General features: G+C 41.4%; 2 protein-coding genes across 3 annotated transcripts in view; both read right to left on the reverse strand.

The window, feature by feature from the left end:
• Window positions 1–14,071: 14,071 nt before the first annotated feature.
• On the reverse strand, window positions 14,072–48,425 carry LOC142741813 (protein argonaute-3-like). Its single transcript, XM_075851141.1, has 6 exons — window positions 47,332–48,425; window positions 17,972–18,143; window positions 16,043–16,163; window positions 15,042–15,250; window positions 14,238–14,374; window positions 14,072–14,100 (listed from the first exon to the last, which is right to left on the reverse strand). Exons 1-6 carry the CDS (start codon window positions 47,348–47,350, stop codon window positions 14,072–14,074), a joined length of 687 nt encoding a protein of 228 aa, XP_075707256.1. The 5' UTR covers window positions 47,351–48,425.
• A 9,107-nt stretch (window positions 48,426–57,532) lies between these two features.
• Window positions 57,533–72,089, reverse strand: part of LOC142742992 (protein argonaute-1) — a 103,161-nt gene continuing 88,604 nt past the window's right edge. For both annotated transcript variants that reach the window (XM_075853299.1, XM_075853298.1), the window contains exon 19: window positions 57,533–71,967. In XM_075853299.1, the coding sequence (XP_075709414.1) occupies window positions 71,859–71,967 (109 nt within the window). In that variant the 3' untranslated portion in view covers window positions 57,533–71,858. The remainder of the gene's footprint in view (window positions 71,968–72,089) is intronic.

Below are 72,089 nucleotides of genomic sequence, written 5' to 3' on the forward strand. Positions count from 1 at the left end.
GGAACCTACTTAAAAGAGGTCGCCATGGCAGGTGGGCTCACACAATTTGATCAAAATGTGCGCTAAGAACCTCACTTTTGTAAGTAAACGTAGCAGTAATGCCAATTTATTTATATATAGTATATTAGGTAGTCTTAGAATTCGCAGAGTTCTGTTGCAATATTTTTTTCTTTACATGTATTGTTTGCAGTCACAGCGTAATTGCACCTGCACATTTTTCATTTTGTTAGGACAAAAAGAAGATGAGGCAGCACTACCAAATATTTGGATAGAGATCCTTTTATTCCACGTGTGTGCAACGTTTCAGCTCGGTGTGAGCCTTTCTCAATGCTTGAGAAAGGCTCACACCAAGCTGAAACGTTGCACACACGTGGAATAAAAGGATCTCGATCTAAATATTTGGTAGTGCTGCCTCATCTTCTTTTTGTCCTGATTGAGGGGTCACTCTTGGACTGTGACCTAGGAGGCGTGCACCAGCTTTAGAAAAATTATCCTGTGCTGCTGATTTGCATCCATTTTCATTTTGTTAGGATGATGATCAACGGTTTTCTCTATATTTCTTGTATGGGCCATTCATATATTTATATAAGTTAATCCTGTCCCCCCTTAGTCGTCTCTTTTCAAGGCTAAATAGGTTTAATTCTTTTAATCTTTCCTCATAACTTAGATTCTCCATGCCCCTTATTAGCTTCGTTGCCCTTCTTTGTATTTTTTCCAACTCCAGGGCATCCTTTCTATGAACTGGAGCCCAGAACTGAACTGCATATTCTAGATGAGGCCTCACTAATGCTTTGTAAAGTGGTAATATTACATCCCTGTCCTGCGAGTCCATGCCTCTTTTAATACACGACAATATTTTGCTGGCCTTTGAAGCAGCTGATTGACATTACATGCTGTTATTTAGTTTATGATTTACAAGTACCCCCAGATCCTTCTCAACAAGTGACTCCCCCAGTGTAGCTCCCCCTAGGACATATGATGCATGCAGGTTGTTCGTACCGAGGTGCATAACTTTACATTTATCTACATTAAACCTCACTAGTCAAGTGGACGCCCAAACACTCAGTTTGTTTAAATCCGCTTGCAATTCACGAACATCTTCCATAGTCTGAACTATATTACATAGCTTAGTGTCATCTGCAAAAATAGAAATAGTGCTATTAATCCCATCCTCTATATCATTAATAAATAAGTTGAATAATAGTGGTCCCAGCACTGAACCCTGGGGTACACCACTTATAACCAGGGACCATTCAGAGTAGGAATCATTGACCACAACTCTCTGGATACGGTCCTTGAGCCAATTCTCAATCCAATTACAAACGATACTTTCTAAACCTATAGTCCTTAATTTACCCATTAGATGTCTATGGGGGACAGTGTCAAATGCCTTTGCAAAGTCCAAAAACACTAAATCCACAGCGGCCCCTCTGTCTAGGCTTCTGCTTACCTCGTCATAAAAACAAATCAGGTTGGTTTGACAACTGGCTGTCACATGTAATAATACTATTTGTCACATACTCCCGTATATAGTCTCTAAACTAAAATCTAACAATAATAACATATCTGTTTCATAATATTACATAAAGTCTATTTTATTCAGAATACTCCCCAGTTCCCTGCACTACTGGCTGAGTGCTATGTAAACAGATTCTCCACCCACATCTACTTCCAAATGTTTGGCTGATCAGCTCTGCAAGCACACGCTCCCACAGCTGGCAAACTTCACTACCTCGTATCTTCCGCTTCACATAGTTGTCAAATTGCCCACATTTTCAAATCATTTCCAGTGATATTTGCTTCTAACTGGGACATCAAGGCACTTTATTCATTACACTGTCTTTATGAATACTCTGCAGCACTGTATTCCCCAGATTGAATCTATTATTGTAACTAGCAATATGAAGGTTTCTTAAAAGAATATCCAAAATATAGAAGGCTCAGAATATGGTATAAAATCTTAAAGGGGAGGGTGGAGACAGCCTGGAAGCAACAGAAATATAGAGAGATGAAGAAAACGCAATGTGTGTGACAAAAAATTGTAGCAGGTCAGAGGAGAAAAAAAAGAGTGAAAAGAGACTCCTATCGATTGCCTCCACAGTATGGGGATATACACCCGAGCTGCCCAGTTTTTGTTTTTTTCAGCCGTTTGACACATTATTTTTTTATTAACCAAATGCAAAAAAGAAAGGCGCTTTTTAGTCAAAAAATGCTTCAAATGAACGGAGCAGTTTAGAGGCGGAAAACGCTCCAAGATGACACTTTTTTTTTCGTGATCGGTCAAAAAATACCCGGGAGAAACAAATGCCTCTACCTCCCATTGAAATCAATGGAAGGAGATTTGGGGAATTTTTGGTGCGGATTCCAATGTGGTTTCCACGTCAAAATCAGCGCCAAAAAACTATGTGTGAACTAGGTCTTAGAGTTATTACCAATTCAGACATATATGGCATATCAATGGGATATGCCACAAATGTTTGTTTAAAGTGGGTCCCGCACCTATAGGGGGTCCACTGGTGGAGAGTGAACGGACAGGTGGCCATGACAGTTCTCTCCGTTTACTTCTATAGGAGTTATGGAAACAGCCAAGCATCAAAGTATCTAAAACAAAAAATCTCAGCAACCTATCAAATAGTCTTGAATAAAAATATCCTACTGTGTACAGAGCTCTTATGTAAATCCTGAAATTATGTGCTACTTCTTTTCATCTGTCCACTCTCCTATAGTTAGGGTGCGCTCACACGCGGTGTACTTGCATTGTATTTCCACAGCGTAAAAATACACTGCTGAAAATGGCAATTTATGCCTAAAAGAAAAATATTCTGCAACGCAAGAGCTAGAAAAATCTATTACAGGTTATGAGTACTAGATCCAGGAGATAGGACGTTAATACAGGTTTTTTTTTTCGGATTTCCATATTTGGAGCCGGGGAGGAATTTTTCCTCTAATGATGCAATTGGCATCAACCCCGTGGGGGGTTTTGTTCCTCTGGATTAACATGGTAGGATTATAGGTTATTGGTGTGTGTGTGTGTGCGTGCGCGCGCGTGCGTGCGTGCGTGCATGCGTGCGTCTTTTATCCAAGTGCAGGGTTCCTTTTTTGGAGGTATGACTGGTCTGGAGTAAAGAAAGATGGCTGTATTGTTATGGAAACCTGGTGCAAAACAAAAGTGACTAGGTTGCTATGGGAACCTGTCTAAAACCGTGTGTATGTCAGTGAGGCTAAGAATGAAGAACCTACACTTTTCTATTGGCTAATATGGGTCATCTGATGTGATATGGAGGAGGACCCTTAATGTAGAAGCCAGTGGTGCCAGTGATATAGAGGAGGACCCTTGAAGTGGAAGCCAGTGGTGCCATATTTGCTTTTGTATTGCAATTTTTGTGAATATGTCGAGAACGGTAGGCCCTACAGAGCTGAAACCTGGTCTAAAACCTTTGAAAGTGCCGGATTTACATATGTGCCAAATTTGGTGCAGATTGGTGCAGTCGTTTGGCCACGCATAAACAGACAACGGAAATTCATTCATATATATATATATATATATATATATATATATATATATATATATATACCAGCACAGTTACCTGGCCTATATATAAAGATGTAACTATGTGTAAAAAATAACCGTTCCCATGAATTTACTATTGCTAATCAAAGAAAGGATTTTACAAGTGAGTGAAACAATGGAAATTATAATCTAATATCAAGCGTATCTAACTCTTCAGGGGACTTTTCGGAATAAACAGTCATATGTGTGTACGAGAGGAATAACACTATTTCTGGTCATAATGTGACTTGTATTCTGCATCTTTTAGCAGTTTTTCCTTCTGCAGGGTAGATCTCTAATCTCAGTTGTCTCTGAGTTAGTGGGTGGAGCCTAACTGCTATCATGTCTGCCAAACAAAGCACACATAGAAGAGGAGAATCCTGCTCTCCTATCCATCAAACATATGTAGAAGCTGCAGCAGCAAGGAGGAGATTATTGAGCTGTGTAGATGTGCATCCAGCACTGGGGTGAGATATATCACTTACCAGGAAGCTGCTGCAGTGTGTCTGTGTCTCTCTGCCTCTCTTTCATTGTATTAATCTTGTAATAATCTTAGCAATACCCCTCTAATGCACATTATAAAATGGTGGGACATAATCTAGTGAGGGAGCAAACTTGTTATCAATAAAGTAGATACACAAATGATGCCTGGGATATTGGCGGGAAAAAAAAAACAGTCTGTACCATCTCTAAAGAAACTTTTTTAGAACGTTTGTGGGGATGTATTTGTCAGCATTGGTAAGTTAATTCTGGTTGGCAAATTAGGTCTGGAACCTAAAGAACATATCTGGCCTCATATAACAACAGAGAGCAGCAGCACTCACTAATTATAGATGTTTAGGTGCCAAGGAAGTAGTCCCGATCCAAGGACAGAGCAATATACAAAAGCGACGTTTCTGTGCAACGACGTTTAACATGCTTGATAAAGATTCCTATTGTTGGACAGAAACGTCGCTGTTTGTTGGCTGAATAAAACCACAATTTTTTCACATTTGGAGTGCTGCAAGATGTCTACTTTTGTATGTGTATAAATATTTATATATATATATATATATATATATATATATATATATGAGAGAGAGAGAGAGACACACACACACCCACATTTAGTCATTGCTTCTTCCTCTTTCTTATTATAGTAAATATAAAACATTAGGCTATGTTCACAGTTTTTTGACGCGGAAACCGCGACGCAAAGCTCGTCAAAAACGGCCCGAAAATGCCTCCCATTGATTTCAATGGGAGGCGGAGGCATCTTTTTCCCGCGAGCGGTAAAACCGTCTCGCGGGAGAAAAAAGGGACATACCCTAACTTCGGGCGTTTACGCCTTTGACCTCCCATTGACATCAATGGGAGGCAGAGAAAGCGTATTTCGCTGCGTTTTATGCCCACGGCGCTCAATGGCATGGGCAAAAAACGCTGCGAAAATCGGCATACAGGGAGAGGAAAATCTACCTCAAACTTCCAAATGGAATTTTGAGGCAGAAATTCCGCCTGCAAAAAACTCTGTGTGAACAATAGCCTAAGCGGTTTTGCTTCTATGTAAAAGAAAATAAATAAACCGGATTCCTTCCCAATAGTATATCAACTGCAAGGCGATGCACCCTCCATATTAGAAACACCCACACAAGCAGATTACTGAATAAATAACCTCACCAGAAAAAAGGACTTGTGTGTCTCTACTTAAACCAAATGACGGGGCAGATAGAACTGCCTTATGAGATTAATCGTCTACAACATTCTGTCCTTTGCTATGGGTGTAATAGGTATTACAAAATACAAGTATTGTCAATAACCAGAAACAAAAGGCTAAAGCAAATGGTCTACTGAACTGCAGAAGGTCATTATGATCTGAGACAAAATTAAAAACCTGAAGATAACTAGGTGCACCTTGGTTACACACCCCAGGTTTAGCCTTGGCCATATTTTTTCACTATATAATTCTTTCGAATTTGTTGCCTATATGAATAATTGTACATTCTGACACGGCTATGTATGGTATTTATTTATCGACAAAAAGACAAAACGAGATTTTCACATTATTTGACATGTAATGCACTACCCACTGGCCAAGTCTTCAAGTCTAAATTGGAAGCAATGATGGATTTGTCATGTTCTACGTGGCGGTCCAAGCTTCTGTTACATTCTAGTGGACTCTAGAATCACAGATGAAAATATCTAGGCTGGTCGAACCAGAAAGGTGGCATTTATTGTTCTCTGATTTTGTTAACCGGTTGCATGGCAGGAATAGGTTTCAAAGGGTGTGTTATTCCTTAATAAAGTATTAGGCTGTGTTGACACGTGATTGTCAATTTGTATTTTTTGGCCGTGATTTTTGCATATTTGAGTGTATTTGCTGCAACTCCGAAAACCTGAAACACAGCCTTAGGGCGGATTTACACGAACGTGTAATACGTCCGTGTAACGCGCGTGATTTTCACGCGCGTCGCACGGACCTATGTTAGTCTATGGGGCAGTGCAGACAGTCTGTGATTTTCACGCAGCGTGAGTCCTCTGCGTGAAACGCACGACATGTCCTATATTTCTGTGTTGTTCGCGCATCACGCACCTATTGAAGTCAATGGGTGCGTGAAAATCACGCGCACCACACGGAAGCTCTTCCGTGGTACTCGCGTGATTCGCGCAACACCAGTAAAAATTATGAATGAAAACAGAAAAGCACCACGTGCTTTTCTGTTTACAAACATACAAACAGAGTGTCATAATGATGGCGGCTGCGCGAAAATCACGCATCATACGCAGCTGACACACTAAGTGCCTTTTGCGCGCGCAAAACGCACACACTCGTGTAAATCCGGCCTTAGACAGGCCAAGGGAATCAATTAATGTGATACAGGTGTTAAAGTGATCGTGCTTAAAAGGGGTTTCCGAGCTTATAAAATACAGAAAAATACCTTATGTGTCACCAGATGTTGTCACCATTGCACAGAGAACGCCATTAAAAATGTATAAAAAAAAAGTTTGAGAATTTCTGTTTTTTGGTTTCCTCACCCCCCAAAAAATATTGAATAAAAACTGATAAAAAAAAATACAAAAATTGCATGTACCCCAAAATGATACTAATAAAAACTACAGCTGTTCCCATGAAAATCAAGCACTCACACAGCTCGTCAACGGAAAAATAAAAAGTTATGACTCTTGGAACGCTATAATGCAAAACGACGGCCCAGACCAATTTATATGTGCAGCAGTTCTTCACCTAAAACCCCACGTCATCATTTGCTAGCCCCCACAGGTAAATCAGCGGAAACTGACATTTTGGGGTCTGTGCTACATATGGGGCTAGTGAAGAAGTCAAAGATTAGACAATGCTGGAGTGCAGATATTTTGTACAATACCACGGACACCCTTTAGAAGTGCGACTCCTGCACCCAAAAATCTGGCCTGTGCATAAAGGATTGGTTCAAAGCGTACGTTACTATCCATGGATAATTCATTTTATCATTCATTTACCCCATTATTACATCATTCTATTATAACCTGATCCAATCGGCCCAGCTTACATATACCCTGATGTACTCCTCATAGCTTACATATACCCTGATGTACTCCTCACATATTACATATACCCTGATGTACTCCGCACAGCTTACATGTACCCTGATGTACTCCGCACAGCTTACATATACCCTGATGTACTCCTCATAGCTTACATATACCCTGATGTACTCCTCACATATTACATATGCCCTGATGTACTCCGCACAGCTTACATGTACCCTGATGTACTCCGCACAGATTACATATACCCTGATGTACTCCTCACATATTACATATACCCTGATGTACTCCGCACAGCTTACATGTACCCTGATGTTCTCCGCACAGCTTACATATACCCTGATGTACACCTCACAGCTTACATATACCCTGATGTACTCCTCACATATTACATATACCCTGATGTACTCCGCACAGCTTACATGTACCCTGATGTACTCCGCACAGCTTACATATACCCTGATGTACTCCGCACAGCTTACATATACCCTGATGTACTCCGCACAGCTTACATATACCCTGATGTACTCCTCATAGCTTACATATACCCTGATGTACTCCTCACATATTACATATACCCTGATGTACTCCTCACATATTACATATACCCTGATGTACTCCTCACATATTACATATACCCTGATGTACTCCTCACAGTTTACATATACCCTGATGTACTCCTCATAGCTTACATATACCCTGATGTACTCCGCACAGTTTACATATACCCTGATGTACTCCGCCCAGCTGATATATACCTTGATGTACTCCGCACAGCTTACATATACCCTGATGTACTCCTCACATATTACATATACCCTGATGTACTCCACATAGCTTACATATACCCTAATGTACTCCCCACAGCTTACATATACCCTGATGTACTCCACCCAGCTGATATATACCTTGATGTACTCCGCACAGCTTACATATACCCTGATGTACTCCTCACATATTACATATACCCTGATGTACTCCTCACAGTTTACATATACCCTGATGTACTCCTCATAGCTTACATATACCCTGATGTACTCCTCACATATTACATATACCCTGATGTACTCCACACAGCTTACATATACCCTGATGTACTCCACACAGTTTACATATACCCTGATGTACTCCGCCCAGCTGATATATACCTTGATGTACTCCGCACAGCTTACATATACCCTGATGTACTCCTCACATATTACATATACCCTGATGTACTCCACATAGCTTACATATACCCTAATGTACTCCCCACAGCTTACATATACCCTGATGTACTCCACCCAGCTGATATATACCTTGATGTACTCCGCACAGCTTACATATACCCTGATGTACTCCTCACATATTACATATACCCTGATGTACTCCACATAGCTTACATATACCCTGATGTACTCCCCACAGCTTACATATACCCTGATGTACTCCGCCCAGCTGATATATACCTTGATGTACTCCGCACAGCTTACATATACCCTGATGTACTCCCCACAGCTTACATATACCCTGATGTACTCCACCCAGCTGATATATACCTTGATGTACTCCGCACAGCTTACATATACCCTGATGTACTCCTCACATATTACATATACCCTGATGTACTCCACATAGCTTACATATACCCTGATGTACTCCCCACAGCTTACATATACCCTGATGTACTCCACCCAGCTGATATATACCTTGATGTACTCCGCACAGCTTACATATGCCCTGATGTACTCCGCACAGCTTACATATACCCTGATGTACTCCGCACAGTTTACATATACCCTGATGTACTCCTTACAGCTTACATATACACTGATGTACTCCGCACAGCTTACATATACCCTGATGTACTCCGCCCAGCTTACATATGCCCTGATGTACTCCGCACAGCTTACATATGCCCTGATGTACTCCGCACAGCTTACATATGCCCTGATGTACTCCGCACAGCTTACATGTACCCTGATGTACTCCGCACAGCTTACATATACCCTGATGTACTCCGTCCAGCTTATATACCCTGATGTACTCCGCACAGCTTACACGTACCCTGATGTACTCCGCCCAGCTTACACGTACCCTGATGTACTCCACCCAGCTGATATATACCTTGATGTACTCCGCACAGCTTACATATACCCTGATGTACTCCGCACAGCTTACATATACCCTGATGTACTCCGCACAGCTTACATATACCCTGATGTACTCCTTACAGCTTACATATACCCTGATGTACTCCGCACAGCTTACATGTACCCTGATGTACTCCGCACAGCTTACATGTACCCTGATGTACTCCGCACAGCTTACATATACCCTGATGTACTCCGTCCAGCTTATATACCCTGATGTACTCCGCACAGCTTACACGTACCCTGATGTACTCCACCCAGCTTACATATACCCTGATGTACTCCGCACAGCTTACATATACCCTGATGTACTCCGCACAGCTTACATATACCCTGATGTACTCCGCACAGCTTACATATACCCTGATGTACTCCGCACAGCTTACATATACCCTGATGTACTCCGCACAGCTTACATATACCCTGATGTACTCCGCACAGCTTACATATACCCTGATGTACTCCGCACAGCTTACATATACCCTGATGTACTCCGCACAGCTTACATATACCCTGATGTACTCCGCACAGCTTACATATACCCTGATGTACTCCGCACAGCTTACATATACCCTGATGTACTCCGCACAGCTTACATATACCCTGATGTACTCCGCACAGCTTACATGTACCCTGATGTACTCCGCACAGCTTACATGTACCCTGATATACTCCGCGCAGCTTACATGTACCCTGATGTACTCCGCACTGCTAACACGTACCCTGCTGTACTCCGCCCAGTTTACATATACCCTGCTGTACGCCGCCCAGCTTACATATACCCTGATGCACTCAGCCCAGCTTACATATACGCGGATATACTCCTCACAGCTTACATATACCCTGATGTACTCTGCTCAGCTAACATATACCCTGATGTACTCCGCCCAGCTTACATGTACCCTCACATTATAAGCTGAAATACGAGTAAAAGCCCAAACAAAACTACTACCAAGCAAAATCTGCGCTCCAAAAGCCAAATGACGGTCCTTCTGTGCCTGACAGTGTTCCCAAACAGAAGTTTATGACCACATATGGGGTATTACCGTACTCTGGAGAACCCGCTTAATAATTTATGGTGTGTTTGTCTAAAGTGGCACAATCTGAGCACAACACATTGGGCACTGAATTAGCATCTCTGTGGATCATAGCAATTTTCAATCTACAACATCTACTGTGTACTAATTTCTGCAAAACCTTTGGGGTCAAAATGCTCACTACACTTCTAGATTAATTCCTGGAGGGGTGTAGTTTCCTAAATGGGGTCACTTCTCTGGAGTTTTCACTGTACTGGTACCTCAGCGCAATGCAACATTGCGCCAAAAAACTGTTTTGTAAAATCTCCACTCCAAAAACTATTGCGCTTTTTCCCTTTAGACCCTTGCCGTGTGTCCAAATAGCAGTTTACAACCACATATGGGGTATTTCCCTACTCAGGAGAACTTGTGTAAACAATGTTGGGGTGTCTTTTCTCCTGTATTCCTTGTGGAAATGAAAAATTATTGGCTAAATTTACATGTCATTGAAAAAAATATATTTTTCCATTTTCACGGCCCAATTCTAATAAAATTTATAAAACACCTGAGGGATCAAAATGCTCACTTAATTATTTGAGGGGTATAGTCTCCAAAATGGGATCACACCTGGGGAATTTCTACTGTACTGGTACTTCAGGGTCTCTGCAAATGTGTCATGGCCCCCAGAAACCAATTCAGCAAAATCTGAGGTACAAAATCCAAATGGCGCTCCTTCCATTCGGACCACTGCCGTGGGGCCAAACAGCAGTTTATTACCACATATGAGGTATTTCCGTAATCGGGAGAAATTGCTTTACAAATGTTGATTTGCTTTTTCTCCTTTACTCCTTGCAAAAATGTGAAAATTCTAAGTCAGTGAGAATGGAAATCTCCTTTTCTTTTTTGGGAAAAACGAATTCAAATAAATTTAACAAAAAACCTGTGGGGTCAAAATGCTAACTATGCCCTTAGATAAATTGCCTGAGAGGTGTAGTTTCAAAAATGGGGTCACTTTTGGGGAGTTTCCACTGTTTTGGCACCTGACATGAAGCCTAAAATATATTCTAATAAAAAGAAGGCCACAAAATCCACTAGGTGCTCCTTTGTTTCTGAGGCCGATGTTTCAGTCCATTACCACACTAGGGCCACATGTGGGGTATTTCTAAAAACTGAAGAATATTGGAAATAAATATTGAGATGCATTTCTCGGGTAAAACCTTCTGTGTAACAGGAAAATATGTATCAAAAATGAATTTTGGCAAAAAAAATAATGAAATTTGCAAATTTCACTTTTACTTTGTTTCAATTCCTGTGAAACGCCTAAAGGGTTAAAACACTTTCTGAATGCGGTTTTGAATACTTTGAGGGGTGCAGTTTTCAAAATGGGGTGTTTTATGGGGGTTCCTAATATATGGGCCCCTCAAAGCCACTTCAGAACTGAGCTAGTCCCTGAAAATATAGCCTTTTGAAATTTTCTTAAAAAAGTGAGAAATTGCAGCTAAAGTTCTAAGCCTTGTAACATCCTAGAAAAATAAAAGGCCGTTCAAAAAACAATGCAAAGACAAAGTAGACATATGGGTGATGTTAATTAGTAACTATTTTGTGTGTTATTACTATCTGTTTTCCAAGCAGATACATGTAAAATGAGAAAAATCATAATTTCTTCAAATTGACTCTAAATTTTGGTGTTTTTCACAAATAAGCAATAAATTTATCGACCAAATTTTTCCACTAACATAAAGTACAATATGTCACGAGAAAACAATCTCCGAATTGCTTGGATAGGTAAAAGCATTCCAAAGTTATTACCAGATAAACGGACGTCAGATTTGAAAAAATGGGGCTGGTCATGAAGGCCAAAATGAGCTTGGTCCTGAAGGGGTTAAACGCCACTTTCTAATTTATTTATAAATAGAATGTTTGTACAAAGTTTTGTAAATGCATTGGAAAACTTATCTTGTACTGATCCTGAGTTATAGTCTATTACATTCCAGATCTACATTCATATTTCTGCTAGTTGTTTTTGGAAACAGTCAGATACACCGCTAACAGCTTCTGAGCTTCTACAAGGCAGTGGGAGAGTTAGCTTTTCTTTCACCAGATTACTGAAGAGTGCCTGGTGAAAAGACTGTACTTCCCAGTATGCCAATCACAATAGAAAGCCATGTACAGACACTTAACAAGCAGGGAATGGTGGCAGATTTATACTGTGAAGCTAATTTTGTGCCTCTGCCACTGCCCAACTCCATGTAGTTACAATTTACAGACGTCTTCTGCCTCCTGGCCGGCGCCGCTCCTACCCTCGGGTTTCTGCTTCTGACAGCCTCCTACACTCATCTCCTGCCTTGTGCACTGCTGCAATATTCCACCCAGCTTTCCCAGGCTATAAAGGGGTTCCGCCCACTCTGCTCCATTGGCTGGGCAATTAGTTTCATCGTAGGTGATCTAGTGATTCCTTGCGTTATACTTTGTTTGGATTTCCTCTGATTGACCTCTGCCTGTACCTTTGGCTATCCTTGCTGCCTGCCCACTTGCTTGTGAGCCGTGACGATCCTCTGCCACCTGCCCTGACATTTGGCTCAACCAAACGTGAGTGCCCATCTGCCGCCTGCCCCGACTTATGCTATACCTGACCTGGAATTCTGTCTGCTGATTTTGTACCATGACTGTTAACGTCGCCCATTGCGAAGTGCAGATCCCTGTATATGGGGCTAAAGGGTGAATACCTGGAATCGCCTTAGGCTCCACTCCCCAGTTTAGCCCCACGTCAAATCCCTTGGTTACACAGTGGGTTCACGCCATCCTCTGCAATCTCATTATCCACGGGCCGTGTGATATTGTCACTGCAGCACTGGAATACTATACAAGCTATTACTCAAGATCAGAATAAGACCAGTAATAAATTATATTTACAAAGTTTCTCAACTTTTTATATATAATAATCCTTTAAGTTCACTGGAAATGGTGTTCAAAGGTAAACATGTGCTTTAAGGTGTCCCCACCCTTTCATATAAACTGTAGAATCAGGAAAATATGCCTAATACTTGTGTTCCATGACACGGTGTAGATCTTCATACATGGTCCTTTCTTTATCCTTGCGCTTTGACAGCTCAGCGATTTACTGAACCTGTTGACTCCAGGCAATAGGGCAGCTCACGAATAAAGAAAACTAAATCGGCATAATAGGAGCTTTGCGTGGATTAACACACTGCCACACGTGGACTAGGACAAATAGCTGCAATAACTTAACAAGGGGGCAAAAAAGAATAAGAATTACCTCTGTAAAAAGGATCTACCTGCTTATAAATTATTTCGGAGGTGGAAAATAAAATATACACTGTCAACTTTGCTCTCAGGGACTGGTGGCTGAGTGCGGAGGCAGAGAAACGCACGTAACACACATAGAAGTAGAGTCTGCATATAGTCTCTGTAAAAACTGCTAAAGTGACCCATTCCTTCCTCCCCCCCCCCCCCCCCTCAGCAGCACACATTTTACTTCCTTACAATTACTATTCTCAGAAAGTCTTTTATGGCCCGTTTGTCATTTATGAAAAATATTGCAAAGATAAACTGTAGTGTTAGTCATCTCAAGACATATTTCATTTCTTTTCTAAAGCTGTGCCAGTAAAATGACATTTGGAACAGAACTGCCACGTGCGTAAAACACATAATGGAACATTTCCAGAGCTAAACTTTAAATTAATCTACAGTCCTGTGATTATGGCCAGGAATACTTGGATGTTATAGAGCGGTGATGTATTACAGAGGGCTACCTGTGTGATTTCCTAGGGCAAAGGGATACAGAAGTCATATTTATGCCTGATGCTCCCTAAAGATGCCCACATCTAGGCTCAGGCAAAATCTTGATATTTTCGAGATCCTACCAAAAGTACAATAGAATAAATGCACCCTTAAAAATATTTTGCTTGTGTACTAACCGTACTCAAAACTTATTGATGTCTAATAAAAGCTACCACATAACTAAGTGGCAAGGTACATGATGTCACTGTTTCTTACCATCTATATTAAGCATCATTTTCCACATGGCTGGTCTGACAGATTGATGAAATCCAAACCAGACTTCTCTTCCTCCTCCCAGAGGGTGGTCATAGCCTTCTGGAGCAGAGAAGAAGGAACGTCCTACAGGGGTGTACCTAAAATAAAAAATAGTAATTAGTAACAAAAACAAGATATGCTACCTATACAAAAGCAAAAACAATAATCTTTTATGGTAAAACCTTAAGGCAGCTTTGAGTAGCTAACATGAAGGTGTTAATTTTCTATCAGGACAACCCCTGTATATGCCCTAGTATGTTATATAGACATCCCAGAGTGGGGTCTACTTCTCTGGACCCCACTCTATTAGACAGGGCGGAGAGTGACTACAAAGTTAGCAGCTCTGTAGAATGGGATAATAAATATATTCAGCACTGTGTGAGGGTTATTTTTTCTGCATATAACATACTGTGATCCACCAGAATCTCATCTAGAGGATAGCTGCTCATGAGAGGTTCTATGCGGCCCTTTTACAAATCATACTTTAGCCGCATGCTCTACATGTTGACAGCTGACTGGCCTGTTATGTGACATATTCACTGCTAAGCAACAGTGAATGTAATTGGTCGAACACCACAGACTCATTCCTGGATGGACACACCCCTTAGACTCATTTGACTCAACACAGAAAATAGCTCAATGGTAACTAAAAAAATAAGAGGTAATATTAACTGAATACTGCCATTAAAAATAATATTATAATATAACACTAATTGTAACAAAAAAAATGGTGTAGGCGCTCTTTCTGGTCAATCCTCCACCTACTTCATGGATGGCAGATGCCGTAAGACTACATCAACAGCATGGACAGGGTTGGTGCTTATTGGCTTGTCCAGTTCCAATGGCTCTGGAAGGGACCTCCCAGTAAGTACTTCATGCAGCAAGTGCCAGCTTATCCTAGAGACAAATTTTATGGAGACCTTGAAGGGACGATCTTTCCCTCCTTCCCCTGGTAATGTTACATCCAAGTCCACCTAAAAATAAATAAAAGATTTGAGAATCAAAAGTTACATGAAATGACCGAAAAAGACAAATTACCTACTTGAGGTCTATTCTTTTTACACACTAAATAGACCCAAACCCTTTCATTTTTAAAGCCCAAAAATGGCACACAGACCATAAGTAAATTTAGTGCCCTTTAAAAACCTTTCTACAATGTAGAACTGTCTGTCCGGATGTAACCTGGCCATTAATCAATTTTTATTTTATTTTTTTTACACTGGAAATTAGACCAGATCCCAATGTGTGTTGTAAATGTGTTGGAAGAGTTAATTTCTGCAAGAAGATGTAAACCAGATTTGAAAAAATATCAATATACAAGACCGAATTAGCTGTGACATCCAGTGAAACAGCCAGACGATGTCGTCAATATGGGTCAACAAAACTTATTGGAGGGGATTTATAAACAAAAGTGGGTGGGGCTTATTGAGAGGAGTTGGGTTACCGCGGCCCAATAAATTGACTATAATTTATGCCAGAAAACTGGCGTAAATTATAGTGCAAATCGACACCAGCTGACAGCTAATGCATGACGTATCATTAAAATAATGAGTCAATAGGTGTTCAGACTGGTCTGACTTGTATATCCCGTGTTACATAGACGGCAATAGTGCAGTAACAACCTCTTCATACAACGAGTAATCCAATTCATGTGGATTTTGTGAATATCCAATGTGATGATGACTTGTTAGTGAACATAGAACACTGGCCAACTACTTGTATGACAAAAGTAGAATACCCCAGGTCAATGACAGAACAGGACTTACCCCAGTAGATGCTACAGGCAGTGGATTGGCGGTGTACAGGCTTCTTTTGCCATCGTACACTGGTCGACGGTCACCAAATATGGTGACTTTGAAATGCTGGACCATGGAATCAACAACCTCCCTAGTGAAAAAGTAGAGTCAAAATAATGTAGTGGAAAATGAAATCAAATTCTTAATTAACAGACAAAGAAAATGAGTGCAATGAAATGGAATATGAATTTATTTTAAAATCAAAACAATCTCCGGTGCAGCCGATGCCGCCGATGCAGCTTGTATCTCCGTCACTGGGGAGCTCATGCCTGCTTAATGCTCTCTACAATGCCCTGCGTTGTAATCGATGGTACCGACCAACTAAATCTACTGCTGATCCTGAAAGTACACGAGACATAAAGATGGCCAACACAAGTGGAGTAGGAAAGGTACCTTTGCAATAGTGACATTATTTATATGCACTGCAGTATAATGTCTACAGCTGTGTGTTCTTAAAGGGAACCTGTCAGCAGGTTTTACCATTATAATCTGTTCCCACCACGCTGTAGCACATTAAACCTCTTTCTAAACCCATGACTATGTGTCCACAGTAGTGCCGCATACCCTAGTTATAAAAACTCCTGTGCTGTATGCTAATTAGGGCTGAAGAGTCCATTGGGCGTATCCACAGCTCCCAAGTGTCCAGCCCATGTTTGCTTGATGACGCCTTCTACATCATCCGCAGGCCTCCTCAAATCTAGTTAGATGAGGACCTGCCGACAGGTTCCAGAGTCACAGAGACACAAGCTGTATGAATACATCAGCTTATATGTCTGTAACGTACGCTATAAATGATCAAAAACATTTTAAAACATCCAGGTAAGAGGGAGATTTTCAATACAAAAGAAAGAGATTTGTCAAAACTAGTGCAAAGAAAAGTGGATTGTAGCCCATAGCAAACAATCAGGTCATTGCTTCATTTCCCAAAGGGCCTTTGAAAAAATGAGAGGTGGAATCTGATTGGTTGCCATGGGTAACTACTCCACTTTTCCTTTGCACCAGTTTTGATAAATCTCCCCCAAAACGTATTTAAAAGATGCCTACCAGAAGACAAATACAAAAGACCCCGTTTGTATAAAAAGGTTTGTTAGTATCAACACTGAGATATAATTGTCCAAAGCATCAAGAGATTCTAATGACAACATTTCCTGTTTCACGCTGTCACGTGGAGTGTTGTCATGGGGACGTTATGTTGATCTAAATAACCAAATAAAATAATGTCTTTTCATCTTCTACTACTATTAATGTCAATTAGAATGTCGATTTTGGTGTATTTGGTTAATTGTATCCACACAAGCACCCCATAACAACACTTCACATGGCAGGTATCACAACAATAAGTGTCATCATCAGAATGTCTTAACATCAAAAAAAAGAATTCATATTTTACCACAGAAGCATGGGTGTTTTCATTTTCTCAAGTCTAAGGCCCTGTTCACACAGAGTTTTTTTTACACGTTTTTTGATGCGGAAACCGCGTCGGAAAACACGCCAAAAAAAAAAACGGCTCGCGGGAAAAAGAAGCGACGTGCCCTATCTTCGGCCGTTTACGTCTCTGACCTCCCATTGACATCAATGGGAGGAAGAGAAAGCATTATTTGCGGTGTTATTTGCCCGCAGCGCTCTATGCCACGGGCGAAAAAACGCAGCGGAATTTTGAGGCAGAATTTTCTGCCTGCAAAATACTCAGTGTTAACAGGGCCTAAGGGTTCCAGAATTGTATCCATTTAATGGATAGCGCACTAGAGTTCTGCCAATAATGTGAAAAATAAAATCTGTAGGTTACTATACAAAAACTGTATGCGCATGGAAAAAAAAACAAGCTCTGGGGAAAAAGCAAAAAAAAAATTTTGAGGTTTAAATGTTATGTTATGCTATTCCAAAAACATTACCATTTACCTGTTAACTCTGCGTGGACATTTGTCTGGCTTAATGTCCACCTCATAGAGGTAGACGTCAATCTTTGGGATCTCCACTTGAAAGCAGTTGGCCAGCAGCTTGATAGGCTTCCCCATGGTGCCATATCCAGGCCGTCTGGGCACCACAAAAAAGGGCTGCGCCCCCACGGGTCCTGCAACAAAAAGCACAGTGGTCATCTTAAAGGGATGGTCTACATAAGAAAACACATTTTTGTATACAAGTTCTGATTTAAAGGGTATTCCCAACATATACATTTCTGGCATATCCGCAAGATATGCCATAAATGTATGATCGATGCTGGTGATGCTGCCCGTTCTCCACATAGATGCAGCTCTCAAGAGGTGAGACACGCATCTATCATACATTTATTGGCATTTCCTGTGGATATGCCATATATGTTTGAGTTGGAAATACCCCTTTAATATAGTCAGTTTCTTATTTAGGACCCTCATCGATTAGCCACAGTGTCTACAAAGAGCAGAGACAGACTATTAATTTCAATGCAAATCGTGTAATGCTTCATTTCCTCTGATGTGACACTGTAAGGAAATTCCTGCCGGATTCCACCACAAATTACGGCTGATCACTGCGACACCTTCTAACAAAAAAGAGGTTATCCAAAGTGTCTCTTTAATGTTTCACAACCACCAGACCTGTGGCCATTTAATTATAAAAGAATCGGTAAGGGTACAACCATAAGTAAATTCTCCAGCACACCCCATTGTGACAGGGTATACTGATAAGGGTGACAATTCTGTTACTGCCATTACTAATTATATTTTTAAAAAAATAAGAGAAAAACAGTGCAGATGGTGCTCAACCAACTTTACATTTCAGATATTAGCCATTGTGTACCCAAGGTTAGTGCAATTTTGAGAGACAATTTAGTTTTGAGTGAATTTGCCCATAAAACTACACACATAAACAACCTTAAAGAGGCTCTGTCACCAGATTATAGAGTGAATAGACATCGCCTCCAGCCAGGACACGATGTCTATTCACACTCCCGACACTTCGGTAAAGTTTTTGTGGGACTTACTCACACAGCACAGTGTGATCTCGCGAGTTCACGCTGTTCTGTCATTCACAGCGTGATCTTGCAAGATCACGCTGTGCTGTGATTAAGTCCCACACAAACTTTACCGAAGTGTCGGGAGTGTGAATAGACATCGCATCCTGGCTGGAGGCGATGTCTATTCACTCTCAAGACACTTCAGTAAAGTTAATGTGGGTGTATGTGACAGCACAGCGTGATCTCGCGAGATCACGCTGTGCTGTGAGTACAAATGGACATGAATGGAGAGAAGTGTATGACGCTGATTGGTCAGCGTCATACATTTCGCTTTACAGCCCCCACTTGGTCAAAAGTAAAAAAACGCCCAGTTGGGCATTAAGAAACGAATTAGCATAAATCTAAAATTGCTCATAACTTGCTCAAAAATGACCGTTTTTCAAAATAAAAACAACTGTTATCTACATTACAGCGCCGATCAGATTATGTAGGAGATAGAGCACTTATAATCTGGTGACAGAGCCTCTTTAAAGAGCAGTTAGGAGAAAGACAATGGGAAATGAAATACTCCATATTAAAGAACAATTAGGACTAGGTGTTCCACTAAGGCCCCCTGCACATGTCCGTAGCCGTGTTTACAGTCCGTGATTACGGACACAGACAGCCGCGGACTCACCCGCATTAGCGGGCCGTGCTCCCATTATAAAGTATAGGAGCACGGTCCGTAAATTAAAAAACATAGGACATGTCCTATTTTTTGCGGATCATATCTATGGCCCGGACACCTTCTCGTAAATATATGGGAAGGTGTTTGTGGGCCATAGAAATTAATGGATTAAGATGGTTTAAGTGTCAATCTGATTTTGGCTCGTATTTTCACGGTGTATGGCTCTGCCCTAAGATTTTGCCCTTTTGGTCAGCAGTCGTTGCATTCCTTCATGATCACTTTCAATTTCCTAGGCTACTTGACGCCCAAGTTTGTCTGCTAGGGATCATAAATGAGGTGGTGCTATAAGATTTTCTTTATTCTGTGCCAGAAAAGTCATTATCATGTTGTGGAAGGCAACAGAGGTTCCAAGTATTGCACATTGGCTCCAGCTTATTAATAAATATGTGCCCTTGTACCAAACGTTGTATATTTATAGGAACTGTCCTTACAAGTTTGAGAAAATCTGTGCCAGATGGCTAAATATGCCTGAAACAGCGGTCACATCCTACTCTTGATAGTCATTGTCCGGGATTAGGATAAGTCAAGTAGACTGTATCGATGACTGTTGTATGATTGGGTTGTGTGATTGCCCTTAAGTTTATTATAGTTTACCCTTGTAGTGTTTGTATTGTTGTAAAAGTATAAATAAAGCATTTAAATAAAATAAAAAATGAATGGATCAGTATTATATTCCATAATTGCAGATGAAAATTACAGTCGTGTGCATGGGGCCTAAAACAGTACATTTCATGACCGGTAAAGGTTCAATCCATTTGGGTTCAGGCATAAAAGTGCTAGATAAGACTAGATTTCATATTACAGTATTAAAGGGGTTTTCCAACAATACACAAAAAATCTAAACGTATTCTACAAAAGGAATTTACATCTTGGTCAATAAACTTCAATAAATCTAAAATTATCACTGTGCTCTGTTAACAGCCGAAAGAAGGGAGGATTCTGGCAGGATTTAAGCGTGGAATCAGCGCCTAACTTTATTCTTTAACCCCTTCCCGACATATGACGTATCCATACGCCAAAGTCGGGTAGGGGAAGTATGGAGCGGGCTCACAGAGTGAACCCGCTTCATACGATGCCGTTGTCGGCTGTTTGTTACAGCCGACACTTCAGAGTAACTAGCGGCATCGTGCTCGAGCGCGATCCCGCTAGTTTAACTCATTAAATGCCGCGGTCAACAACGACCGCAGCATTTAAATAGTTAGAAAGAGGGGGGCGACCCCCTCTAACAGCTCATTGCGCCCCCGGCAATGCAATCGCAGGGTGAGGAGCGATGGTTGCTACGACTGCCTGGGGGCCTAATGAAGACCTCCTGGTTCGCCATCTTTGTACACCTATTAAGGGCTTAGTAGTTGCCTGTCAGAATCACGATATACTGCAATACATTGGTATTGCAGTATATCGTGCAAGCGATCTAACGATCGCTGGTTGAAGTCCCCTAGGGGGACTAATAAAGAAAGTAAAAAATGAGTTTGTGTAAAAAAAAAATATATATATTAAAAGTTAAAAAAAAAAACCTTTTCCCATTTTCCCCCTAGAGCATAGTAAAAAAAAAAACATAATTGGTATCGCCGCGTCCGTAAAAGTCTGAACTATTACAATATATCATTATTTAACTTGAACGGTGAACGCCGTAAAAAAAAATTGTAAACGCCAGAATGTCTATTTTTTGGTCACCTAATCTCCCACAAAAAAATGAAATAAAAAGTGATCAAACCAACGCATTTACATCAAGATGGTATTATTAAAAACTACAGCTTATCCTGCAAAAAATAAGCCCTCATACCACTTAAATCGACGGAAAAATAAAAAAAACTTATGGCTCTCGGAATTTGGCGACACAAAATACATTTTCTTTTTTACACTTAGGTTTTTACTTGTAAAAGTAGTAAAATATAGAAAAAACTAAATATATATTTGGTATCGCCGTAGTCGTATTGACCCACAGAATAAAGTTGACATGTTGTTTTAATTGCACAGTGAATTCCGTAAAAACGGCGCGCAAAAAAAATGGAGGAATCGCTGTTTTTTTCATTTTTTACCCCACAAATAATTTTTTTCCCGTTTCCTAGTACATTATATGGCAAAATAAATGGTGCTACGAAAAACTACAACTCGTCCCGCAAAATTCAAGCCCTCATAGTACTATATCGACGGAAAAATAAAGACATTATGGCTTTTGGAAGTTGGGGAGGAAAAAACGAAAATGAAAATCTGAAAAAGGGCTGCGGCGGGAAGGGGTTAAATTTCTTTATAACCATAGACCATTCAGTATGATAAAATATGCAATATCATGGGACATTTTGACAAAAAAAATGTGTGTTGAGCTCCATCTATGGATTCTGTGAGCTTGGACTGGCAATCATTTTTAGACTGAATGGGACATCCCTGAGTGGTGCCGGAGTGGTTTGGACTAATCAGTGGTGGTCTAAGCTCATAGACTCCATTAACCTGAGCTACTAACATTTTTCTAAGACAAGTCAGGAAATCATTTTTTTCTGGACTTCCCCTTTAATTGTTATAGTTAAACCTATACCACACTTAGTGCCAGTCTTTTCTATTTCTATGGAAAGATAATTGCATAGTGATGTAATACTAACAAGTATTTTGTGTGGTAAAATATTCTATTGATCGAAAATGTAGGTAAACATCCGAGTTTACAATTAGAGGAGATGCCAACTGCTGCAAATGACAGCTACAAGTTGCAACATAGGAAAAATAGTAAAGCCACGTGCAACCACGAGAATGAAAGTCCCATTCAATAAGTCCAGCGACTGTCACTTGCACTATTATTATTTCTTATGGATGTTGTGCTGCCAATGTAGCACTAGCTGTGTATGATAATTATAAAAATAAGACTTTATTCATGGTCATGTGGGATCTGTTGCATCACTTGCCTATAAGATATTGAAGGGGTATTCCCAGAATAAACAGTGATCACCTATCCACGGGATAAGTGAAAATTGTCTGATCGCTGAGGGTCTCACCACTGGGATCCACATTGATCACTAGAACTTTTTTGAATTAACTTTATGAAACTTTGCTTAATTTCTTTTTTTAGTCCAACTTGGGGACTTCATATTGCTATTCTTTGATCACTAATATAATGCTTTGGTATACTTAATATCTATTAAGTACGGACTAATAGGCATACAACTATGGATGGCCTCAGGGCTTCTGTTAGACCTCCGGCTGCCATAGCATCTCATCAGCGCCACACAAACTTACCCTAACCACCTAGATGGCGCGGTCACTATTGACCACTCCATCTAAGTTATTAAACAGCCGGAATCAGAGATAACTTCGCTCTCGGCCGTTGCAGCGGGATGTCGGCTGTATATTACAGCCGACATCTGCAGCGGAAAGTGCAGGCACAGGGAAGGCACCGCTAAAATGGATGTTCAGTCACGTCCAACTGCGGGAAGGTGTTAAATTAGTTTTTTTTAAATTTTACATTAATCAATGGAAAAATACACCATCAAAGTGTAAATATTTGAAATTGCAAATTGTTAAACATAAAACACGCCGGCTTAAAAGTGAAGGATAATTCTGAATGTTGTGATGAAGGTTCAAGAGGTCTAGTACAACCAGGTGCAAGTTGCTCCTCCAGCAACCAAATGGTGACCCCTTTAAAGGGCACCCAATGCTCGGACTATAGCTGCAGTACAGAGCACATTGGTTGTTGTTTTTTCTTCCCACATATGGCTCGGTGAAGCAATCTATGATTTCATGCTTAGTAGGATGTGTCATTTCTAGAGTCTGATGGGTTCCAACAGGGTGCAAATGTCATCCAAAACAGAGGATTATTATTTGTCCACAACTGCCAGAGACACAGGCAAAATACAGAAAGGGACGGTTTCCTGGCATACGGTCTACATAAGTTTACATTAAGAGGAGTTGTATGCAATATGCATCCTATTGACTGCTGTTAATAGATGAAAGCATGAAGGCTTATGAATTATGCTTGAACAGTTTATAGAAGAGTCCAGGTCTGGTATTTAGAGCAATTCATGCTGTGACTTCATATGGAGAACCTAGAAGTAGGTACAGTCCCCTCCAGCAGCCATCAATGGGACGATTATGAATGCAGTGGTGTCATGATGTGGGGGGTATTATGTTGGTTTCACATACATCCCACCTTGTGTTCAAAAGGGGAACCCACATGTCCCATGCTCACGACCGTAGTTTTTATCCGTAATTATGGATAATCTGCGGACCCATTAATTTTTCTTTCAAAAATCTTTTTAGTCGTTTTCAGAACAATAAACCATGTACAATATACAACTGAACGTAGTGTCAATGACAGAGCATATACTTTGTTGCATGAAAGGACATTCCAAATAAAGAGTTCAAAGATACATGACATGTTGTCCTGGCATTATATGCATATAATACAGTATTTAACAGCTGTCATCTCTAACCGAAGACCACACAGTCATATACTAAGTTGCTTCACTACGTAAATTGCACAATACAGTTGACGGAAAATAAGCAGATAGGGAGGAGATCCTCATATCCAAAAAGAAGGATGGACCCATTAATTTCTATAGGCCACGGACAACTTTCTGTATATTTACGGACGTGTGTCTGGGCATAGAAATGACCCACAAAATATAGAACATGTCCTATTCCTGTCCGCAATTGCGTCACGGACTCGCCCATAGAAGTCTGTGGGAACATACAAAATTGTGGACGGGGCGGGTACGGGTGTGCATCCGTAGCCATCAGGAATTGCAGAAGCATTGCTATACCTCAGGGGATTCCCCAAGAAAATGGCCCCTAAGTGATCATGTGACCTTTGAAAGGGGTTGGAACATGATGGTGACATCCTTTGTAGCCTCACTTTTTTTAATGGTATGTAAACATGGATGCACTACGTATTTGCGGACAGCATGCCAGATATGCGGATGACTTGCAATGACTACAGATCCGTATTTGCGGATAGTAAAAAACACTACGGTCGTGTGCATGAGACCTAACAGCTTATGCTTAGAGATTTTTAACCTCCAACATATTTTCCTACTGTTCAGGGATGTAATGTCCAGGCTTTCTGTTTGTGGATGATCATGTCCACATAAAGCTGCCATCGTGGATAAATACCTGGAAACAGATGATATAGGGCACTTGGAGTAGCCAGCCTGTTGCCTTGAGTTAAACATCAATCAAGCTAGGAAGTGCAGGTTTAGGAATTAGGCCTCATTTACACGAACGTGATATACGTCCGTGCGACGCGCGTGCTTTTCACGCGGGTCGCACGGACCTATACAAGTCTATGGGGGCATGCAGACAGTCCGTGAGTTTTGCTCAGCCTGAGTGCGCTGAAAAAAACTCACGACATGTTCTAAATTTCTGCGTTTTTCGCGCATCACGCACCCATTGAAGTCAATGGGTGCGTGAAAACCACGTGATTCGCGCAAGAGCTGTCAAACTCTGAATGTAAACAGAAAAGCACCATGTGCTTTTCTGTTTACAAACATCAAAACGGAGTGTCTTAGAGATGAGCGAACCGAACTTCACCGGGTTCGGCCGAACTCGTTTTGACCGAACCCGACAAAAAATGTTCCGGTACGCGACGTCAGGAGACAGTCACTGTCCAGGGTGCTGAAAGAGTTAAACTGGTTCAGCACCCTGGACAGTGACTTCCGATCACAATATACATGAACCTGTAAAAAAAAAAAAAAGAAGTTCTGACTTACCGATAACTCCCGGCTTCTTCCTCCAGTCTGACCTCCCGGGATGACAATTCAGTCCAAGTGACAGCTGCAGCCAATCACAGGCCAAGCACAGGCTGCAGCCAATCACAGGCTGCAGCGGTCACATGGCCTGCCGCATCATCCAGGGAGGTGGGGCCGGATGTCAAGAGAGGGACGCGTCACCAAGACAACGGCCGGGAGACCGGACTGGAGGAAGCAGGAAGTTCTTGGTAAGTATGAACGTCTTTTTTTTATGCACAGGTTGCTGTATATTGTGATCGGCATTCACTGTCGAGGGTGCTGAAAGAGTTACTGCCGATCAGTTAACTCTTTCAGCACCCTGGACAGTGACGGACGTCGACTAGCCTCATCTCTATGATGGCGGCTGCGCGAAAATCACGCAGCCGCGCATCATACACTGATGACACACGGAGCTGTCAAGTGCCTTTTGCGCACGCAAAACGCTGCATTTTTTTGCGTGCGCAAAACGCACACGCTCGTGTAAATGAGGCCTTAGACTGTTTTAGCAAATGTTAGCCACCTCTAAGGACTCTTTAGCTTAGGATGGCATTAGTGTAAGGCCCCATGCACACGAACGCATTTTTGCAGCCGCAATTCACCCGCAAATCTGCGGTCGTGTGCATGAGACCCAAGTATTGAACTCCATGCCACACACACTACTAGACAATCTTGTGTTTTGTATTTGCCAGCCCACTGCACGAGTCAGTGTGTGGTGTGATCACACCGTGTTTTATACCTTTCCTATGCAAGTCAGGTATTATGGCATGGTGCTGGTTAAAGGGGTGAATTAAGGTTTAAATTATGGTTAAATTATGAATGTAAATAGATTTGGATGTACTTACAGTTTCCAAATTGGCCCCGTTTCCAGATGCTGCCGTGGGACACATGACTGGTGATCTCACTCTCTGGCCGCTGTGTTGATCATCAATTTTCTTCCGGGTATACGACACGACACTAGTGACGTGCATGGGCTGTTCTGTTATACAGCCAGTAACGTGCATGCGCAGTCCCGGCTGTTCTCTCGAGAACAGCAGGGACCACGCATGTGCGTTACTGGCTGTATAGCACGCATGCGCGGTCCCTGCTGTACTCTCAAGATGGATACGTTGCTCGAACTCGCCCTGCACAGCGCTACTTTAAGCTCTGAGCCCAGGGAAGCTGCTGACGTCTGGGGCTTTCAACTATGGAATCACCGGCCACAGCACCGCAATCGCTGTGGCTGGAGACTCCTACCTTGAGAAAACCCTTGACATCACTGTCCATACATGGACTGTGACTTTAGGGGCTTCAACATGCCAGTATCCCACGCCAGAGTGTCGGCAACACTCTGGCCAGGGATTCCACTCCTAGGGGGTGCCCCTGACGTCACTGTTCATGTGTGGACAGTAACGCCAGGGGCTTTTCCAGTTCCGAAGTCCTTAGGCAGAGTGCTACAGATGCTCTGGCAGGGGACTCGTAGTTGAAAGCCCCTGACATCAATGTCATACATGGACAGTGACGGCAGGGGCATCCCCAGTGCCGGAATCCCTGGGCCGAGTGCTACCGGATGCTCTTCCCAGGGATTTTAGTCCTGGAAAAGATCCCCAAGGTATACGTTTAACATATACCGGTGACAGATGCCATTCAGTGGCATCCATCACTAATAGGCTCCCATGTAAATAAAAATCATACGTTCTCTTATTGCAGGGATCCCTCAGGATGGAATAGCAAAGTACACCAAGTTATTCCATCCTTCAAAAAAAATAAAATAAAGTATACCGACATATACCAGCACAACGAAGGCCAAAAGGACACTATGTTTGGCCCTATGGACACATTTAGCGTGTACGTCGGGCGCGTTCCCAATGTGCACGCTAAACATAGGGCCAAAATGTGATGTGAACCTAGCCAAATATGTGAAGTTCATGATGTGTTATTCCAAATGCGGTGTTACCAAATATGTGATTTTTTTTAGAATGGTTAAATATTTTTAAAAAATAAAATAATTTTTGGTAAAAAAAAAATCTTTACTTATTTTTGTTAATAAGGGTTTTCCAAGCTTATGAGAAATACAGAAAAGTACCTATATGCATCTACATGGTCACCAGATGATGCCACCATAGCTCAGCAGTTATTTTTCATTGTTATTATGTTGCCCAGCTCTGTGCAGCACGGATGTTTTCATTTTGCTAGGGCTTGTTGTGGGCAGGATTACCATGTAAAGGACTGAGGCATGTGATGTGCGACTTCCTTTACTACAGAGAGGTGGAGAGGGGAGACAACCATGTGTTTAGTGTACGAATGTGGAAAGAGGCTCCACTCCACCGTGACCACTCTCAAATGTAATGTGAACATGTGTATTGACTTACCTGTTGCTATATTTCATGGGACACCGCTTTGTTCTGGGCCACCTTGGGGTCACCTATTCTGCACTCGGACAAACCAAATCCTACAGTGTCTATTGTTGAAACCGGAGGCCTTCTATACAAGTCCATTATACTCACGTCGAGGCTCTCATAAACTTGCATTGAGACTGACTTCTGGTCCCCCACAGCAGACTGTAGGATACACAGGGAGTCAGAATAATCATCACTTCACCCCACGGCAGCCCTGAACGGAGCCCTGTGAACTCTAGCACCGGGCCAATACACGACTACATTACATCACATTTGCAAACGGGAAGGGGTGGAGATAAAAAACTTGCAATGCTACTGTCTTTTTCTCCTTTCCTTTGTCTTCCAGTGATCTGCACTTCCTTCTTTACTGCACTTTCCACTCTACCATTATCACAAGTTATTATTATTGCTATCTGCACCACAGCTCAGAGTTGAGATGGAGCCCCTTATCTGCTGGGCCATATTGCAACTGCTATGCCTACTTACACCATGACCGTTTCTTTAGAATAGGGAACATTTGGAAAATAGAATAAGGCAGCTGGGGAGTTCAAGTTCTTCTGAATTCTCTGTCCCATTCATGATCTTCTTACAGGTAGCCTGTAGTCTGCTGGCGGCAATAATGGTAAATGTAAAAAATCCTACCCCTATGGTTGATCCCGAAAAGAAATTGCCCAACATATTCTAATATGTTAACTAAAAGGTGCATTTATATTTGCGCATTGTCCCGATTCAACAATATTATTGTTTGGCCTGGAATTTTTAACAAGGTTGAAGATGAACAAGTAAAATACTTGAATTTAATTTTGTAAAGAAAATAGACTTTACTTTTTGTAATACTTATCTAGACTTCAATAGAATTTACATTATACTTGTAAGTACAAATGTTAGAAACATCACTTGAGATGTAGTTAGTTTCTTGAAACAACCATACTTGGGTGGAAAAACAAATATGTTTGCAGTTAAGCTACAAGGTACTGCCCCTTCAAAGTAAAGAATTCCCTGAAGTGGGGCCCCTGATTTCCATGTACCTATTTAAAGATCCAGTGTTAGGAGACATTGCTGAAAAATGAGCTCATCTAAGGGGGTGTTGAAGCATTGTAGGCAGACAGGAATTTCCTCTGAATAGACCTGAGCCTACAACCTATGTTATTCATCGCATAGGGTCCCCCCCCCCACCCCCCCTACGTCTATGAGGAACTTATACGCTGCAACATACAGTACAGTCTTCATCATCATAAGACCAGCAGAAATCTTTCACACTCACCCACCTCAACACTAAACTGTGTAAGTTACAATGTCACCAAAAATAAAAAAACAAACAAAGAATTGTATGATTACACAGAACTTTAATAAAAGTTCAGGTAAAATGTAACAAAAAAAAAAAAAAAAGCTTTTTTTTTTCTTTAATAAATTACATTCATAAATTGAATTAGATTTGAAAGCTGGTATAGTAAACTGCACATGGTACAATAAAGTTATTTATTTAGCTATGAAAAACCCCAAGTACCTAGCGACTGGCACTGTAGTTAGTAGATTTTATACTATACTAGTCCTTCTCAATGAATTAGAATATCAACAAAAAGTTCATTTATTTCAGTAATTCAACTCAAAACGTGAAACTCATATTATATAGATTCATTACACACAGAGTGATCTATTTCCAGCATTATTTTCTTTTAATGTTGAAGATTATGGCTAACAGTTAATGAAAACCCAAAATTTAGTCTCTCAGAAAATTAGAATTTGGGTAAAAGTTGAAGATTGTAGACTCATGGTGTCACACTCTAATCAGCGAATCAACACAAAACACCTGCAAAGGTTTCCTAAGCCTTTAAATGGTCCAACAGTCTGGTCAGTAGGCTACACAATCATGGGGAAGATTGCTGACTTGACAGTTGTCCAGAAGACAGTCATTGACACCGTCCACAAGGAGGGTAAGCCACATAATGACATTGCTAAAGAATCTGGCTGTTCACGGAGTGCTGTATCTAAGCATATTAATGGAAAGTTGAGAGGAAGGAAAAAGTGTGGTAGAAAAAGGTGCACAAGCAACAGGGATAACCGCAGCCTTGAAAGGATTGTCAAGAAAAAGCCATTCAAGAATCTGGGGGAGATTCACAAGGAGTGGACTGTGGCTGGAGTCAGTGTTTCAAGAGCCACCACACACAGACGTATCCAGGTTATGGGCTACAACTGTCGCATTCCTTGTGTCAAGCCACTCATGACCCAGAGACGTCAGAAGTGTCTTACCTGGGCTAAGGAGAAAAAGGACTGGTCTGCTGTTCAGTGGTCCAAAGTCCTGTTTTCAGATAAAAGTAAATTTTGCATTTCATTGGGAAATCTCGGTCCCGGAGTCTGGAGGGAGAGTGGAGAGGCATCAATCCAAGTTGCTTGTGGTCCAGTGTGATGTTTCCACAGTCATTGATGGTTTGGGGAGCCATGTCATCTGCTGGTGTTGGTCCACTGTGTTATATCAAGTCCAGAGTCAGCGCAGAGTCTAGCAGGAAATTTTCAAGCACTTCATGCTTCCCTCTGCTGACAAGCTTTATGGAGTTGCTGATGTCATTTTCCAGCAGGACTTGGCACCTGCCCACACTGCCAAAAGTACCAATACCTGGTGCAATAACCCCAGTATCACTGTGCTTGATTGGCCAGCAAACTCGCCTGACCTAAACCCTATAGAGAATCTATAGTGTATTATGAAGAAGAAGATGAGACACCAGACCCAACAATGCAGACGAGCTGAAGGCCGGTATCAAAGCAACCTGGGCATCCATAACACCTCAGCAGTGCCACAGGGTGATCGCCTCCATGCCACGCCGCATTGATGCAGTAACTCATGTAAAAGGAGCCCCGACCAAGCATTGAGGGCATATACTGTACATACTTTTCAGTAGGCCAACATTTCGGTATTAAACATCATTTTTGAAATTGGGCTTATATTATAATCTAATTTTCGGAGACACTAAATTTGTTTTTTTTTTATTAACGATTACCATAATCATCAACATTAAAAGAAAAAAATGCTGGAAATGGATCACTCTGTGTGTAATGAATCTATAAAATATATGAGTTTCACTTTTTTAATTGAGTTACTGAAATAAATTTAATTTTTGATGATGTTCTAATTTATTGAGGAGGACTATTATATACACATATATTAATGAAGATAATACAGCACAGTATTAAAAGTATAAAAAGTGATTTATTCATCCATGTCTTTACGGCAACCTTTCAGCCCCACCAGGAACGGTACCTGAGCAGAAGAAATCTATAAAATAAGGCCTTATATGTCTGTCCTCCTGGATTCAGTTCTGGTTTTGACTTAAAAAATACATGCAAAGTCTGCAGCAAGTCTGCAATGTGTGAACAAGGCCTAAACCGTACCTACCTTTTCAGAATAAGCGGTCATATGTGTGTACTTAAGGAATTACACTGTTGCTGGCCATTATATGACTTGTATTCTGCATTTTTTAGCAGCTTTCCCCTTTGCATGCTCCATCTCTAATTCTGAGAAATATATCACAATATGTTATTGGTGGAGGTTCAAGCCATTTCCTAAATTAAAGGGACTGTAGAGATATGAAAATTGCCCGAAACCATAAAGCTAGTTGAAGGTTTACTATTAAGCTACTCTCAGACAGAGCAGAAAACAGACGAGTGCCTTAAAAGTTAAACCCTATACTCTTTCCTGGTTCCCTGCCGGTCTCTGTACAACCGGCCTCCAGTGATAACGTATCATCTCACGTCATCACTGCAGCACTCACGTGTCAACACAACACATCAACACTAGAGTCTGGAGTACAGAGATCGGTAGGGGACCAAGGAAGCGTTGCAGTGGAAGTACCACGGGAGGAGAGTATAGTTTTCATTTTAAACTATCTGGACTTGCAGATTTTGCTGTGGGTCCGCAGGTAAGTGGAGTTTCCACGAAAAAGACATGTACAAAATGACACTAAATAAAATTTAAAAAAAACGCCACAAAAACGCAAGTGAAAAATACCATTAAAAAAGCATGAAACACTTGCCGTTGTTTTAGGTGTGTAACGTGTAAAACACCCAAATAAACAGCCCCCTGATTTTAGTCCCTAGCATGGCTCCCCCTCTCATTCTTAGTACCCATCATGGCTCCCCTCCCATTATTATTCCCAGCATGGCCCCCCTCTCATTCCTGGTCCTTAGCATGGCTACACTCTAATTCTTGGTCCCCACCTTGGCACCTCTCTAAATCTCGTTACGCAACGTGTTCTCCTCTTGGTCTTCTGCATGGCTTCCCTTTGAGTCCTAGTCCCCAGCGTAGCTCCTCTTTCTGGTCCTCAACATGGCTCCCCTCTAAATCTTGTTTCCCATAATGGTTCCTCTGTTAGTCCCCAGCATGGCTCTTCTCTCATTCCTAGTCCCCATCAAGGTTTCCTCTCATTTCTGGTCCCCAACATGGTTCTCCTTTTGGTTCCCAACATGGCTCCCTTCTCATTACTGGTCCCCATTAGGGCTCCACTCTCATTCCCAGTCCCCAGCATGTCTCCCCCTCTCATTCTTATACAGTATACTAGAATGTCTCCCCTCATTCTTAAAACCCAGTAAGGCTCCGCTCTCCAAATCCCCCCTTACTGCTAACATTGATAACCCAGTGGCAGTCTGCAGGCTACCTTGCTCAGCAACCCCACGGTCTGATCAATAAATCATAATGCGTGCTGCAATCTATTCTTTTCTTTTCTGACGCTCCGTGGTTCTGGAAATGCTCCTCCTCCTGCTTTCTCTAACCCAATAATGCAGAGCGATGCTGGCAGCATCTCTCCCCTAAAGCACCAAGCAATTCTCCTCCTGCTCTCCGGTCCAGTGATGTAGCGCGCCGGAGATCCGCATCTAGATGATTTACAGAACATGTCCAAATTGTGGTCTTTTCAAAAGGTGTTCCTACTGAAAATTTTTCTCCAAAAAGTGTTTTTTGGTTGGATTAGGGGGTGGTCTGCTTATAGAGGAGAAGCATTCATAAACTATAATGTTAGGTAAAATCGGTCGCAGAAAACTTCAGTCTACATCGAGGGGTCTTCTCAAAGGGGTGGCCTTCTCAGGAGGATTTACTGTCTTACTTGTTGCATTATAACATTTAAAAAGCAACACTCCTATTTAATACATTGACATTTTCAAGTAAAAAGTGACCTGCAACAAATATTTATAACATGCTGCTAACTGGTGTTTCTATAGGGTTTTACAGCACTGGAAGCGCAGTCCGCCCCACCTCCCACCCCACACAAACAGTACACTTCCCTATCCCATTGAAAAGCACACTGAACTTTCCCTGATCCTGGCCTCAAATGCCTTCTGTACAGAGGAGCGAGCCAGTGAACCAGAATGAACCACATGCACTGAAACCAATGCTTTAGAGGAGCTGGACAGCCACCACCACTGCTCGATGGAATTAGGAGGTCCCTACTGTCATATTTGGGGTGAATCAGCTTCTGAACCCTGTGAACTATGCCAGTTAGTAATCACAAGCACTGGCATGTACCAACTCCCATCATGAGAAAGAATGTACACCTGCAGCAGAAGTATCGGATACTGATCCCAAACAGAACAACGCTTAATAGTACCTAGAAGAGTCCGTTCACACGTAGCATAAATACTGTGGATTTTCCTCAAAGGATTTTGTGGTGGTAAATTCACAGCATAATACAGTAGCAGCAAAGTGGATGAGATATGACCAAATCTCATCCACACGCTGCGTAAAAACTGAGCGGGAAAAACGTTCAGAAATTGACATGCGTTGCGTTTTTTTTATCCGCAGCATGTCAATTGTATTTGTGTAAACTATGGTTATTTGTTGCAGGATTTCCCCATTGAATTCAATGGGGAGGTAAATCCCACAACAAATATCAGTTGTTGCGGTTTTAGCGCCGGAATCGCTACGATTCTTTCACAAAAAACGCAACTATATATATATATCTTAGGGTAAGTTCATACGGGCTAATTTCAGCCGTTTTTCGGGCCGTAAACGTCCGGAAAAATCGGAAGCAGACCGCCTACAAAAATCTGCCCATTGATTTCAATGGGAAATACAGCGTTCTGTTCTGACGGGTTGTTTTTTTACGCCTCATTTTCAAAACACGGCGCGTAAAAAGACGCCTCGTAAAAAGAAGTGCATGTCACTTCTTGAGATGTTTTTGTAGCCGTTTTTCATTGACCCTATAGAAAAACAGCTCCAAAAACGGCCGTAAAAAACGCAGCGAAAAACGCGAGTTTGCTTAACTCCTTAACGCCGAAGGACGGATATATCCGTCCTCAGCAGCTGCTAGTTCGCGCAGGAGGACGGATATATCCGTCCTGTGATGGCGCGGGTACTGTCACTGTACCCACGCGATGAGCGGCAGGAGCACGGCTGTTATACGCAGCCTGGCTCCTGCTGCAACTGCCGGAATCGAAGCGCACTCCGATTCCGCCAGTTTAACCCATTAAATGCCGCTGTCAATAGTGACAGCGGCATCAAATGTGTTTGACAGAGGGAGGGAGCTCCCTCTGTCACCCGATCGGCGCCCCCGCAAACAAATCGCGGGTCGCCGTCGGGTTTCCATGACAGCCGGGGGTCTAACAAAGACCCCCAGGTCTGTCTTCAGCAACTGCCTGTTAGGTCATGCCTCCGGCATCGCCTATTAGATTGCCTGTCAGTTTTACACTGACAGGCAATAATGCATTGGTATACGAAGTATACCAAAGCATTATATATGCGATCGGCACATCGCATAGTGAAGTCCCCTGGTGGGACAAAAAAAAAATGACAATCAGTTAAATAAAGTTTGTGAAAAAAATAAAAAATAATTACAGTCAAAGTCAAATAAAACTACTTTTTTTGCCTAAAAAGTGGTTTTATTTAGTAAAAGTGTCAAAACAAATAACCCATACACATATATGGTATCCCCGCGATCGTAACAACTTGAACAATAAAATGAACACATTAATTAAACCGCCAGATGAACCGCGTCGAAAGAAAACGCAAAAAACAACGGCAAAATTCTCTCTTTTCTCCCATTCCCCCCATAAAAAATAAAATAAACGTTAATCTATAAGTCCTATGTACCCCAAAATAGTACTAATGAAAACTACACATTGGCCCGCAAAAATCAAGCCCACATACGGCCACATCGACGGAAAAATAAAAAAATGACGGCTCTTGGAACGCGGCGATGCAAAAACAAGTAATTTTTTTCTAAAAGGGTTTTTATTGTGCAAACGTAGGAAAACATATAAAACCTTTACAGATTTGGTATCCCCGTAATCGTGCCGACCCATAGAATAAAGTTAACATGTTATTTACGCTGCATAGTACACGGCGTCAATTTATAACGTGAAAATCAATGCTGGAATAGCTGCTTATTTTCAATTCTCTCCTAAAATAAAGTTAATAAAAGTTAATCAATATATTATAAGCATCTAAAAATGGTACAATTACAAAATACAACTCGTCCCGCAAAAAACAAGCCGTTATATGGCTATGTCGACGGAATAAAAAAAAAGTTATGACTCTTGGAATGCGACAGTGAAAAAACTAAAAATAATCCTTGGTCATTAACGTGCAAAATGGCCCGCTCATTAAGGGGTTAAAAAACTTGTGAAAATCAGGACCTGTTTTCCCTTGAAAACAGCTCCGTATTTTCAGACGTTTTTTAGTAAGCCTGTGAACATACCCTTATACTTAGACAGAAGTCTGTGTTTCTTCCACCATGCCGGCCTCCTGGGATGACGTTTCATCCCATGTGACCGATGCAGCCAATCACAGGCCAATCACAGGCCAATCACAGGCTGCAGCTGTTACATGGGATGAAACGTCATCCCAGAGCTGCAGAGCAACAGGACGTCTGGAAGTTGGAGGGACGCGTCGCCATGGTAAGTATCCTCTTTTTTCTCTGCAGTTTTCCGCAGCGGACATTCTGTCTGGAAAACTGTACCAAATATTGGTGCGGTTTTTCAGCCTGAATTCCCTGCAGCACACAGGGCGGATACGCTGTGTGCTTAGCCGCCCTGTGTGAACATACCAGAAGAGTAAAGCCACTTTAATGTTCACACGGAGTATTTTGGGGGAGGAATATCTGCCTCAAAATTCCGTTTGGAACTTTGAGGCAGATATTCCTCTCCCTGCACGCCGATTTTCGCGGCAATTATCGCGCCGTTTTTCGCCCGTGGCCATTGAGCGCCGTGGGCATAAAACAGCGAGAAATACGCTTTCTCCTGCCTCCCATTGAAGTCAATGGTAGGTCAGAGGCGGAAGCGCCCGAAGATAGGGCATGTCGCTTCTTTTTCCCGCGAGGCAGTTTTACTGCTCGCGGGAAAAAGACGCAGACGCCTCCCATCGAAATCAATGGGAGGCGTTCTCAGGCCGTTTTTTGCGACGCGGTTTCCGCGTCAAAAAACTCGGCAAAATACCCCATGTGAACATAGCCTCACACGGCAGTATTTTGCATCAGTATTTGGAAGCTAAAACCAGGAGAGGGTCCAAAACACTGAAGAGGCACAAATATTTCAATTGTAATTTTTCTATTTGACCCCTTCCCGTCGTAAACAACTTTCAGATTTTCATATTCGTTTTTTCCTCCCCACCTTCCAAAAGTCATAACTTTTTAATTTTTTTGTCGATCTAGTCCAATGAGGGCTTGATTTTTTTGCGGGACGAGTTGTAGCTTTTTGTAGCGCCATACAATTTACTAGAAAATGGGAAAAAAATTATTTATGGGGTAGAAAATAAAAAACACAGCAATTCTGCATTGTTTTTTGTGCTTCGTTTTTACGGAATTCACTGTGCAATTAAAACAACATGTTAACTTTTTTCTGCGGGTCAATATGATTACGGCGATACCAAATATATGTAGTTTTTTCTATATTTACTACTTTTACAAGGAAAAAATAAAATTTATTTTGTGTCACCAAGAGACATAACGTTTTTATTTTTCCGTCGATTACGTGGCATGAGGGCTTATTTTTTGCGGCACGAGCTGTAGTTTTTAATGATACCATTTTGGGTGTACATGCAAGGTTTTGATAACTTTTTATTCCATTTTTTGTGGGTGATTAGGTGACCAAAAAATAGCGATTCTGGTGTTTACATTTATTTATTTTTTACGGCGTTCACCGTGCGAGTTAAATAATGATATATTGTAATAGATCAGACTTTTACGGACGCTGCGATACCAATTATGTTTATTTTTTTGTTTTCTTTTTACAATGCTCTAGGGGGAAAGTGGGAGTTTTTGGAACTTTTTATATTTATTTTTTTGACATAAAAAACAAACAACTTTATTTTACTAATTTGTACTTTTTTTTTTTTTTTTTTTAAGGGCCAGTTCACACCTTTTTTTTTTTTTTACACATTTTTTGACGCGGAAATCGTGTCGGAAAACGCGCCAAAAAACGGCCGAAAATGTCTCCCATTGATTTCAATAAAGAAGGGACATGACCTATTTTTGGGCGTTTACGCTTCTTACCTCCCATTGACATCAATGGGAGGCAGAGAAAGCGTATTTCGCTGAGTTTTATGCCCGCGGCGCTGAATGGCCGCAGGCGAAAAACACAGCGAAAATTGGCGTGCAGGCAGAGGAAGGGCTTAATAGGAGCACAAAGATGGCAGACCACGGGACCTTCATTAGGCCCCCAGGCTGCCATAGAAACCATCGCCACACAGCGATTGCGGGGGGTGCAATGAGCTGCTAGAGGGGGTTGCCCCCTCTTTCTAACGATTTAAATGCCGAGGTCGCTATCAACCGCAGCATTTAACGGATTATACGAGCGCGAGCACACTCGAGCGGGATCGCGCTCGTTACTGTAAGGCTGGGTTCACACGACCATGTTACGTCCGTAATGTACGGAACGTATTTCGGCCGGAAAACCCGGACCGAACACAGTGCAGGGAGCCGGGCTCCTAGCATCATAGTGATGTACGATGCTAGGAGTCCCTGCCTCGCTGCAGGACAACTGTCCCGTACTGTAATCATGTTTTCAGTACGGGACAATAGTTCCACGCAGAGGCAGGGACTCCTAGCGTCGTACATCACTATGATGCTAGGAGCCCGGCCCCTTGCAGTGTGTTCGGTCCGGGTCTTCCGGCCGAAATACGTTCCGTACTTTACGGACGTAACATGGTCGTGTGAACCCAGCCTGAAGTGTCGGCTGTAACATACAGCCGACACCCGCATTGTATGCAGCGGGCTCAGCCCGTGAGCCCGCTCCATGCTTCCCCTACCCGGCTGTGACGTAGCCATACGTCAAATGTCGGGAAGGGGTTAATGTTCCGCTTCTTGTTTTGGCTTTCAAATACTGATGCAAAATACTGGCATGTGAAAGAGACCTAAGCGTTCATTCAGACGTTGCGGTTGAGGTGTGGTTAAACACAGTCACGTTTTTTACTGCAACTGCATCGAAAAACGCACCAAATCACGGTAAAACCGCATGCGATTTTCGGATGTGGTTTTAACCACACCTCAATCACAACGTCTGAATGGACCCTAAATGAGTATATCCCAGAAGAGAGTAATAATAAAATCTGCTGCCTAGTAAGTCTTCAATCACAATTGTGTTACAGTTTACGTAGTAATAATACTCAAGCTTGTAAAATGTCAGCAATGCCAATGAATAGTTAACACAAAAAACCACTAGCAGTTCAGTCACCCATCTTGGTCATCTGATGAGTAAGCGCGGTGACTTATTCTTCAGCCAGTCATCAGTGAGTCATATTCCTTTTATGTAGAGATGGCTGGTGACATTTGTCTGCACGGCCCCTATATGTACCCTTACAGCTCGAACAAGTAAAAGTCAAAATCTGGGGAAATTTTCAATCAGAATGGCGTTATTAAGCGATGTCGCTCCGCTGTCCTGAGAGTATGGCGCAAGCTACAATAATGGCAATAGCATGATTACGATTCCCCAATATATTCTTACCTTAACAAGGGGGAATCATAAAAAAACTTCTAAGGGTCAATGCACACTATGCGTATTACGTGCGTTTTTTCCACGTGTATTTGTGTGCGGCAAAACCGCAGCGTAATACAGTACCAGCATAGACAATGATATTCCAGGAAATCTCATGTACACGCTGCAGTATTTTCCCCGCACATAAATTGACCTGCGGTGTGGATTTTAAAATCTGCAGCATGTCAATTTATCTTGCGTTTTTGCCTGCGAATTCGATCTGCCTAGAGCAGAGGAAAATCGCACCAAAACCCGCAGCATGAAAACATTGGTTATTAGGCATCAAAACTGCACCAAAAAAATGCATAAAAAAAACGCAGCATGAAAGCATCGCAATTAGCTCATGAAAACGTAAAAACGGCACCGAAAAACGTATTAAAAAACGCACCTTCATTTGCATTTTTTTCCTGCGACTTTCTTGCGGTTTCCTGCGGCTTTAACGCAACGTGTGCATATAGCCTGAGGGCTTGTCCACACGTAGCAGAATTGATGCATATTTTCCGTCCGGAATTGGGGATGTAAAAGATGCAGCAGAATACAGTAGCATCAAAGTGGGTGAGATTTAACAAATCTCACCCATTCTGTCCAGAAATTCACCTGCGGTGCGTATTTTTCTTGAAAAAGAAATCCACTGCACATCAGTCCCAGGAAGCACTCATGAGGAACATTCCATCAAGAGAATTTTCAACCGATGCAGGCGGTGTCGAGTCGTAGCCAGTCCAACTCCAAAATAGACACAAGAAAGTAGAGAGACCGCAGCCCACGTAGTTATCAGAGTATCAAAAAAGGGGTCTTTTATTTCCCCATAATAAATAGCGACGTTTCGACCCAGTTGTGGGTCTTTCTCCAGCAATAAACAAGTGCTTATGTGTGTTTATATAGTGGAAATGACATCACAATAGGGATTACATGTGCAAAACAATTTAGGGAAATGTGTCAAATATATCAATAAAAATACATACATGAACAAGTGATGTCATGACGTATACTCATTCTTGCGCATGCGCCATAGGGTTGGCTGAACGCCGATAGATCAAAATTGGATTGTAGGAGATCTAGTCTTTTGCTTGTTTATCCATCTACCAGGGTCATGTAAAGTTGTTTTGCACGTGCATTTGCGTATTTCTCGTACTACAGCACGTCAATTCCTGCTGCAGAAAGTGGACAGAATTGCTGCGTTTTTCAGAGATGTCACCATCTCCCAACATTGAGCAAAACGCAGCAAAATACGCACCATTTTCTGCAGTAAAAAGCTCAGGAAATGGTGCGTTTTTGTCGCAGCGGAAAGTCTGCAACTTTCAACGGAATTGCTGCAGAAGTTTTCTGCAGCAATTCCGTTACATGTGGACAAGCCCTAAATGCTGCTGAGAATTCAAATTCTCAATGTTGACCTTGCAAAATTTATCTGCAGAACATGGAATGATGTTTACAGCAGCCTGCATTCTGCCTTTGGATCAGTGGACACAGACTGCGATAATGCTATTTTTTTTCTGCCTGCTGTTTCACTTCTTGCCAATGCTGCGAGAACTAAGATATAGTACACAGTACTCCGGACGTAGAGCAGCAAATAATGTGACTGCTGCACTCCAGCGCTTTGAGTTGCTCTTGCAGCGTAAAGAAACCCAAAAAAACTACTTGTGAGGTTTGTTTACACTAGTGGTTACGCAAGGTATTATCAAAGCACTATGATCAAGGGAAGTTTGATTGCACCATTGTCTAAATATGGGGACACTAATAATCTAAGTTTGGTACCCAAACACCTTGACTTACAATATACATGTTTAAAGGGGTTGTCCGAGATTTTTTTTTTTTTATATTTACAATTTCTTAATATACTTACCCTTGCAATCTTGCTTCGGTTCTCCACTCCGGCTGCTTTTTCCTGCTCATCACATGACCTCCGACGTCACGTTTTTCAGCCTCCTCCACCGTCGTGTCGTATACCCATCACATGGTCTCGGACCAGAGAGACCTCGGATGGTATACGACACATCACTGATGACGTGTCGTTTCTGCGGGTGCTGGTTCTTTAGTGCCCGCCCAGCCTATGTAGTTGTTCACTGTGAGCGCGCCTGTGCGTGTTCACAGTGAACAAGGACGGCACCTGCGAAACACAGACCCTTATAGGTAGAGAAACACCCTGCCCCTTATAGGTAGAGAAACACCCTGCCCCTTATAGGTAGAGAAACACCCTGCCCCTTATAGGTAGAGAAACACAGCCCCTTATAGGTAGAGAAACACAGCCCCTTATAGGTAGAGAAACACCCTGCCCCTTATAGGTAGAGAAACACAGCCCCTTATAGGTAGAGAAACACAGCCCCTTATAGGTAGAGAAACACCCTGCCCCTTATAGGTAGAGAAACACAGCCCCTTATAGGTAGAGAAAAACCCTGCCCCTTATAGGTAGAGAAACACAGCCCCTTATAGGTAGAGAAAAACCCTGCCCCTTATAGGTAGTGAAACACCCTGCCCCTTATAGGTAGTGAAACACCCTGCCCCTTATAGGTAGAGAAACACAGCCTCTTATAGGTAGAGAAACACCCTGCCCCTTATAGGTAGAGAAACACAGCCCCTTATAGGTAGAGAAACACAGCCCCTTATAGGTAGAGAAACACAGCCCCTTATAGGTAAAGAAACACAGCCCCTTATAGGTAAAGAAACACAGCCCCTTATAGGTAGAGAAACACAGCCCCTTATAGGTAGTGAAACACAGCCACTTGTAGATACCCCCCACAAACACCCCCGCCTTTATGTACATAGCGCCATTATTGCCGGTGATTCCGGTCTAGAACGGATCGTTTGATGTCTCTGTCCATATATGGACAGAGACATCAAGCAAAGCGTCCAGGAGCGGAATCACCGGCCACAGTGGGATTCCGCTCTTTCTGTGAGGTACAATAGCGCTAGGTACAGGTAGAGGGAGGGGGAGTGTGACATCTATGGAGGTGGGGGATGACATCTACGGAGGTGTTGGGGTGCAAAAAAAGAAGAGTCAGCAAGGAAACACAAGTACAGGGAAGGATACAAGAGGAACAGGTAGTTTGGATCCAGCGTAGCTGCAACTAAAAAGGAACTTGTTCCAAGTTTAATGAAAGTTGTATTAAAAGAGGTCAATCGGAGTGATGTCCTCAAGTGCTGGGAGAGAAGTGAGAGGATTGAGGAAGCCTACGCGTTTCAAACGCTAGCTGCGTTCTTAATCATGGCTGGGATTATCCCAGCCATGATTAAGAACGCAGCTAGCGTTTGAAACGCGTAGGCTTCCTCAATCCTCTCACTTCTCTCCCAGCACTTGAGGACATCACTCCGATTGACCTCTTTTAATACAACTTTCATTAAACTTGGAACAAGTTCCTTTTTAGTTGCAGCTACGCTGGATCCAAACTACCTGTTCCTCTTGTATCTCACACAACGCGTGCCGACGCGAGGATCCGTGCGGAGACCATAGTACACCAACCTGTACTTACAAGGTGAGCTGGAGGTTCCCCTCCTCTTTTTTCTACAGGGAAGGATGTCAGCGGGGACAAGCAAGGACAGCACACATGAACTCTTGGTAGGATCTAGATGCATGCTCATTACAGCCTGCAATGCATGCAGGGAAAATAAGTATCATCAGAAGGAAACCTCAACAAACCGGACCTGGAGTGCCTGTAAACAAACGGCGCTAAATTCAAAGAAGGGATGTGATAAGTGGATATTTTTTTATATACTGCTTTATTTATGTTGTCTGTAGAAGGGTAAATGTATGAACCACTTTTTGAAAATATGATGGTATCTCGGACAACCCCTTTAAATCCGGTCCATGAGAGATATGCGCATAGCTAATCCTTATAAGCTGCATGTAGAGACTAGGTATTTAACCCCTTAGTGAGCAGCCTATTTTAAACCTTGATGACCAAGCTTTTTAAAGTGTAGCTAAACGTTTGACAAGCTTCTGACATGTCATAGTGACATGTAAGAAGTTTGGATTGGTGGGGGTCCGAGCACGGAGACCCCAACTGATCGCTAGAACGAAGCAGCTGAAGTGCTCGTGAGCTTCGTTTCTGTTCGTCTTTTTCCGGAAAGCCAATGTATCGGAGTACGGGCTCATAGACTTTGTATTGAGTCCGTACACGATACATTTATTTCCGGAAATAGCCGAACAGACACAAAGCAGCTGAGCGCTCACACGAGCACTTCAGCTGCTTCGTTCTAGCGATTGGTGGGGGTCTCAGTGCTCGGACCCCCACCAATCCAAACTTCTGACATGTCACTATGACATGTCAGAAGTTTGTCGAACATTTAGCTACTCTTTAAGTTTTTCCATCGTCGCATTTCAAGAGCTATAACTTTTTTATTTTTGCGTCGCCATAGCTGTATAAGGTCTAATTCTTTGCTGTACAAGTTGTATTTTTAACAGCACCATTTTTGGGTACATATTACTTATTGATTAACTTTTATAAACTTTTTTTGGGGCGTAAAAGAAAAAAAAACAGCAATTTCGCCTCTTTTTTTGCGTCTTTAATTTACACCGTTTACCGTGTGGTATAAATAACAACTTTATTCAGCGGGTCATTACGATTGCGACGATACCAAATTGATATGGTTTTCTTATGTCTTACTACTTTTACACAGTAAATACACTTTTTCTTTTAAAAATTATGTTTTTGTGTCTCCATATTTGAAGTCATAACTTTATTTTTCCACCGATGCAGTTTGTTTTTTTTTGCAGGACCACTTGTAGTTTCGATTAGTACCATTGTGCAGTACATGCGACTTTTTGAACACTTATCACATTTTTTTTTTACGGCAGGATGAACAGAAAACAGCAAGTCTGGCATTATTATTTATTTTATTTCTTACAGCGTTTGCCAAGCAGGTTAAATAACATAATAGCTTTATAGTCGGGGTCGTTACACATTTGGTATCGCCGCGTCTGTAACTTTTTTCTTTCTTTTTTTTCATAAAGCATTTTGTAAGGGGAAAATGTGTTGTTTTTCTTTTTTTTTCACTTATTTATTTATAACTTTATTAAACTTTTTTTTTACTTTTTTACTAGTCCCACTAGGGGACTTCACTATGCGATCGTCTAATCACTTTTATAATACACTGCAATACTTCTGTATTGGAATGTATTGCTGCCTGTCCGTTTACAACAGACAGGCATCTGCTAGGTCATGCCAGAGCTAGCAGGCATCCACTACAGGCAGACCTGGGGGCCTTTATTAGGCCCCCGGCTGCCATAGAAGACACTGGCACCCTGCGATCTCATATCAGGGTGCCAGTGGGGTTAGAGAGAGCTCCCTCTCTCCAAAACCACTTAGATGTGGCGCTCGCTATTGAGAGCTGCATCTAAGGGGTTAAACGGGCGGATTGAACAGGGATGCCCCAAGTTCTCAGCTACCTCCGGAGAACAGGGAGTTTTAACTGCTCCCGGCGCCGCAGATTTATTCTGATGCAGTGTCGTGAAAAGGCTTATGCATCAGAATAAAGCCTGTTAGTGGCCGCCGTGAAAAGGCATATTGGCGGTCACTAATGGGTTAAATGAACATTTGTGCCCACTCATAAAATGTTCCAGCAAATCAAAGGGTTACTCGATGTGTTGTAGTGGAACCCCAACCTAATGTTTGCCATACACATATTATTCTGTGTTCACATCTGCGTTATGGCTTTTCGTTGTTCTGCACCACATTACTAACACCAACGGCGCCCGACAAAATACATTGCATTTGATGGGTTCCGTCGGGTTTCCGTCATGGTATCTGTCGTTTTTTGCCTGACAAAATAGGGCAACATGCTGTGCTTGTCTGGCAAAAATTACAGAATCTGCAATGAAGGCTCCTAACAGAGCATTCCTTGCAGATGTGAACAAGCCCTTAACCCCATTCCGATATCCGCCGTATATATATATATATATATATACATATATACACACACACACAGCGGAGGTTGGGAGTATACAGCAGGCTCACGGGCTGAGCCCGCTCCATAAGATGAGTGTGTCGGCTGTATGTTAAAAAAAAACCTGTCGATTTTAACGCTGAATTCAATCGGTATTGTGTCAGAGTGCGTTCCGTGTGTCAGTTTTTTTTACGTCCATGTAGCATGAGCGATCATCAGTTTTCTACATCCTTAAAAAAAAAACTGATGCTGCTCTGGCAGAACTTTCTGCTTTCTTTTCAGCATCTGCTATAACTGCACTCGGATGGCACTGACCCATTGACTTGAATTTGCGAGTCTAGTGTGAGAATCGTACCAAAGTAGTGGGAGGTGCTTTTCTTTTCTGCACGTACCGACGGTCTGTGAGGAAAATCAGACATGTGAATTGTCCCATTGACTTTAATGTGCCAGTGTTCAGTCAGTGTACGGGCTGTTCTACACTCGGACATCACACGCACATGAACTATGCTCTGAATAGGCCCGAAGACACATCTGTGCCATCCTCGAAACTAAGGTAAAGAACCTGACTTCCTTTGAGTACATTCTGCACAAGTACTTCCATAATTTGTGGATATATAGGGTTATACCACCCTAAGGCCTGATTCACAAAAACGTGTTAAACGTCCGTGTGACGGCCGTTGGCCATTTTGAATACTCTGTTCAGGAGAGCGGTTACAAAGAGCGTCTGTGACTCTGGAGGACCAGTCCTGTCGTGCATTACACAGACAACCCATCGATTTGAATGGGCACTGTGTAATGCGTAATTTCCCCTGTGGTGGCGCTGCAGGGAAATTGAACACTAAGGCCATATTCACACGGTTTTCTTGCGTTGTAGTTCCGTGTGACATCCGTGTACGGTGTGCGTCTGCATTTTTTACGTGCGTATGTCATCCGTATGTAATGAGTTTCTTACATCGGCACAAAAAACTGAAGGTGTTTTTTTTTTTACATTTCTTCAGCAACTGGTGCATGAATCACGGACAGCACACGGATGATGTCCGTGTGCTGTCCGCTGTTTTCATGCAACCATTGACTTTAATGGCCTGCGTGGTGCACAAAAACGCACAAAAATAGGTCTGAATAGCCTCGTTGACTTGCATAGGTCCGTGTGACGACCGTTGTTTTAACATCCGTAACACGGACGTAAAATAGACTCGTGTGACTCAGGCCTTACAGACAAAAATGACAGCTGATTTCTGGGGGTCCCAGCAGAGGGAGACTTTCTGATCAGCTTATCGTCAAAGGACCCTTCTACCAAGTAGGGATTGTACAAAGCGGAGTACCCCTTTAAGCTGACCATACATTAGAGATTTCAGATGGACATTTTCTGAGCGACAAATGTTATAAGTTACAATGAAAAATCGCTAGTCTCCACTAATATGACACAAAGTGACCGTGACACGTTTACCTACAAACTGCAGTGACCATTCCAATGGTCTAGACCTCAGAATTAGCCAATAATCTAGAAATGAATACATTGAGGTAGATTTACTAATGCGGTCTAATAGTTATACAACTTTTTGTGACAAAATTGTGGTGCAATTTTGCGTATTTAAGCCACTCCCTGTCTGCTAAACCACACCCCTTTTTCTAAGTCACACCCCCTTGTATGGCAAAGCGCAAAAAATGTCTAAAACAGTTAAGGGGGATATGCGACTTGTAATAACTTTTAAAAAAACAGCTGCAAATGTTATAAAACAAAAAAAAAAATCAGCACTCTTCATTCCCTGATGGCGGCGCTGACGGCCCGGCAGTCCTCCCGGTCTTTGTTTACAAGCGACCAGCATGTGACCACTGCAGACAATCGGAGGCCTCAACTGTCTCATGCTGTATAGATGGCATCATGGCCCCTATCGCTGATTGGTGATGCCCGGAATAAGACACGGGACCGCTGAGGCCTCTGATTGGCTGCAGCGGTCACTTGCTGGCCACTTGTAAACAAAGCACCTGAGTCTCAGTCCTGGATGACCAGGGGAAAGAAGCGGGGAGTACAGATTTTTGAGGGTTTTATAACATTTGCAGTTGTTTATAAAAAGTTAAATAACTCCTTTAAAAAAACATGGTGCACGGCATTAGGCGCCTGAATTCTGGCTCAATATAAATCGTAAATCTGCCCGAATGTACTGAAAAACGTGCCATAATATTCAACAGGAAAAATCAATTACACCAAAATAACTAACTGTATTAGTTAAACAATGGGTTTCATCTATCAAAACTGTCTCAGAAAAGTGACTTTGTTGGCCATGGCAGCCAATCAGAACCCATGTTTCATTTTCCAGTGAAGTTTAGAAAATGACAGCTGAATTCTGATTGGTCAGTTTTGATATCCAAGGCCCACTAAGCATTACAACTTTATTACATGACCACCAATACTTCCAATTATTTTTAACCCTTGTTAGGCTATACGGGACATTTAAGAGGATCAGTGTGACTTGCTGTCCGTCAGCTGCTCTCCATTAATCAGCATTGACCAGAGACAATACCGATTTTATCACAGACAAAGCTTTCGTCACAATGAGCCTTGTAAACGTCAGGCATCTGGGCATCTTTAAAATGCTCTGGTTTTAAAAAGTCCCTACAGGTTATGACAGGTGTTTAAATAACCCTGTATTAAGAGTGCTCTGCTGAGCTTGAAGCCTCTTTACCTGTGGTTCCGATTTCCATTCATGGAGGTCAGTGTCTGGCTGTCCTGAATTTGAGGATCCCAATGTGGGTTGGCGTAAAGTACTGCAGATCCTTTATCCACTGCACTTGCTGGTTTCTTGGGCACTACTGCCCCTATGGAAGGTTTCCTTGTACCCCACTTCTTGGAATGGCACTCCTGTTCCAACAGACAGGCACTGGAAAAACTACTTGCTGATTGGCTGCACAGTGAATCCTGGCTTAGAGCTCTTTCCTTTGATTGGCTAGTTACAACAGACTTCACCCTGGAATGGAGAGTTGTCACCTATTCGTGTGACTTATTTTCACACCTGTAGTTTCAGATAGACGGTGAAAGGGAGCAGTAGTTCGCTGCACAGCGGGTGTGGTGAGGAGCAGGTCTAGCAGCTCACTGGTCGTTGCCTTAGAGATGGCTGAGTCACCTCTTGGTCCTCATCTCTGTCACAGCTGGTCTGTGTGTGAAACGCTGGCCACTGATTGGTTGTCCTCAACTTACGCCCCCGGCTCTTCGCTTTTTTTTTTTTTTTTTTTGCACTCTTTCCCCCTATTGGTAGTTCACTTTACCTGTCCTCTACTCCGAACAAGCAGTGGCAATGAAGTGGCGAGTCAAGATGAGAGGCGAGCTGTGATTGGTTGGCATTACCCCCGCCACCACCTGAGCGGAGTGAGGACAGCCCTGCTGTGATTGGTTGTCAGCAGCTGTTGGTTGTCCACTAAAAAGGGCTGATGGGAGCGCACAAGTGATTGGCTAAGGACCAGCTCAACTTCCACGTCAGCCCTCCTTAATTTTTGCCCATTCGGTGATGGAGCAGTGGCCGCCGGCAGCGCCTGGTCCTCCAGCTTCCTTCACTAATGAGGAGGAGTTAGATGTCTCCCTCCTCTAACCCCCTCCCCTAGAGGCCGGACATAACGTCAGCAAGCGTTTCACTGCCAGGAAGACTTTCCTAGCGGTAATACAGCGCACCGCACACGTCACTTCCGGATACAGAATGTTCTCTACGTCAGGGTCAGGCGTATTCTGGAATACAGGAAAGAAACGAATGAACTCGAGGACGCGCACTTGTCGCTGATCGCCTACGCTGCGCGTTGTGCGTGAGCACGCGCCCGGGGTGATAGCGCGCGCACATAGTGCTGCTGTGCGTGCGTGTTTAAACTGTAGGAAGGTTTCCCTGTGAGGGTTCTGTTCCGTCTCTGAAAATGTCTGCGTGCAGAAGGTGGAGAGCCGGCATACTATAAGCACTAATGCTCCATAGAGCGCTTATAGCTTTAGTTTCAGCTTCCGAAGGCTGTAGCCATATTTTATGAGACCTCTAATGACTTCTGTGAAGAAAAAAAAAATAGGTGTCACAATTTCTAATGACGGACTATTCCCAATGCATAAAATCATTGCTATCCAAAGATAGACTACATTGCGTGTCCGATTTGCGTGTGTAAAAAAGAGCAGAACTTGTCCTATATTTCTTGTCCGTGTGCATTGCATATTGGCATCACGTGGCATGTGTCTGCAAGCATTTCATTTCTTTAAAAAAAAAAAAATATTAATTTCTCTGCTTTTCAATGTATTTAACCCCTTCAGGACTGAGCCTATTTTGGCCTTCAGGACGAAGCCGATTTTTCAAATCTGACATGTGTCCCTTTATGTGGTAATAACTCCGGAATGCTTTTGCCTATTCAAGTTACGTTTTTCATTGACTCCACTGAAGAACAGCTCCAAATACGTCCATAAAAGACGCTGTGAAAAACGCGAGTACATGCAAAAATGTCTGAAATTCAAGAGCTGTTTTCGCCTGAAAACAGCGCCGTAATTTCAGACGTAGTTTGCGTGTGAACATACCCTTATAGTGACGATTGTCACTAATAGTGCTGTGCTGGGTTTAGTAAGACCCAGCAGCAGCCTGCCACTAACCGTACCCGGCGATCATGTGACCAGTCACATGATCACCGGGAGCAATAGAGACAGCGCCGCTGCTGCCTCTATTCCTATACACAGCGTTCATTGAGCACTGTGTAGAAGAGATCAGAGAAGACAGAAGCAGCTAAAGCTGCTTCTATCTTCTCCTCAGGGTCCCCGGCAGTCACTGACATCCGGAGACACGACATTCAGCTGCGATCGGGCAGCAAGTTAAAACCTGCGCCGTAAATAGTCTTATGGCACGGGATTTAAGGACCCTGACCGCTGGCCGTAAATACACAGCCAGTGGTCGGGAACCAGTTAATGTATGAATAACCAAATTTTATCTATACGTATTACATACCTACACCTTACAGCACGTGATGTGGGTGCGACTATAAAGAGAACCTTTCACCTCCCCATACATGTGCAGCGGAGTGCAGCATGTAATGGGGAGGGCTGCACAAACCCATGCTGCACATGTATGGGGAGATGAAAGGCTCTCTTTAAGCAATTTTCTCTCAATTTGAGCATAAATCACACGCCAACACAGTCCACACACCCTGGACACACAACCACCTAATATTTCCCATGTGATCTATATATAGTTTTAGTTTGTGGATTGGCCTCTGCAGCTTTCATTGATTAGCCTAAATTGCTAATCAAATCACAGAAGACTGTCCTTATGTATTTTTTACTGATATTGTACTTGACATATGAAAGTACGATTGTACTTATGCACTTTATAAAACTGTATCACAATATCAGTTGAAAGTTTTATACATACACTTTGGTTTTATCCTAATTATTGCATGCACCTCCTATATATACTTGACAATGTGTGTAGTGTTGTACAGCTTGAGAAAGGTTCAGTGACGAACCGAAACGTCGCTGCTCACTTGAGGTGAATAAATCCACCCTTTTTTCATCTATCTGGAAGTCCTGGTGCCGTTATTTCCTCCTATGGTTCATATATATATATATATATATATATATATATAAAAATTATTATTTTTTTTTATTATTTTTTTTTTTTTCGTTAAGATATATGTTTATCCTACACAGTTACATTTTCCATGCATTTCTGGTATTTGCTATATTGGCGCATGCGCCATCATAACATTTATTGTTCTATAGATTTGAATATTTTTCCTCTGCTTGAGATGTTATTCAAGCTTTCCTTGCGGTCCAGAGATGTGTTCCAATAACGCATTTCCGGTACTTGCACCATCTTGCACAAGCGCATTAATGATTACAGGATGCCGCTGTTTGTTCCATGCACTTAAATGATATGGCATCGTAAGTTTCAGTATCCGTTTTCTGTATTTATTTTATTTAACTCTATGATTGGCCTCTGCCCTCCCCCCTTCATTAGGAGTGATTGGTATAATTGAATATAATAAAAAAAATTTGGTCTATATTATATATTTTTGTTTGTATTATTGGGAGATATTGTGTTTATACACATTAATCATGTAACACTGGTTCATATGAATCCACTTTTTATTCAAGTGTGCTCGTTTACATGTTTATTATTAGGTATTATGCATTTATACTATATGTACTTCCTATATATACTTGGCACTATGCACTTTTAGATTAGCTTGAGGAAGGTTCAGTTGTGAACCGAAACGTTGCTCATACTGTTCACTCTATGGTGAATAAACCAACACCTCTCCTTCATTGAAGTCCTGGTGCTGTTACTGGTCTTCTACTATTGCCGTTATATATATATGACGGAGCAGAACAACGTAACACACCGACGCAGGTGTGAAAATAGTCATACCTTGTTCTCCTACGTTTCTATTGGTCTATAGTGCTGTGAGTTAAACATTGGTACAATATGCCTGTCTGAATAAAACCATATTCAATTAATGAACACAGGGTTCTGATCCCTTACTACTATATCATATTGTCTACAGGGCACTAGGCATCTAGACCGCATCACAAGGTGTAGGCAGCAAGGCTTCTCCCCTTTCTGACATAAATCTAAAAAACCCAATATGAGACGCTCTTCTGTATGAGTTCTGCAAGTAGCAGTGGTTTATCACAAAATGATCCCACTTGTATCCTGTATCATGTATCCAGCCTTCCATCCATCCTCCAGGAAGAGGTAGTTGGCAGGACGTGGGCAAATACTCCCGTCACCCGCACAGCTCCAAGAACTCATTTACAAGCAAAACCAGATCACAGACAAACAAAAATGTCCAACTCTCTACTGAGTGTGTGCACAATTAGTGGAACATAACGTTCATTCTGGGTAAACCACAGCTGCTTGTGGTATGTGAAAACATCTAATAAAGTTCAGATTAAAGTAGGAGCTTTGTAGTGGAAAAATTGCTCTCTGCCTACAGAAATGAACCTAGCATTGGTGGCTTGACAAATGTGACAATACAGTGTGAAGTGGAGACACTAGGAGTCAATTCTTATGTTCACAAGTATTTTCAGAGTGTTTAGCATTAAGCGGGTAGTCCGAATGAAAAAATAAAATAAATAGTAGTAATAAATGGACATTTTTTTCACCCCAGAAATAGGACCATTCTCAGCCCACAGGCTGTTTTTTGGGAGAAAGAAAATATATACACTACCGTTCAAAAGTTTGGGGTCACCCAGACAATTTTGTGTTTTCCATGAAAACTCACACTTATATTTATAAAATGAGTTGCAAAATGACTAGAAAATATAGTCAAGACATTGACAAGGTTAGAAATAATGATTTTTATTTCAAATAATAATTTTCTCCTTCAAACTTTGCTTTCGTCAAAGAATGCTCCATTTGCAGCAATTACAGCATTGCAGACCTTTGGCATTCTAGCTGTTAATTTGCTGAGGTAATCGGGAGAAATTTCACCCCATGCTTCCAGAAGGCCCTCCCACAAGTTGGATTGGCTTGATGGGCACTTGCGTACCATACGGTCAAGCTGCTCCCACAACAGCTCTACGGGGTTGAGATCTGGTGACTGCGCTGGCCACTCCATTACAGATAGAATACCAGCTGCCTGCTTCTTCCCTAAATAGTTCTTGCATAATTTGGAGGTGTGCTTTGGGTCATTGTCCTGTTGTAGGATAAAATTGGCTCCAATCAAGCGCTGTCCACAAGGTATGGCATGGCATTGCAAAATGGAGTGATAGCCTTCCTTATTCAAAATCCCTTTTACCTTGTACAAATCTCCCACTTTACCAGCACCAAAGCAACCCCAGACCATCACATTACCTCCACCATGCTTGACAGATGGCGTCAGGCACTCTTCCAGCATCTTTTCAGTTGTTCTACGTCTCACAAATGTTCTTCTGTGTGTTCCAAACACATCAAACTTCGATTCGTCTGTCCATAACACTTTTTTCCAATCTTCCTCTGTCCAATGTCTGTGTGCTTTTGCCCATATTAATCTTTTCCTTTTATTAGTCAGTCTCAGATATGGCTTTTTCTTTGCCACTGTGCCCTGAAGGCCAGCATCCCGGAGTCGCCTCTTCACTGTAGACGTTGACACTGGCGTTTTGCGGGTTCTATTTAATGAAGCTGCCAGTTGAGGACCTGTGAGGAGTCTATTTCTCAAACTAGAGACTCTAATGTACTTGTCTTGTTGCTCAGTTGTGCAGAGGGGCCTCCCACTTCTCTTTCTACTCTGGTTAGAGCCTGTGTGTGCTGTCCTCTGAAGGGAGTAGTACACACCGTTGTAGGAAATCTTCAGTTTCTTGGCAATTTCTCGCATGGAATAGTCTTCATTTCTAAGAACAAGAATAGACTGTCGAGTTTCACATGAAAGCTCTCTTTTTCTAGCCATTTTGAGAGTTTAATCGAACCCACAAATGTAATGCTCCAGATTCTCAACTAGCTCAAAGGAAGGTCAGTTTTATAGCTCCTCTAAACAGCAAAACTGTTTACAGCGGTGCTAACATAATTGCACAAGGGTTTTCAAGTGTTTTCTAATCATCCATTAGCCTTCTAACACAGTTAGCAAACACAATGTACCATTAGAACACTGGAGTGATGGTTGCTGGAAATGGGCCTCTATACACCCATGTAGATATTGCATTAAAAACCAGACGTTTGCAGCTAGAATAGTCATTTAGCACATTAACAATGTATAGAGTGTATTTCTGATTAATTTTATGTTATCTTCATTGAAAAAAACGGTGCTTTTCTTTAAAAAATAAGGACATTTCTGAGTGACCCTAAACTTTTGAACGGTAGTGTATATATGGAAAAATTACCGTCCTATAGTAGCAGCGGAGATTTTATACAAGCCGATTGTTAAGGGGGGTTTGGGTCTTCCACATTTGGCTTATTATTATTATGCAGCAATTTTGGATCGATCTAGAATGTGGAAGCCTAAGTTTCCTATGAAACATTGGATTTCCATGGAGAAGAAATTACTTGATGGATCTTCCGTGGAAGCATGCATGTGGTTATTGTCTAAGGGTGTCAAATTTCCTAAATCTCCATTTTTAACAATCGAAGCAGGGCTTCAGGTATTGAAAAAATTTTGTGTTATTAACACTATAATTCCGGTGAGATCTTCTGATCTTCCTCTCCAGCTGCTTCCGTTCCTGATACCCGATGTGGATATCCAAAATTGGTTTACGTCAGGTATTGAGTATATTTCTGACATTATGGAGCACACTCATTTAATGGCATCTAATGATATATGTCTGAAGTTTAACATACCTCGCAGGGATTTCTATAAATTCCTTAGTATACAGCATTTGCAGAGTTCCTTGCCTCCTCTGAGTAATTCCCCTAGAACTCCTTTTGAACGGTCATTTAATAATCTGGATAAAACGTGTAAGGGGATATGTAAAATTTATACTGTACTTTGTGAAAGATTGCTTCGGGATAAGTTTTCGTGTCTGGGTCAATGGGAAAGAGATCTGGGAGATCCCTATAAGCATGCAGGACTGAGAAAGAGAACAAGCTAGATTGAAAGTTGATTCCAAGTGTGCTACACATTTGGAAGCGTCTAGGAAAATACTGTATAGGTGGTATTACACTCCTAGCCGTTTGTCACGAATATATCCAGCGTCACCTGACAGGTGTTGGAGGTGCCTCACTTCTAAAGGTATTGCTTCATTTATTCTGGGATTGTAAAGTATTATTCAGTTTTTGGCAGCAGGTAGAAGATTTATTACAATCTTATAGTGGTTGCCATTAAGCTTGCCCCTGCTTTAGCCCTCTTGCATGTGGGATTGGTGGATTTCTCACCGGGTGATAGAAATTAAATTTTTCATGTATTACGGTCTGCAAAAATATTACTTGCAAAATACTGGAAATCTACAAAAGTGCCTAGTATGAGTGAAGTGATATCATATGTTAATAATAATTGTGTTAGCCTCTATTCAAGGTTCATATAAACGTACTCTCTTGTGGGAACAGTGGACAAATTCGAACTATTATGCTTCAATTTTGTGATTTATTTGTTAGAATGTATGGACATTTTAACATGCCTTGGTCAGCAGTTTGTTTGTATGTTTTACTTTTTTGTTTATTTGTAAAAAATTTTGGTCCAAATTCACGCGCTACTTTTGCAATGTTTCATTGCTGTATGTAACGATTGGATATATATTGGGTCAATAAAAAAACTTTATTAAAAAAAAAAAAAAAGAAGGGCATTTGATTGGGGATCAAGAAGAAATAGGTAAAACATTTTTCGTGTTCTTTTCTGAACTATCTAAAAACAGAATGGCATTACAATGAAGAACAGTTAGGGTATGTTCACACAAGGTCATTACGTCAGTAAATGACGGACGTATTTCGTCCGCAAGTACCGGACCGAACACAGTGCAGGGAGCCGGGCTCCTAGCATCATAGTTATGTACGATGCTAGGAGTCCCTGCCTCGCTGCCGGACAACTGTCCCGTACTGTAATCACGTTTTCAGTACGGGAGTTGTCCTGCAGCGAGGCAGGGACTCCTAGCGTCGTACATAAGTATGATGCTAGGAGTCCGGCTCCCTGCATTGTGTTCGGTCCGGTACTTGCGGCAGAAATACGTCCGTCAATTACCGACGTAACGACCTCGTGTGAACATACCCTTAGAGAAATATTTTGGGAATACTCCATTTGTCTCTCTATCTGAATCCCAAAGAATGATCCTGGATCAACCCATTACCTTAGCAGAATTACAAGAGGCACTTAAAAGTAGTAAGGGGAACACTGCCCAGGGACTAGATGGATTCCCGTTTGAGATTTATAGAAAATTGGAGAAGGAATTATTGCCAGCCCTTTTAAAAACAATAAATAGTTCATTACGTGTGGGAGGACTTCCAGAGTCAGTCAATGTTGGATGCTAGTACTATACTAATTTTAAAACAGGATAAAGATCCAGTAGAAGTTGAGTCATACCGCCCGATCTCATTGCTAAACACACATGCTAAAATACTCGCCAAAGTATTGACAAGCAGATTATCAAATTCACAAATTTGATATATAAAGATCAGTGTGGATTTACTCCTGGGAGATCCACTAGACACTGCATAAAACGAATGTTTGGCAATATTTGCTTTGTATGCGTGGTATTCTATAGATCCTAGCTGCTGTTTACCTGTGTCCCTCTGCAGGAAAAGAGGAGCACTTGCCCATAACATCCAATCTAGATTCAGCTTTCATTCTCCCTTGGGCACCTGAAAAATGAGAGCTTGACTCTGGTTGCTTAGGGCAACTGCTTAATTTTACTTTTGGACGAGTTGTGATAAATCGCACTCCTTGTCTCATCCCAGGAGAACAGAGTTTTTCTTTAAAAAGGCTGTCACCAGTTTAATACTTCCCTATCTCCTACCTAATCTAATAAACGCTTTGACGCTGATAAACATTTTTCAAAAAAGTTCTGATTATTTTTACATTTATGCAAATTCTTTGTAATAGCCCAACTGGGCGGTTTTTTGTTTTTGTTTCACCAAGTGGGCGTTGTAAAGAAAAGTGTATGACGCTGACCAATCAGCATCATACACTTCTCTTCATTCATGCCCAGCTTTATTAACAGCACAGCGATCGTGAGATCACGTTGTGACGTCACTTACTCCTGCAGGTCCTTCACCGGAGCGACAGGAGAACGGCCGGACATCGGCTCCAGCCATGCCAGGATGATTATCCTCAGCAGCAGTCCTGGCACGACTGAAGGCGATGTCTGGTCATTCTCCTATCGCTCTGGAGAAAGACCTGCGGGAGTAAGTGACATCACAGCGTGATCTTGCAAGATCACGCTGTGCTGTGAATAAAGAGAAGTGTATGACGCCGATTGGTCAGCGTCATACACTTCTCTTTACAATGCCCACTTGGTCAAAAAGTAAAAACACGCCCAGTTCGTATTTTACAAAAAATTTGCATAAATGTAAAAATGAGAACTTTGACACTAATAAACGTTTAAGAACAAAAAACAAACAGTAGTTATCTACCACAAAGCGTTTACTAGATTAGGTAGGCGATAAAGTATGAAACTGGTGACAGAGCCTCTTTAATGTATACAAAACAAAATAGGGCAAAAGAATCGGACAGGTCGATATTAGGGCTTGTTGACGTTTGCGTTCGGTGTCTCTGTTGCTCTGATCTACTAGAGGAGCAGAACAACGAATATACTGGAAGCGCAAATTCTGCGCCTGATGGAACCCATTGACTATAAGGGTATGTTCACACGACAGCGTCCGTAACAGCTGAAATTACGGGGATGTTTTCAGGAGAAAACATCCCCGTAATTTCAGCCGTAACGGCATGTGCAGGCGCTTGAACGCTGTGTCCATTACGGACGTAATTGGCGCTGCTTTTCATTGGAGTCAATGAATAACGGCTCCAATTACGCCCAAAGAAGTGACAGGTCACTTCTTTGACGCGGGCGTCTATTTACGCGCCGTCATTTGACAGCGGCGCGTAAATTACGCCTCGTGTGAACAGACAAACGTCAGCCCATTGCTTTCAATGGGCAGATGTTTGTCAGCGCTATCGAGGCGCATTTTTCGGACGTAATTCGGGGCAAAAACGCCCGAATTACGTCCATAATTAGTGTGTGTGAACATACCCTAATAGGTTCCATTAGGTTTCTGTCATGGTGTCTGTTGTTTTACCGGAAACAATAGCGCAGCAGGCTGTTTCCGGCAATTTAGGCCGGTACCGTAATGGAAGCCCGTAATGGAGCCTCAAACGCAGATGTGAACAGGACCTTAATGTAAAAAGGATGACACAATGAATCATAGGTCTCACTTAACACTAGATGTTCTAAAGTATTCACACTAATAAACCTAATTTTCAATCATTATTGCAACATAGTCGAAAAGAAATACAATGAGAAAGAAATGCAGTGTATGCTTTAATTCAGACCGTTGTTATAAACAATAGGCAATTTATTTACAAGAAACAGGATTTTTAGTTCATCCACAGACTGTAGTTATTTCATCAATCTTGACTAACACTAAAAACCCCCAACACCTTTAAAATATGAGCCATTAATCGGTTACTAAAAAAGTGTGCTGCTGATGTGATCTGAGTCTGGTCACTCCTGCTGGCATATAATCTTTTGTTATTCAAAATAAAAATTCAGATTTTAAACAGGTAGCTTGTGCATATGACATTTCCATACATTCCAACATGCATTGGCACCTGGAGGTATAAAAGGGTCTCTCTTGGTAAATTAACATTAAAGTGAGAATTAAATTAAATAGATGCTTGTTGTTGTGCTGACATTTCCCCAAACATACTGACCAGGCATTGTCCATACAAAACTCATACACAAGCAAGACCATCGTGGATCAAACAGAACCGATCAAGCTCCTTTTGCCCGTAATCACATGTGCCATTTTTGGGCAAATTTTGCCACAGTAATTGATTAAAAAATGGCATATGTGATTACAGCATTTAGGTTATCTTGGCATGTCTGAGTACACAACACACCTGGTTCCTGGATTACTCAGTGATACATTACTGATCAGTATGCCACAATTGTCATTTTTGCCTTTGACAAACTAAACGCAAACACATTTTCAACCAATGATTGATGTGGCAAGTTCACGTGGTGAAAAATTCACGGTGGTCTCTTTACACCCTGCCTAATTAAAGGAGTATTGCCTGTAGGGGTGGGTCTCACCTCTAGGACTCTCACTTATCAAGAGAATTGGGGTCCGGTGACCCCCATTCTCCCAATAGGTGAGGTTCCTAGATGTGGGACCCACACCTATCAGTCATTGATGGCAATAACCCTTTAATTTGCTTAACTCATCTGTACTACATACGAGCACTAAAAACTTTGTATTCCAGCATTTGCTGATCTTTTTTGATATGTCATCATTGTTTTCGGTATATGGAGTGTATAATAAACACTGATAGACACTATAAAATATGGCCACTCCAATGGCAGGCACTCTTGCACTTCCAATATATTTGCACGGCATTCTCCAGTCAACTGGTAATCCGATTGTTCCTAAATAATCTCACTTTAACAGAATTAGTCCATTATTATTATTCTTGGTGGGGGTTTTTTTGGGAGAGGTTACCGTTGCTCTTTGATGGCTGGAATAGAATGTTGCAGTATCCAGTTAAAAAAACAACAGCACACATCCGTAAAAACAGAGACTGAAATTCTAGTTTACTCTATTACCACACCCATAGCCAGTAAACCGTGTATTAATTGGCAATATGGTTGAATGGACTACATTTATGAGCCCTAGTTTTGGTAAATGTAATAATATTACAGATGTGGAGCAGAATTCATTTACATGAATATCTAATTTGCACAAGTGGGATATTGGTTTCTGTTCCTTTTTATTTTAGCCAAAAGTGTAGATCCCAGCTGAAGGAATATTGAAAACAGAACCCCAAAAATATTTGATCTATTTTGGTCATTGACTTTGGTTAGGAAAACAAATACAGGAAATGGATCCATATTATCGAATAGTGTAAGGCCTCGTTCACACTTCTGTGTTGGACGCTTCTTTAGGGGCCTCCATCGCAGATCTGGCTGAGATTGCCTGAGACAATAACGCAGCATGCTGCACTATAGTCTCTTGTAAAATCACGGACATCCCAGCGGAGCACAATAAAGTTAATGGGTCGCCGGCTGTGTCCGTTGTGCAATGGAACCGTTGTTTCCATTATTTCCCTGTTCTGTTCCTCTGACGGAGCAGAACACCGAAACACACCAACGCAGGTGTGAACATAGCCTAAATGAGAACATGCACTAAAGTGTCAATCACACGCAAGCATTCACATCTGATCGTGAAACACAATGAAAATGATTCAGTGCAATGTTGTCATGCTGGTCATTATTGATTCAGTCGTTACCACGTCACTAGCATTAGAGGGGTCTATTCCAAAACTAAAAATGTGAAGGAGTCCCTGAAGAAGAAACTTAGAACATTCTCAAAGATTGGGGGAGAATGGATCCTCCAATACCGTGAGTACAGAAGAGTGATACAGAAAACTCACCTCTTTACTGACCGGTGAATTTCCTACTACCAAACCGCATTTCCCCATTTAAAATAATGGAGGCGAAAATCCATATTTTATATGGTGCAAATACGGTTGTGTGTAATAGGAAATAAAGGAAATTTGATGGTCGGTTAATTTGCTCACCTCTGCTAGTGAGAGGTGCTCTGCATACTGCATGTTTGATAGTAGTCATTTATATGAAAGCTTAGTCTGACAGCTCTTCATTTTCCTATTTTTATTATTTGACAAACCAAAATAAAAAAATGGACTCTGACCATTTTCACAGCTTAAACATGGTACTGTTGAGCCAATTGCCATATCGTAACATGTAGAACGTTCTTAATAGTGGAAATATCACCGTTTCCTCGCATAGTTCAATAAGTCATTTTGGCCATTCATTATAAACTTTATTACATGTTCAGAAAAACAAAAATTCAATGTTTGTCCATCTTTAAACAATTTTTAGGATCAAAATCCTGTCCTACTACATAGAGACGTATTATGGAGTTTAATGTATAAATCAGTTTGCCGTATGTACCTAAACTCCCCCTAGGGGTCATTTCACTTTATGGCTGTGTGAAATGAAGCAGGGGATTTGGAGCTCTGTATCAGGACTAAAAGAGCTTAAAGATATTTTAGGACATTTCTTACCACAGAATTTTAGATATAAAACACATTGCTGGCAACAAAAAAATGTAAACAGTAACTTTGCTTAGCATTTCAAGGACATTTTGGCAAATCCTTACAGAACTACACTGCCCATTCCAATTTACAGTGAATCCCCATTATTAAGGCAGCAAATCCAGGGCATAGAACTTGCATTGGAATGTCCCAACATATGTAGTTACAACTTTTTTTTTTTTAAGAGAAAAATTATCCATGGCTACGCCAAACACTACACCTGCGGCACGGCATGCAGATTTCTTATATCTATCAGCACGCTCATTGCAGTATCATGACAGGTGCTTTTTCTAGTGCTCTATAGTGCAAGGAATGGGAACAATCCTAACAGGCATCTTCTATCTCCTCAATTATAACACAAATATACTTATTGTACAATCTTGACAAACCTTAGCAAAATATAAACATCCATGTTTAACAAAAGTAACATGAATCCGTGGTCCGTATCAATACCTCTTTTTATGACTAGATCACTAACATGCATTCAACAACCGATTCATTAACTAATTAAGAGTAATAGCTAGACACAAATGCATATGAATTGGCCGATAAGTGCAAGTCACGACAAATAGAACACGGCAGGGTTTAGAATGTTTTCATACACTATAAGCCTCTAGTCCCCACATGAGAATAAATGCATTGTGAAGACAAATGTATAAATGGTCTGCTGGGCTATAGTCGCCGTAATGCCCTGTCAGGGACATGTATAACCCGGTTACAGTAAAGCGACTTGTTCTGTTGCAACCTTCAGTTTTCTATAGGCAAATGCACTGACGAAGGGTGGCAGATAAGAAAAAAATCACACGCTCTTAAATCATTGGGAGGTCGTGGTCAAGCCTATCTTGGCAGGGTAAAGATCAACATGACATTAACCTGCTTACAAAGACGGCACCGTGAAGAAAAATGATTGTTCCACAAGTTTGTAGATGTGGTCTGAAGAAGACTGCACATAGGTTACTAATATCCAGTGTCCCAACTTATTTTTACCTTATGAACAGTAGTTCAGAACTTTTTTGGGGGTAAAATATTTCATTTTCCAGCCAACTGGGCAGCAGACATTTGAAGTCAAATATGAAATAAAAGTGAAAATGAATGATGGAAAAAGAACATAATTGACAATAGCTGCTGCACAATAATCGAAAAACTCAAAAATATTGGGTGAAGTGCACTTATACTCTGCGACAATGGTTTTTGGAGCCTACACTCCTTTTACCATAAAGTCGGAGGCTGGAAAACTAGTTTGTAGTAGAAAAAACAAGGAAAAACAGCTGTATGAAACTGCCAGCATACCCACCTCTGTGGGCATGAGAACAAGCTTTGCAGGACAGTATTGTTTGACCAGCTCATATGGCTGGGAATGGTTTTATTTGTGGAGCGTTACTAACTTTTTAAAGCATTTACAACCCACAAAAAGATGCAAATTTGACAGTTACCCGGTGGATAATTGACATTTCCTCCCAATGTTATTAAAGTCTCCACAGGTCACCCTAGTTTTAAGATTTAGCCTCCATTTATACTGGCTCAAAGAGCTGCCCCGGTGCCCCCGTCCCTTTTTTTTTAATAGGGAACATTTCACAGCAGAGGGAACAGGGACAGACTTCCAAACTTTCTTTCCCGGGATCTGTTCCAGTTTTAGTTACTAAAAACAGAAGGGAAAACAGATGTTGCAGAAGTTAATGAAGCCAGCAAGCAGCAATTTCAGGGAAAAATATAACAATAAATGAAAAGTCAATTGCAAAGATCTTTGAAGAGTAATTTCTGGTATCTCTACAGGGACAATTTGTGAACGTTATCATGGACCTCGTATACGGCTTTATAATTATGCCATTAGCCACATAGTATCGTAGATAATAGAGGCAGTGACGGGAACTGAGAGATTTTGAGAGGGGCTGGGCTAAAAAGGTGGAAGCACAACTTAAAGTGCAGAACTGTGCAAAATAATAGTTTTTTTCTATATTAGTTGATTTGGCTTATAATGACCAGCATGGACTAGCCGTGGTCCAGGCTGCTCTTACTGATGCAGTAGGAGACAGAGCTTCCCAGGCTTTCTTCAGTATGGGAGCTATACAATATAATGTGGTCCTACATCACCGAAGATCGGAGCCTAGGGGGAAGAGCAAGCAGTTCTGTCACCTCCTGCATCAGTATGCGCAGCCTGGACCGCGGCTAGCCCATGCTGCTCATTATACGCAAAATCAGCTAATCAAATTATCAAGAAAAATGTATATTTTGTAAAGTCCTGCGCTTTATATTTTTTCTATAGAACCGGAGGTATACTTCACAGAAGTTTGAGACTAGAAAAAGGTCTCCTTTTTCCCCAGAAACTGTGCCACTCCACTTGAAAGCAGACCCATTTTCTAATCTCATACACCCCATTTAATGTGGTGCCCCCCTGAAGGAGGAGAATTGTCATCGTCTGATCATTCTCACTATAGAGAACATAAGAGAATTTGTTACAGCATATGGAAGTCTGCCTGCTGGCTGCAGACACTGGTACTAGTGCAGATCTGAAAATATACGGTCTTGGTTGATTTCCCAGTTCTGTATCCAACCTGGTGTTTCAACATCACAAGCTGGCAGGCTTCCATGTGATGAATGGAACATGACAGAATTTTAACAACCCATAATGCCTAGTACACTACACAATGTGTAAGATGTACGTTTCAATGCATTTGTACTCTACTTTTGTATCAGACATCTTGACTCATAAAAGGGGTTTCACAAGCACTTAACTTCCTGGTAATGCAAAAAATAACTATAAAGGGGAAAGCACAAAACTAAGAGCAAAAAATAAATTAGTCATTTATCGAAAACAAATTATTTGCCAATATCATGTAGAACCCCTCGAATACACATATGTACAGGCCCTATTGGTTCTCTTGGACTGCACCAGAACCACAAATGCATTGCTTGGAGACATTTGAAAAAGATGGCACAACCACTAAATCAGAGTCAGTCACATGATATGCCACCCCCATTAAAAATATATATATATATATATATATCTATCTCCATTCCAGGAATTTTAATACAGCACGTTTTTTTTCCCATACGACAGAAGGCAGATGTCTTCTAAAATACTACGGAAGCAAAAAAGAACAATTCCTTGAGTCATAGGAAGGAATTATAAATGCGTCTCATGTTAAAAAAAACAAGAGAATACTTGATGGAAATACATGGCCACTCCTACTGCTCCATTATACATTCAATAATGCATTAGAAAGAAGTTATTTAAAGGACCGCTTTGTCGTTCCACATTTTTAGTGTACAGACGGATTTACTGCATAATAAATATGCATTAAACAAGAAAACAAAATACTATTCTAAGAATGAGTGATGAGAATCAGTTTTTTTCTTCAGCTTATATTTAGTTTTATGTAATATCTGTGTATACTTTACATTTAGACCCCACACACACCTTTTTTTTTTTTTACCCAATTCTCTGTATGTGAAGGTTGCAATGGAAAGGGCACATTTCAAATACTCTATATTATAAGGCAGCAAGAAGACCTAGGTTTGGAAGTCATACTGTAAACTGACACTTAATTCTCCATTAGGGAAAAAATACTTGTAACAAGAAAAATAAAATAAAATCCATGGTAGTATATTGTGTGCATCCACATAATACAATATTCAGTTTGTAATTAACTCCAATAAGGATAAATGATGCATTTTTACAGGATTCCTTAGGAAATCGACTCCATTACAAAGCAAATCTTTAAAGCATAAATGTCTAATAATTAAATGCAGACGCCGCAGATCATGGCTGACAAAAAAAAGCAGCCTCTCCCTTGTAAACGTATTCCATAGACCGTATCTCCTTTGCATCACGCCCAGAGTGATACAAGTGCTCCTATGTTTGTGTTTTGAGTGTCCCTTTTAGGGTGTTAACCCCTGAGGCTACTGCCATTGCCGCTTCCCACAAAAGTTAAAAATGGGAGCGGTCAGAAGTGGAGTGAGTCATCTTGGCAGAGGCAGTCTGAAACCCACGTAATGCAACCTGCCATAACAACTTAAAGGGCACAGCCAAAAAATATATCTCATATATACATTTTTTGCCTTCACCCAAATTCTATGTTACAGGTAAAGGATCGGTTTTCTCAACTGATAAGAAAAATGAGAACAAAATGATTGAAGAATGAATTTTAAAAAACACACAAATATTTCTATTCAATGACTGTAGACAGAACTCTTGAAAATGGTGAATATGCAAATGACCGGCACGTACAAGCCAAGCAACCCTATTGACATATACGGTCTAATGAACTATGATAAGCATAGGAGGGATCTACAAATGGTGAATTTTATTGCCATCTGTCTCAGGTCATATCTTGGCTACAATGTCTGCTTTCAGAAAACAAATATCATGGATTTTTTCCCCACAAAAAAAAAACAAACAAACTGATTTTACTGTACTAAATGAACCGTAAGGGTAATAAAACAAGCTGCTAACAACATTCACATAAATGTTTTCAGTGGTTCTCATTACTGGAGATATGCGAGATCAAGTAGTCACCATAAGGGTCAGCCATTTTTCTAGACGGTCGCTAATCCATCCAGTTTAACGGCGAACAATAGATTGCCTCCAACTACATGGCAAATTGAAAGATCGACTTTAGGTTTAGCTATCCTAAATGAGCTAACTGGTTCATAGGACCGTGGCACCTTAAAGAGATTGTACCCAATTAGAAAAACATGGCTGTTTTCTTCCAAAAAACAGCGCCACACCTACAGCAGGTTGTATGTATATTGCTTCAATGCAGCAGAGCAGCAATACCACATATAACCCATGGTCAGATGTGGTGCTGTTTCTGGAAGAAGCTTTACTCACAGTATCAGAAAGGATTTTCATCCTAGTGCAAAACAATGGAATCCAACTCAGAGAGGCCAGCTACTTTCTTATCTATAGTGCAAGTTGATGTGAATTGGCAATTAAAATAATTTCAGAACCAGAAAGCAGGAACCCATGTTACAATATAAAAAACAAAAACAAAACACACAACTCAGAACAGGCTTTCCCATTTTAGAACATATCATACAGGCAAACATTGTTGAGGTCAGACTTTTGGAATTCCCACCAATATTATCAGGTAAGTGGCATGGTCATGGATGGTGAACCTTTAGAAGAATTCAGTGCTGGTACCAGTTTATTCTTGACATCAGTAATATTCCCAGGTTTGAGGTTTTCAATGGGCTGGTGAGGATAGAGACTTGCACAGACACATCAGGACCACCTCAGTCGTCCATTGGTTTTAGGTTATAAATGACTAGAATTATGTATCTAATGAATGAGGTGTCTTTTTCTTTCAGATGAAATCAAACAAGGAATTTCCCATGTAAGAAATTACAGCTATTTCCATTTACAATGTTTTGGAGCGAGGTGAGCGGATTCGGTTTCTAATCCTATAATGGAAACTCCCAAGAAATACAACTATTCAATCATCTTAAACGCATAAATAGTCTACCCCAAACTCCTACAAGAGCTGGCACATGAACACTCTGCACCCTTGGCCCAAATCATCTCTAAACCAATTAAGTGTCCTGTACGCAACATGTACTAACACAATACATTTACGGTTATCGTTTAGTGTACTGCGTGACAATTTCTTTGCTAATGTATATGCAATCCATGATACAGATCCACGGTTACACATATCTAATCCCAGGAAACTTGTCACACACACTCAATAGTAATATGTTTATGAGGTATTTGCTTCAATGTGTATTTTACCGGTAAAACGGCTGTTACAAGCCGATATGTACAGCCCCTACGCTTTGCAATCTGGGTAAATTAGTTTGGTTTATTTGCATTACAAATACCCACCCAGCACATATACAGCACTCTCATAGAAGTACTTGCACTAGACACTTGTTAACAAAATGTGGTTTAGAACTGTAGAGAACAGAAGGACCTCAGATAATCACAACTGGCTGCCCACGCATAGCGTTTAACAGAAGGGTTTGTACACAGGCAAAAACTATTAACCTTACACAAATTATGGCAAAGACTGTTGGCCGACAGTTATCTTCTGTCCATGGTCACCTTTACACGATTTTTTATTACTTCTTTCCTGCAGTCTAATATCAAAATACTTTCTAACGTATTAAGCTATGGCTTAGATTGTTACAGCCGCTAAGTTTGAAATCGAAACTTAGCAAGCCGTCAAAATAAAAGGCCATGTTCACTTTTGAAGATATATAGAACTAAAAAGCTTCGTTCACACAGTGGAGATTTGCTGCAGATTTTGTCAGCATTTTAAGCCATAACCAGTAATGGAACCTAAAAATAGAAGAAATATATAAATTGTCTCCGCTCCTGGATCGAATTCTGTTTTTCGCTTAAAAAATGTAAGCAAAATCTGCAGCAAACATGCACTATGTGAACAAGGGTTTAGGCCTGATTCACACTGCGTTTTAACCCTTCCACAAGAGGTATACAATCGGGAGGAACCCCGACATATACCTTCAACGGAAGGTAGCGACGTATTCCATTGTATAGGCATAGAGTGGGATACGTCACGCGAACTCCGTGGGCACAGCACTATATATGGACAGTGACGTTTCCTATGCTAGAGTCCCTAGCCAGAGCCCTACCGATGCTGTGGTTGGGAACTCTTTAATTACAAGCCCCTGACATCACTGTCCATATATGGACAGTGACATCAGGGGCTTTTCCAGGCCCAGAATCCCCAGGCCAAGCGCTACTTAATGCTCTTCCTGGGGAAGTTACGTATACCTCTGATTGATACCATACAGTGGCATCCGTCACACGTGTGCTCCGGCACGATATAACTTTTTTTTAGCAGGATCCCCCAGGATGGAATAGTGTAATATAATACATTATTCCATCTTCCAAAAAAAATTAAAATAAAACCTATGTATACCAACCCAATGGAGCCCACTGGACACCTTTATCATGCAAGTTGGGAGCTTTCCCGACATACACAAACTTAGGGAACAAACTATGTGAATCAGGCCTTACTTTACTAACAAATAATTGAAAAAGACCACTTTGGAGACAACTGTGCTCACATAAGGCAACTGCATTATTTGCATCACCTCAATATTGTTCCTGCTCCAAGCTAATTTCTTGCAGTTCCCCTTAAATACTCCCCGTTGTCAAACTAATGACTGTCTTTGCAGCATAAAGCGACCTGCACCCTGTTGATGTGCTGAAGGTAAGACATTCTGACCATGCTCTTAAAAGTGATAGTATATGCATAAGATGCAGTCCCCTTATACTCATGACTCTAGTGGCTTCAAACTGCACATACACGACAACTTTAGATTTTCAGTGATGAGATTTAACGGCGGCGTCTGGTCTAGAATCTTAGTTATACCGTTACCTCAACCTATAAATCATTAAAGCCATTCTTTGTCCTTATGTGGATAAATCAGCATGTTTTTCTTCGTTCCAACACATGTAAACTTAAAGGGGAAAATCCTGACCACATGAGTAAGACAAGGGGTAAGGTAGGCACCCCTGCACACCGGGCAAGAATGGATTTTTAGCTTTTGTCCAAAGTGGCACTTTTGTAAACATTTACTTGATATCCACGTGAAAATTTTTATATATGGCGTTTTAATGACCAAAATAGGTTCAGATAAGGGTTTTCTTGCAGAAGCTTTATAGAACAAGCAGGGTAAATGCCTCGCACACTTGTCAGGTACTGGTTTTGTGCCCGTGTATAATGCGATTGAATAGCTCTTCAGATTCACATTTATATGCTGCCCTCTATCTTCTATTAGAATGACTGTACTATGAGGTACAGTCATAAAAACCGTGTCGGAGATAAAAATGGCACAAGTACGTCTTTTATAGTTAGCTTAGAAAACATGCCCTCAATTTGTACAGCACAACGTCATCATCTATGCCAAATAACTAATTTAGCCCATGCCAGACCAGTCATACATTTTCTCTAGGCAGTGCTTGTGCCAAATTCATATACGTTCATGCATCAGATACACAAAAATGTCACGTGACATGACGTACAAATCGATAACATGACACTTTTTTATAAATGTGGCCCTATTTGTTGTATAGAACATCAGTTTACCTATCCTCTTTGTGCGATGAAATAACGCAGCCCAGCAAACAGTATCGCACAGTCTCTGGCTCATTCATAAATACATTAATGATCTAAACTAGACTACAGGAAATAAGTGAATCTATCAGAACTTCATGGTCACCTATATACCACAAGGCATAAGGGTCTAGAAAAGCTAACTAAAAATAAATAGTGACAAAAATTATAGAATTTCATTATATTAACAATGCTATTTTTTTTTTTTATAAAATAAGCTATGCCATTTACCGTATTTTCTGGGCCATAAGACACACGGGATGATCAAGCAAGTGGATTTGGAATAAAAGCAGAGAATCTCATTCAGGTTTTATCAATGAAAATCCAGGGAATTACGCAAGTTTGACACAACTGCATTGAAACGAACGCCATGTTTATGAAGGTCCTCACAAGTTTTACTGTTATAAAGGGATCTGACGTTCCGTGATAAGCCATCTATAAACAATCTTATCCAATGTTTGAGCTAAAAAGGGAGTCTCAGGCCCAATTCAGACGACCGTAGCATACATCTGTGTGACAGCCGTTAAAACAACAGCAATCACACTGTAGCGTGCATTTTAATGGGGCCGTTAACACGGCCCTTTTTTCAACGTAATGTGTGAAGGGTCCGTTTAAATATAGAACGTGTCCTATTTTCTTCAGTTTTCACGGATCCCTCGATAGACTCAAGCCTATGAGGGATCCGTGAAAACGGGACCAGCAGAGGTACAACTCGGACGTGAAAAACTGCAGTTTATCACGTCCGAGTTTGCACTCGTTCGTATAAATCTGGCCTTATAGTCAGAAAATACGGTAAATATGTTCCTATGCGTTACTAATATGTAAGCCAATGGAAAGTTAGTTCATCCAAACATTTTAAACAAAAACAGCACCTGTTCTTTGACTACACGACAAGCGAGGGAGATTTAGGCATTGTAATCCCAAAGCACCCTTATAACTAAGAGAAGCCCATTATTTTATAAGGCTAGCCGTCATTGAAGGTTTAATATCAAATGCACCTTGAAGTCAAACACCCTATAAACAGCTCTTAAAAATACTTCATGTGACAGTGCTACATTAAGAATACATTGTTCTATTATAAACCTTAGAAGGTCTTAACCCCTTTGTTCCAGGGGTGATAGCAAAAAGACTAACTAAAGTCATATGTCCTCTTTACACGTGAATGAACTAAGAGCAAGATTAAATAACATAAAAGTTGGCTATTCGTGACATCTAGAAAATAAGGTGTAGAATTTGCTGGCAATATTATAGAGAATCTGTCACTAAGACAGACTACTTCTAATAAAAGTCTAATAGTGCTTCCATTAGATGCTGTAATAACTCTAGACTAGCGGATGTAATGTCATACCCACTAAATGGACCTTATAGGGGGCTGAAGGAAAACAAGCATTGCTTCCCCTGACTGGCAAAGAAAGATAACCTGACAGCCTCCACTAGAAGAAAAGTGCCATGAAACACGCCATGAGATCCCTCTAAGCCAATCAGAAAACAGGGGTGTGATGCTCTGCATACAGTGCATGGTCTGTTTCGGCCTCCCTATCAGGACTTCGGGCAAGGGGGGTTTTGTGGGTACTATTGCATCCACTAGGTTAGTGTTAGTAGTAATTTTATTAGATGCCCTAATTGACAAGAATTCGGTCAGAATGGCAGATCCTCCCTAGCATGGAGCCATTTATATTAAGTATCTACCTTATCGGCAGTTCTTGAACTGCCGGGCAGTTACCATAGCTGGTATCTTTATGAGCAGGAGACAGGACCTGCAAGCGATGCCAGCCTTTATTCTTGGAATGAGCTCTGCACAATATGCTGATGGTCATTCTTATGCCAACAACATATTAGGGGACTGTTCATAATATTGTTGCTTAATATAGATTATTTAGGTTGGCATCAAACCAGAGCTGCGTTTCCAGTAGGGTGAGTACCCTAGGAAGTGGAACAATTCATTCAAGGATTAGTCTCTGAACGTCAATATTTAGGTTGGGCCTGTGCTGGATATGCAGTTTTCACATTATACGGAAGTGTACAATTATTTACTGCTATGTGTGATATTAGGAGTCTGTGTAATGTTCTATGGTGAGAAGGAATTTCCGTAGTAAAAACCCTTCAATCCCAATAGGAGTAAAGACCCAATTTTATCTGCAGACTTGCTGGCTCAGTCGGCTCTGTCGTAGTGACCCTATTCCAGGCCGCAGTTACAGCCTTAACGTTCCTCTTCTGTCTAGATATTGTTTGCTTTTAGGATGTTGTCGATACTATTTTCCTTAAGAATGATTGTGTCAGCAGCATTGTTGTTACAATGACACCATACCTGTTAGTAGCATTTTCAAACAAATTATACAGAAAATATTCCTGAATCCAGGAAAGGCAGGACGTGTAGTTCAGGGACTGTTCAGAGAAGCAAATATAAGCGGATACAAGAACTGGGCAGATAAACTATATAAAGCAAACAACAACTTCTTGTAGTAATTGCGCAAAGACCGATGTACACCGCTCTAGACAAATCAACAATGAGCTGATGCTTCTAGTGCCGCTATGTATACTCTGCAGAGCTGGAGAAGCAGGATTAGTTTCCGCTTTAAAGGGGTCAAGGCACTTTGCACAATTTTCTTTAACCACTACCAACTAAAATTTGTGACGTGACGGTATTTGAATTTATCAAACGGTTTCATGATATGAAGGCACGCTGGAGTCAGGTCTTCACTGGATAAGAACACCCTATTGCTTTGAATAACCCAGCTCCATTCTGCCTCTTTATAAGACCATATGGCACTGGTGGATTCCAGGGGAAGAGAGACAACATTTCCTTCACTCTGCAAGTAGGATTTTCCTAAAGACATTCTAAACCCAAAGTATTCCAGGACCTGCATCCTCACACCAAAACATAACTATTGGATGACCTGAAGGTAGCTGAGCAAGCCATGTTCTTGTGCTGGTTACGTTCCAAGGGTGAGAACGTCTTGTGTGAAACACACCATGTAGGAGCATTGTCGAGGGGGATCTTCCATGCTCATGTTTTACCTCGTAGATTATTGGTAATTTGAATCAAAATGTATCTTTTGTTTAAGGCTCAAAACCGTTGGTCTTTTCTTGTAGCTCTTGTCATACATTTTTTGCAGTGCATATTCAATCTCTTCCACTGGGGTTTCTGCCAGCAGTATTGCATTTCAAGTCATCAAGGAATTTTCCGTGGCAGTCAGAGGAGACCTGCTGAAGTGGTGCTCTCTTACATCTCCACAACATGCAAACAAATGTTAAATATTGTCCAATTTGATTCCCACGTTGGTCGCACAGGACCTCACCAGGTATGTCAGTTTATTTTGAGGTACCCTTCTTTTGTAAGGCTCAAGATCCCAGGATACACAACTCTACTGAGCCAATGAGGTACGGGATGTGGCAAACAAGTCACATTTAGATAGAATCCACTAGAAAAGCTGTGTGACAAGTCATCAGGCAAAATACATAGTGCGCAAAGTGTCTTGGTGAACTTGCACTGCCTTAGCTAAGGCCTGTGGATCCCTTCCATTGCTTTGTCCAGAAATGTGGCTGCCTTCTCCACTGTAAGAAAAGTGGAAAAACACTGCTCAGAATTATAATGCCAAAACAAGTGGGTCTGAAACAGATCTTAGGGCTCACATATGAGGAACATCTCTAGATGTTAATGAATAAAAGTATGTTAT

Source organism: Rhinoderma darwinii, chromosome 2, assembly GCF_050947455.1.
Source record: "Rhinoderma darwinii isolate aRhiDar2 chromosome 2, aRhiDar2.hap1, whole genome shotgun sequence".
Taxonomy (NCBI): domain Eukaryota; kingdom Metazoa; phylum Chordata; class Amphibia; order Anura; family Rhinodermatidae; genus Rhinoderma; species Rhinoderma darwinii.

Excerpts from the sequence above, each read along its gene's own strand:
- LOC142741813 (XM_075851141.1), bottom strand. Across the intron at positions 16,164-17,971 it reads TGTCCACGCAGAGTTAACAG|GGAGGTTGTTGATTCCATGG; the intron begins GTAAATGGTAAT and ends CTTTTTCACTAG. Across the intron at positions 14,375-15,041 it reads CGGCATCTGCCATCCATGAA|GTACACCCCTGTAGGACGTT; the intron begins GTAGGTGGAGGA and ends TTTTTATTTTAG.